This window comes from Perognathus longimembris, chromosome 13 (assembly GCF_023159225.1).
Source record: "Perognathus longimembris pacificus isolate PPM17 chromosome 13, ASM2315922v1, whole genome shotgun sequence".
Taxonomy (NCBI): domain Eukaryota; kingdom Metazoa; phylum Chordata; class Mammalia; order Rodentia; family Heteromyidae; genus Perognathus; species Perognathus longimembris.
Genome location: NC_063173.1, coordinates 34,777,376 through 34,849,464, shown reverse-complemented (window position 1 = coordinate 34,849,464; position 72,089 = coordinate 34,777,376). Strand labels below are relative to the sequence as shown.

General features: G+C 37.2%; 1 protein-coding gene across 1 annotated transcript; it reads left to right on the top strand.

Annotated features, from left to right (window-relative positions):
* Positions 1-13,039: 13,039 nt before the first annotated feature.
* Positions 13,040-70,114, top strand: LOC125362745 (doublecortin domain-containing protein 1-like). The gene is made up of 20 exons (XM_048361670.1): positions 13,040-13,131; positions 21,618-21,799; positions 21,995-22,000; positions 25,345-25,431; positions 27,534-27,633; positions 32,548-32,683; positions 33,774-33,933; positions 37,262-37,420; positions 38,951-39,151; positions 40,652-40,745; positions 44,833-45,000; positions 48,128-48,313; positions 49,270-49,473; positions 51,011-51,212; positions 51,951-52,103; positions 52,817-52,918; positions 58,012-58,148; positions 59,641-59,820; positions 65,902-66,052; positions 69,895-70,114. Exons 1-20 carry the CDS (start codon positions 13,096-13,098, stop codon positions 70,020-70,022), a joined length of 2,772 nt encoding a protein of 923 aa, XP_048217627.1. The 5' UTR covers positions 13,040-13,095; the 3' UTR covers positions 70,023-70,114.
* Positions 70,115-72,089: the final 1,975 nt, after the last annotated feature.

Sequence of the window (72,089 nt, the reverse complement as noted above, 5' to 3'; positions counted from 1 at the left end):
TGGCAGTCTGGTACATCAATGAGGTCATCTGTTGGGTTATCTTAAAATGATAAAAGTCATTAACAAGTCAAGTCCCAATCCTCATTATACTAATGCTTTGGCATCAATTACTCCTCTTCCATCCATTTTAAATTTATTCTTGGCCAGCCCATTTTGGCTAATCTGGGTTACTTTGCCCAATACTTTATTCTTGAGAAGTCTCAGCCCTTAATTTCCTTGCCCTTCCCAGACCCTGACTGGGCATAGACATTCTAAAAGCTTCCTGAAAGATGGTTCTGGGTCTCATGCCTTCACTGCCACTTACTGGAGCAAATTTTCCCAAGCTGGAGCCTTAGTTTAGACTTCAAACCGATTCCTCCATTCAGTGAAAGCATCTATTCTTGGTACTAATGTATAATGTAAGACAAATGGATCCTGTGTTTCACTGTTTAACCTCCTTTGACATAAAATAGGTTTCTTCTCCTGAGGAACTGTTATGTGTGATATCAGGTCAATAGTGGAATATTGTGACAAGGGTCTATGAGCATTCTGTACACTTGATTGATGAAAGCCTCTACAGCATGGATGGGCTCTGGTGAGTTAACATGAGGGATAAAAATCCATCTACTTTGTGCCCTCCCCCCTAAGTCCAGCAATAAATTACTCTCCTCCCAATTTCCCCCAAAACATAATTTTACAGTCTTGTTTCCCTATGTCTCTTCATCAGTAAGCCAAAATAATAATCATTGCCCCATCAATCAATATACCTCTGGTTATCCATTGTTTTCTGCAGCGCACACCACACGTCCTCACAGCTCAGCCTATTTGGGACCAATTATTATTATTATTATTTCTGTCATTCAGAGCCTCACTAGGTGGGATTGTAGTGGCAGGGTTACATTCTGACCAGTGCCAACATGACTCATTCATTGGCCCTTTGACAAGCCGGACTTTGTGAACCATGTTTGAATCTTTCTGACATTTATCAAGTGTCTATAGAGGAAATCGCCATGAGACCAGAGGTGTCTGTCAAAGCAGAGGAAATAGGGAAACAAACTCATGCTTTCTGGATTTGCTTGAGCCTGATTGTACAGAAGGTGCTGTATATCCTCTTACCTTCAGTTTTAGAAGACATGACTGTACTCAGCTCAGAATAGGGCTCAGTTTTCATGGCCACTTTACACTACTTTTTCTAGTTAAGTCTCAAAAACTGCTTTGTATTATACCAATAAAAATTGTGAGGGTGGTGTTTTTTTTTTTCTTTATTTTTTCCAGTCCTGGAGCTTGAACTCAGGGCCTGAGCACTGTCCTTGAGCTTCTTTTCTCAAGGCTAGCACTCTACTACTTGAGCCACAGTTGTGTTTTCAGCTTTTTTTGGTGGTTAATTGGAGATAAGAGTCTCATGGACTTTCCTGCCCAGGCTGGCTTTGAACCATGATCCTAAGATCTCTCCCTCCTGAGTAGGGACGATTACAGGCATGAGCCACTGGCATCCAGCCTGATGCTTCTATTTTATAACAAATATTTGTAGTGACTTTTTTATTACCTTGAAATAAAATACATAGAGAAGGTGACTTATCCCTAATATAAATGTTAAAGAAGTGCCTGTCCAGTAATGATGGTAATAAAATAAAAATAAATGGTATGCTCCAATATAAACTCAACTCTCTAGCAAAATTACCAAACTTGCACACACTTGCTTATACATAGAATCACCTGAATGTGAGCGACTTCCTGGAAGACGGCGGAGGAGCAGCTGAGCCCTTGCAGAGCTCCCTCCGATATTGTAGTTTTCTCACCTCATAGAAACTGTTTCTCCGAGAAAGACAGCCAAAGTAAGTTCTAACAGTACAGGGATTCTGAACAGGAAGGAAAAATCGACTTTGCTGGTCTGAAAACACAGTTTTGAGCTCCGGGCGGCGTCCCGCCGCCGCGCCAGCGCCAGCTCCGGCACAGTTCCGGGCACAGCCCCCCGCACTCCGCGCAGCTAAAGTGAGAAATACTCCAGACGGCAGCCGAGCACGGAGGACCTGACATCGCAGAGACAGCGTGAGTACCCCACAAAAAAATTATTCTCGCTTGTGCCCACAGTCCAGCTTCTGGAAGGCATCCCTGTCTACACCGCCAGAGCAAAGTGCCATCTTTGCCACTGGCATAGGGTCAGACCAGACTGGAACTGAAGCGGGCCTGGGGAAAGCGAGGTCAAAAAAGCCATCTTTGAAAAGGGCAGGAGGGGCGGAATCAGTGAGAACCAGCTCCGCCCAGAAGAACGCCCCCTGCCCTGGCGGGAGGCGAGTCCGGGGCTTAGCCAGAGGTGCCCCGCCCTGCCCGCCGGAATTTCTAAACTTAAAGCAAAAGCTGCCAGCAGCTACCAGGGGCATGGAAACAACAGACGGAGGAACAAACAGTTCCGGGGACAGCTAAACGGTCCCGTCACAGAGGAAGCTAATTCCCAGCCCAAAACAGAGCTGCATTCCATAGCTACCTATGCCAAGGAGGCCACCTCCCTCAGGCAAGCAACTCTCAGTGGAGCAAAACAGGCCAGAGGCGCCCCGCTCTGCTGAGTTCACAGCCTAGTCAAGTCCAGGCATCAAAGGCAGCGGCCCCACAGCAGACAGAGGAGCCACAGTTCCTGTGACTGCCTACGTCCCCATCGACAGAGGACGCCCAAGGCCTGCCTGCAAGCTGTGCGAACCTCAGAGACCCACGATTGCACCAACAGGGGAGAAGGTCAGAACAGAACCACCCCTTGCCAACTGAAATCAAGTCAAACCAGCCAATCAGGAAAATAGACTGCAGTCAATTGCAGGGAAACCAGAGACTGGTTTCTTTTTCTTTTCAAACATTTTTTTTTAACTTTTCTTTTAAATTTTCTTTTTAATTTTTTCACACCTGAAACATCATTGGCTGTTTTTTTTTTGTTTGCTTGTTTGTTTTCCATTTTTACTGGTTTGTTTTATCAAGTTTTTTTGTGTTTGTTTATTTGTTTGGGTTGTTCCTTTTCTGTTATTTTCCTTTTTATTTACTTATGCTTCCTTTTTAAATAATTTTTCTCTGTTTTGTGTATCTGTCTTCCAGTATTTTTACTTCATTTCTCTCGTTGCGTCCTCTTCCTTTAAAAATTACTTTCCTATAAATAACACCTACACCCTTTTCTGCTAACTCTCCAGTGTCTGTCATTTTATCAATGTTCTTTCTACTGATTCTACTCTTCTCCACATTTCCACGTCACTGAAACTAAACCAAAATCACCACCCCCCCCCAATACACTTTACTCTATTCTCTTTACTGCCTCCAACTTACCCTCCTGACTTACTGCCTGGACCTCCAGGTTCCATTGACTCCTGGTTATTGGATAGAGGGTATCCCAGCTTAATACGAGTGAATCAAAGGGGTTCATAGAGAAAGCCAGTCCTAAAAGAACTTAATATAAAAACAAGAATTGCGTATAAGGTTGTAACAGTAAATAAGTAACTACTGAATACAGGGCCCAGGATCGGATGTTATATTGAAATTGTATTCTTTAGGAACACCAAATCTAACTTTATAAACAGGTATACAAGTTATCTGTATATAATTGTGAAATTGTAAGATTTACACAACAGTGCTTGGTAAGGGCTGCTTTGGGTCTTAAACAGTGCTCACAGGTGCTGGTAGACCGGCATTCCCAATTCAAATGGGCAGAAGAAACACAAGAAAGATGGCAAATAATGAAGTCTTATCCCCCACTCAAAACAAGCAGGAAGCAGAGCAGTCAATCAAAAACATAGAAGAAAACCCCCAAAATGCTCTACAAAGTTTACTGATAAACATGATAAATGAAAAGTTTGAATCTCTTCAGTCAATTATGTTAGAGCGTGAGGAGGCAAAGCAAAAATTAATGGAGAATTTCATGGCATCCACAAATAGAAAGATAAGTGAGCTTCAAGAGTCAAATGAAAAGATAGCTACCCAACTTAAAGATTTGAGAGACAACACTCAAAACCAAAGTAATGAAGTTAATGAAGTAAAGAAGTCCATACAGGACCTAAGAAATGACATGGAAATCATCAGGAAAGACCAGTCAGAAGGAAAAGAGATTCAAAATCAAGTAGCTAGCCTACAGTCCCGACTAACTGAAGCAGAGGATCGAATCTCAGGAGCTGAAGATTCCTTAGATTCTATGGAGAAAGATCAAAAATCAATACAAATCCAGTCCAAGCAACAAAACAGATCGCTACAGGAGATTCAAGACACAATCAGGAAGCCCAATTTAAGGATAATAGGTATTGAGGAAAACTTGGAGAAAGAGGTTAATGGGATAGGCAACCTATTTAACAAAATATTAGCTGAGAACTTCCCAAACATCCAGAAGGAAAGGCCTATACAGATACAAGAAGCATTTAGAACCCCAAATCGACCAGACCAGAATAGGACTTCCCACCGACACATTGTGATCAAAACAGCTTCAGCAGAGTGCAAGGAAAAAATACTCAAAGCTGTTAGGGCAAAGAAAACAATCACATATAAAGGAAAAGCAATCAGAATTACCCCAGACTTCTCAGCAGAGACCATGAAAGCAAGGAGAGCCTGGAATGAAGTATACCAAACTCTAAATAAAAATAACTACCAACCAAGAATTCTGTACCCCGCCAAACTCTCCTTCATAGCCGAAGGTCAAATAAAAGTCTTCCACAATAAGGAAAAACTGAAACAATATATCTCCACCAAACCAGCTTTACACAAAATCCTTAAAGATGTACTATACAGGGAAAATAATCAAGATCCCAACACAGACAGAGAAATGAACCCTAATTAGTAAACACTAGATCAAGAAATGGGAAGACACAGCTTTAAACAAGATAGTGATAATGAAAGGAACCAACGATCACCTCTAAATCCTAACTGTCAACATTAATGGACTTAATTCTCCAATCAAACGACATAGGCTCATAACTTGGATCAAAAATCAAGATCCATCTTTCTGCTGCCTCCAAGAGACACATCTATCCAGCAAAAGTAAACATCTTCTAAAAGTGAAAGGCTGGAAACAAATCTATCAAGCAAATGGCCCCCATAAGCAGGCTGGAGTTGCAATCCTAGTATCAGAAAAAATTGACTTCAAATTAAAAAAGGTAAGAAGAGACAAAGAAGGTTACTACATACTAGTAAAAGGATCTCTCCAACAGGAAGAAATAACCATCCTAAATATCTACACACTAAATGCAGGAGCACCCAACTTCATCAAACAAACACTACTGGCTCTAAAAACATTCATAGACCCAAACACAATGATAGTGGGGGACTTTAACACTCCACTATCACCTCTGGACAGATCAACACACCAAAAACTGAACAAAGAAACCACAGAACTAAACAATTGCATAGACCAACTAGACTTAATCGACATCTACAGAATATTCCACCCAGCAAGGACAGAATACACATTCTTTTCGGCAGCACACGGAACATTCTCCAAAATAGATCACATCTTAGGGCACAAAGAAAATCTGTACAAATTCAGAAGTATCAAAATCATTCCCTGCATTCTTTCAGACCACAATGGAATAAAATTAGAGCTCAACTCATTCAGCCACCACAGAAAATCCCACAATTCATGGAGACTAAAGAACACACTGCTGAACCATCAGTGGATCATTGAAGAAATTAAAACAGAAATTCAAATGTTTATGGACTTCAACCAAGTTGAGGACACAAAGTGCCAGCTCCTTTGGGACACAGCAAAGGCAGTACTCAGAGGAAAATTTATATCTCTGAGTACATACATCAACAAACTGGAGAAACAGCAACTCAGTAATTTAAGGAAGCACCTTAATTTTCTGGAGAGAGAACAGCAAGCCAAACCCCAAGTCAATAGACGGAAGCAAATAATTAAAATCAAATCAGAATTAAATCAATTAGAGACGAAAAAAACCATCGAAAGAATCAACAAAACAAAGAGTTGGTTCTTTGAAAAACTCAACAAGATAGACAGACCCCTGGCAAACCTGACCAAAGAACGAAGGCAGCACACTCAAATAAACAAGATAAGAGATGAAACAGGTAGCATCACCGCAGAAATAACCGAAATTCAGAAAATAATAAGGGACTATTTTGCAAACCTTTATGCCAACAAATTCGAGAACTTGGAAGAAATGGATGATTTCCTAGAAAAAAATTGATACCCCCAAACTCAACTATGAAGACTTAAACCTTCTAAACAGACCCATATCCAGTATTGAAATAGAAACAGCAATAAATGATCTCCCATCCAAGAAAAGCCCAGGTCCAGACGGATTCACCGCAGAATTCTACAAGGCCTTCAAAACAGAACTCACTCCAATATTTCTCAAACTCTTCAATGAAATTGAAAGAGAACGTTCACTACCAGACTCATTTTATGAAGCCAGTATAACCCTCATCCCAAAACCAGGCAGAGACTCATCACGGAAAGAGGACTACAGACCAATCTCCCTGATGAACATAGATGCAAAAATTCTCAACAAAATTCTGGCCAATCGACTTCAACAGGTCATCAAAAAAATCATACACCACGATCAAACTGGATTCATCCCAGGGATGCAAAGCTGGTTTAATATACGCAAGTCAATTAATGTAATCCACCACATCAACCGGAGCAAGGTAAAGAACCACATGGTTTTATCGCTGGATGCGGAAAAAGCGTTTGATAAAATCCAGCACCCATTTATGCTAAAAGCCCTGGAAAAACTGGGATTCCAGGGAACATTCCTGAATATAATCAAGGCAGTTTATGACAAACCAACAGCAAGCATAACTCTAAATGGTGAAAAACTAAAGCCATTCCCTTTAAAATCAGGAACAAGGCAGGGATGTCCACTCTCTCCCCTGCTCTTCAACATAGTACTAGAATTCCTAGCCAGAGCAATTAGGCAAGAAGAGAATATAAAGGGGATCCAAATAGGAAAAGATGAAGTTAAACTTTCTCTCTTCGCAGATGACATGATCCTATACCTAAAGAATCCCATAGACTCTACCCCCAAGCTACTAGAGCTGATCCAAAACTTTGGCAAAGTTGCAGGATATAAAATAAACCTTCAAAAATCAACGGCCTTTCTCTATGCTAACAACCCGAAGACCGAGGCTGAAATCAGGAAAGCAACTCCTTTTGCAATAGCCCCCAAAAACATAAAATACCTAGGAATAACCTTAACCAAAGAAGTGAAAGACCTCTTTGAAGAGAACTTTAAAAGCTTGAAAAATGAAATTAAGTCAGAACTAAGAAAATGGAAAAACCTCCCATGCTCCTGGATTGGGAGGATTAATATAATCAAAATGGCAATATTGCCAAAGGCTATCTACAAATTCATTGCAATACCCATTAATATCCCAACACCATTCTTTAATGAAATAGAGGAAGCAATCCAGAAATTCATATGGAACAATAAAAGACCTAGAATAGCAAAAACACTCCTAAGCAGAAAGAACAGTGCTGGAGGAATTACAATACCCAACTTCAAGATGTATTATAAAGCTATAGTAATACAAACAGCTTGGTATTGGCACCGGAACAGGCCTGAAGACCAATGGAACAGAATTGAAGACCCAGAATTAAACCCACAGAACTATGCCTACTTAATCTTTGATAAAGGAGCTAAAACAATAGTATGGAAGAAAGATAGCCTCTTTAACAAGTGGTGCTGGCAAAACTGGCTCAACACATGCAACAAACTAAAACTAGATCCTTATATATCACCCTGCACCAAAATCAATTCCAAATGGACTAAAGACCTTGAAATCAAAACAGGCACCCTGAAAACACTAAAGAAAGGAGTAGGAGAAACACTTGGGCTTCTTGGCACAGGACAGAACTTCCTTAACAAAGACCCTGAAAGGCTACAAATCAAAGAAAGGTTGGACAAATAGGACTGCATCAAACTCCAGAGCTTCTGCACGGCAAAGGACATAGCGCTCAAGATAAACAGAAAGCCCACAGACTGGGAGAAGATCTTTACCGGACATTCAACAGACAAAGGCCTCATCTCTAAAATATATGCAGAACTAAAAAAATTACCTTCTTCCAAAACAAAACCGCAAAGAACCAATAGCCCCCTCATCAAGTGGGCTAAAGACTTACAAAGAGACTTCTCTGATGAGGAAATGAGAATGGCCAATAGACATATGAAAAAATGCTCTACATCACTGGCCATAAAGGAAATGCAAATCAAAACAACATTGAGATTCCATCTCACCCCAGTAAGAATGTCATAGATCAAGAAAACTAACAATAACAGTTGTTGGAGGGGATGTGGCCAAAAGGGAACCCTACTTCCTTGTTGGTGGGAATGTAAACTGGTTCAGCCACTCTGGCAAGCAGTATGGAGATTCCTCAGAAGGCTCAATATAGAACTCCCCTATGACCCAGCGGCCCCACTGTTGGGTATCTATCCAAAAGCCCACAAACAAAATCACAGTAATGCCACCAGCACAACAATGTTCATCGCAGCACAATTTGTCATAGCGAGAAGCTGGAACCAACCCAGATGCCCCTCCATAGATGAATGGATCAGGAAAATGTGGTACATTTACACAATGGAATTTTATGCCTCTATCAGAAAGAATTACATTGTTCCATTTGTAAGGAAATGGAAGGACTTGGAAAAAGTTATACTAAGTGAAGTGAGCCAGACCCAAAGAAACATGGACTCTATGGCCTCCCTTATTGGGAATAATTAGTACAGGTTTAGGCAAGCCATAGCAGAGCATCACAAGGCCCAATAGCTATACCCTTAGGAACACATAAGATGATGCTAAGTGAAATGAACTCCATGTTATGGAAACAAGTGATATATCACAGTTGTAACTACTTTCAACGTCCTATGTGTATGTGTAGTTTCTATTATTGATGATGTTCTTGTATCACCTTCCTATGGTTGTACCTACACTATCTCTGTAATCTTATCTGAGTATATTGGAAGCCGTGTTTACTGGTATTGGAAGTAGGAAATTCAAAGGGAATACCAAATTTGAGAGACACAGGGTAAAAAAAGAGAAATAACTACAAAAGCAATACTTGCAAAACTGTTTGGTGTAAGTGAACTGAACACCTGGGGGGGGGGAGAGGGAAAGGGGGGAGGGAGGGGGGCATGAGGGACAAGGCAACAAACAGTACAAGAAATGTATCCAATGCCCAACGTATGATACTGTAACCTCTCTGTACATCAGTTTGATAATAAAAATTTGAGAAAAAAAAAAAAAAAGAATCACCTGAATGTGTGAAGTAGGGCTCCTTGCCATGAATGGATGTGCCGTCAGTGAGGTGATTTTTGTGAGAGGAATAGATGGGATGAAAAAAAAAAAGAAAGCAAATATCTTTCCTTGATATATTAGAGGGAGATGATGGCTAGAAAAATGGAGTGGGTATTAAAACTGTGCAATCAATACTTTGTATTTTTAAAAGGAAAATGTTAAGTTGGTTTTAGAATCAAGCAAGTAGACTTCAATGTACAAAAGACTATGGGATGCAGGACTTGTTTCCTTAAATTTAAAGGGCACTTGATGTTCTGGGCCCTTGTCATTTAAATGGTAAGTGGCCTTTAATCACTTCAACAAACAAGAGTCCTCAAGCTTCTTAAAGCAGTCCCTAATATAGTCATACTCCCTTAATATGCTCTACTGATAGTGACTCCAGACCTAATTCTATGTGTGTAGAGTGTGTGTGTGTGTGTGTGTGTGTGTGTGTGTGTGTGTGTGTGTGTGTGTGTTTCAAACAGTCACTCAACTGTGGAGGTGCTGGCTTTGCATAAGTAGGAAATCACACATAAGTGTGATATTTTTTCACAAGGGTGTACAAGAGGGAAAAGAGGGTCAGGAGGCTGAGAATAAATGCTAGGAGGGAGTAGTCTTGATGCTGGACCATGCACCCAGGTGAATACAAAGGGAAGAGTGGACTGGAGCATCTGCTATGTTGAGAGCTGTTGGAGCAGGGCTTCTTGAATTCATGAACTAGAGCAAAGGGAGATTGTAGTGGGGAGTTTTCTTGAAATTGGACTTTGGAAATAGTACAATTACTTGTAATGGTAGTTGGGTCTAAATCCACGGGAAAGGATAGGCTGATAAGAAATAGGGTTTGGTTGTGGAGAGGCATTGAAAGGCCACTGTAGAATGTCTTCTTAAGCCAAGTTCTGGTGGCTAATGCCTGTAATCCTTGCCACTCAGGAGGCTGAGTTATGAGGATCATAGTTTAAAGACACATGCTTTCCTTTCCCCCTTCCTTCCCCATTCAGCTCCTAGATCAATTCTCACAGCAAGTTTACAAAGAGAGCCACAGACACACAATACAAAATTACTCCTCCCTCATCATTTACAAGGATGGTTAAATAATCAAATTGACATTGTTTCTTCTTTTGAGTCACAAATTATTATTTAATCTTTGCCACTCAGGAGTCTGAGTTATGAGGACCATAGTTTAAATCCAACCTGGGCAAGAAAGTCCTTGAGACTCTTATCTTCAATTAACCACCAGAAAACCGGAAGTGGCTTAAAGTGGTAGAGGGAGCTTAGAAACATTGTCCAGGCCCTGAATTCAAGTCCCACATGGGGTTAGAGAGTGGCGGGGAAAAATGTCTTCTTAGATACCCAGAGACTATGAACGATTATAGTGGGGATGAATGAAAAATGAAAGCCACGATGGTAGACTAAAGAGAATGGATTTTACATCTACAATGTAGGATGGATGGTGGGTGTTGTAGTTGATTCAACATAACAGGAGAACTTAAGGGGTTAGATGGATTTTTAACAATAATCTAAAAATAGCTCTGAGGGCTAAGAAAGGGAATGTTTACACCTACCTCCAGAATAACTTGACATTTGGATGATAAAGCAGTCGCAAGAGAAGATTCTAAAAGAATTCTTTTCTTTGAATGACCAGGTATTAAATGGAATAAAGTGAAATTGATACAACTTGAATATTTGTGTCCCTGTCACTTTCCCATCCAGTAGTAGGAGCTCACCACCCTCTGAAATTGTTCAGTGATATAGTCCAGTAGCTTAGACACATTATCTCAATGGGTGACCCTTCTCATTAAACTTTATTTCAGCTTATCAAGTATATACTGTTTCTTTTATGTAGCTAATATTCTGGGAGATAATAAAATAAGAGATACAAAAAACTGATAGTACATATTTTCGCAGAGAAGGGAAATGTCCCATGTGATCTGAATTGCACCATTTCCTGGGCTCTTGAGAACCTCCAACTTCATTCCTCCTAATTTCAAGGAAGCAAGTCCTTGGAATGGGTCCTTGCGATTCCATCATCTTCAACATCATCTTCCAACAAGCCATGTTGGAAGCCTGGGCCCTTGAGTGTAAGGCAAATCACTACAGATGGTTTTGACTGGAGATGGGAAATCTTAGAAAAATTTAAAGCTCCAGTAGCCATCATCTATACTAGAAAAATACTATGTGTTCCCACTCATTATCTTGATATGTAGTACATTAATGCATATTCATCACTTTATTTCTGAGCCCAGTATTATTTTACTGTAGTAATTATTCTCTTGCTCTAATGATTCATTTTATTCGTTAGTATTGATTTAGGAGTTATACATTTTTAATTACAAGTAAAATTGCTGTATTTCTTCTTAAATTACTAGTGACTGACTTTGTTATGAAACATCTCCCTACCATGTAATAAATTAGCTAGTTTTTTATATCTTTATGGCTTCATAAATGAAAAAGATCTATTCGTGACCTATAAATGAGCAAGGTTATTTTACTATTTCAAATCTGTGAGCAATTTTTGGGAAATTCGATTATTTCATGATAAATTTTTCATTATTAATGTATATTTGCATGCTATCTTTTTTTTCTTTTTGCCAGTAAGAGAGTTTGAACTCAGAGCCTTACACTTGCTTAGTTTGAGGTCTCAGTGGATGCTTTACTTGAGCCAGGCCTCCAACCTAAGTTTTTTACTGGTTATTTTGGAGGCGGTATCATGTGGCCTTTTGTTCTCAGGCTGGCTTCAAACCACAATTCTCTAGATCTCAGTCTCATGAGTAGCTAGGCATCAGCATCCAACTAAACTCTCAATTTTAATTATCTCTGTATTATATACTTAGCTCATTTTTTGTTTTGTTTTATACTTTTACAAATAAACTGAATTGAATGCTTTATAAGTTTACCTTCTCTATTTAGATTTCCATAAACAAGCACTTTACATTATAAATTTGCTTTGTCTTTAGTTCTTAGTGCATCCTGTAAGTTTTTACTTACAAAACTTAAGTTGCTTACTAAATATCTATTGACTATGCTATCCCATCTCATCTGGTAAAATACTATTTTGAGAAAATGAATAGTGATTTTGCAATTATTATGACATTGAAATAGTTAAATTTAGTGTATCATTTATATATTTTTTATTTTAGCATTTGCTACAGTATGTGTGAATTTTCATCCTAAGTCTATTGAAATTTACTTTGTGCAAATATTTTAAGTGTTTGAACTAGGAATTGTAAGAAAGGCATGTTGTATGCTAGCAGAGAATATTCATACTTTTTCTTATGAAAAAGGCTGAGAATATAGTTGGGTCATTGGTAGAATGATAGCCTACCATGTGTGAGGCCATAGGTTTAATAATCCAGAAAATAATAATCCAGAAAAATTGCCTGGTAGTTTGTAAACTATTGGTCATAGAATATCCTGTCCCATAATAATTGTGTGTATGTTTCTAGTTTTTTTTTTAAATATCTAAGTGTTTTGCTTGCATTTTTCCCGTTACTACTGATATTATATAATGACTGATACTCTAATTTTCCTTTTGCTTCAAATATATCCATTATAACTTTGCACTTTTGCCTTAATTTAGACATGAACTTCTGGACTTCTAAACACATTTTTAAAATATTGAAATAAATTCCATTTTTGCTCTTGTAAATAGCAAATAATCAAATTGGCATTTGTAATGAAATGGAATCTTCACCTAGTACATAGCACACACTCAATGAAAATTGAATATTTTGCAGTGGCCTTTTCCCTTGCTTCATCCATTTCTATCTTTTGTTTTATTTTAGGTGGGCCATAAAACACAAAGGGACCAGTAAGCCAGGCCAATGGAAACACTCCAAAGTTGACAATCCTCTGTGGAACAAGCTTACTTACATGTGGCCTACTCTCCCCAATGGCCAGCTCAATGAGGTAGTACAGGGTAGTGGGAAACATGGTTATTGGTATTTGCTTTAAGGTGTACTGTGTAGCCAACCTTCTGGAATTCCTATACACCTTTTGAATTACAGTTTAAAAGATAAAACTTGTTACTTCTATAGTGTGTTAGAAAGATGTACTTAAGTCTTCTATCATGGGAACAAATATACCTATATCTTCTCGTAGTTCATGAAATTTTACTTTCTATATTTTGAAATGTAGTTCTTAGGCACCACTGTGTTCAAAATATTATTTCTTCTTGACAGATTCAAGCTTTTCTCATTATGTTTTTATGTTTTCTCATTAGTTTTTATACTACTAACAATAGTCTCATTTATTCAATATTGATAAAATACTCCCCAGGCTTTGGGTTATTAGTATATATTCTCTCTGTGCTGGTTTTGTATGTTCTGACTTAGAAGGATCCCAGGTAACCAACATATAGTTACCTTGTTATCTTTGTCTGAAAACCTTTTCCCTAAACTACAGCATTAGTCTTTTCTATTTATTGTAACAGGATATATTTAAATTATTATTTGCTCTCTATTTGTCTTGCCTTTTCTGTTTATCTTTTTTGTGTTTTTGATATTTATTTGCTTTCCCCAATTTACCAGTTTTGAAAATATGTCCTCTATTTACATTCTTTTGTTTATTTCCTGAAAATTTTAGCTGACAAAGATGAATAATCAAGATGCAAAGTCAAGTTCTTGTCTCTCAAGTAGCTAAGAATATTAGAATAGTTAACTTCAGTCCTATGTTTTGTGATAAAGGCTGTTATTATAATATGATTTTTACCTTTTAACTTATTTCTACAAGGTATGAATGTTGTTGTATGCAGTTGATATATATTTACATGTATCCCAAACTTCCCTTGTTACAATTAGTTCTTATATCTCTGTCTCTCCACTTAGGGTTACTTTCTTTGTAGGAGACAAGCCCTTCTTTTAGTTGCTAGTGAATGTTAATGAATATTTTCACTTATAAATTATCTCATTCAAGTCAGTTATTTTTGCTTAGAAAACTAAATATATCCATGATTTCTGCCTTCGATCTTGTCATGGAAAACTCAAACATCATTTTAAATACCGTTCCTCTTCACTTTTCTTTGATATCCTATGATTTCACCACATTATGTTGATGAGAAGATTTCTTATTTCCCCTTATTTATCAGGTTCTCAGATTCTTTCCTGCACTTGGATCTGTAGATTGGAGAGGTTGTATAGGGAGCAGTCTGAGCCAATGGATGGATGAATGAATGTGTCTGACATACAGGGTTTGCAGGGCTAGGGATAGCCAGCATGGAGTGAGACGTGCAAGGGTGACACGGAAAGGTCAGTATCGCCAGTGTAAAGTAGGACAAAGACTGGAATTAACTTTTTAGTGTCTCAGACTGCACTAATGCCAAAATATGTTAACCTCTTAATGGTGATCACTGATCTGAGAACTCATTTCATTTTTAAATAGTATTCATCCCAGGAATCAGTGGAAACTTTTACTCACAAGTGGCATTTCACTTATCTGGTGACTTCCGTATTTTAAAAACACATTAAAGTTGCATAAAACAAAAGATTAATGTATACTCTTGGTTTCTTCTGTAACTAAGATCACTGGTGCATTTATAGGAATGCTGAGGTATGGTCTCCTACCCTGGAGAAAGAATTTTGTATTGAGCAGGTACAAGTTTAAACACTTGAAGGTAAGGAGCAATGGATTTTCATATTCAAGGATAGAATTACTGGAAAAGTGAGTTTGAAGAGGCTCAAAAATTTGAAATGTACTGTAGGGATCTTAAAATTTCTAAATACTAAATTAAAATATATGTCCTTAGTGCCCCCCCATGATGGACAAAAGAGATTAAAAGTATAGAATTTATTGATTTGCCAAGAGATGGTGTTGCTTTGTAGTCAAAGAGGACAAAAGACTTAAAAGTGTCTGGTGAATCTAGGATAGCATAAGTCCCTGTATGTAGACCAGAAACCTTTACCAATGGGATATGGGCTTTTGGAACTTCATGTAAACTCAGAAATACACTTTGAGAGGAAGAAGGGGGGGAGCATATAGGCTTAAAAGTAAACCACATGTATCTATGGATATGTGGGAATTCTCAAGAGTGAAAATTAAAGACATTAATTTATTTATTAATAACAAATAGATAAAGCTGGTGCTGGTAGCGCATGCCTGTAATCCAAGCTTCTCAGGAAGCTGAGATCTAAGGGTCATGCATGGTTCAAAGCTAGCTTGGGCAGGAAAGTCTGTGAGACCCTTATCCCCAAGTAACCAGCAAAAACCAAAAGCGGAGCTGTGGTTCAAGTTGTAGAACACCACGTTTGAGTGATAAAGCTAAGAAACAGGGTCTGGGGATATGGCCTAGTGGCAAGAGTGCTTGCCTCATGTACATGAGGCCCTGGGTTCAATTCCCCAGCACCACATATACAGAAAATGGCCAGAAGTGGCGCTGTGGCTCAGGTGGCAGAGTGCTAGCCTTGAGCAAAAAAGAAGCCAGGGACAGTGCTCAGGCCCTGAGTCCAAGGCCCAGGACTGGCAAAAAAAAAAAAAGCTAAGAAACAGCACCCATGTCCCAAGTTCAAGCCCTATTATTGGTACATACACATGTAAAATAACAAATAGATGAACTAGGACAAACATAGTTTTAAAAAAATGAGATCATTGTTTACGAGCAGATCTCCCAAACACACACATGCTGTCTTTCCTTACAACAAATGGGAGCGGGGGAGAGGGAGAGAACTATGGATGTATGGATGGAAGAGCATGAACACAGAAAAAATCAGTAATGAAATGAATCAGAACATTCAAATTCCATCTGAGAAGATGGAGGAGTAGAAGCTGTACTCTAGAGCATTTAATTGTCCGTAGTTTTGTTCTCCTTCATTATCTCAAGACTGAATTTCTCAGAGTAAAAGTGCCTTAAATTGTCAGAACAGGAATAAAAATACCTTAAAAGAAGAATTAACATTGGGGACATATGTATTTGAAAAGTTTTGAAGCCCAGCTAAGTTTCACATATTTGAATGAAGTTTTTGTGATGACTTATGGAGAAGACTTCTTGGGTTTGCTGAATGAATGGTGCTAACATGAGTGTGTCCACAAAGGCTGTCTGTCAGGAGAGAAGTTGGGGATGAAAAAAGATCCGAAAGCAGCTAGGGCAAGACGGCACAAGTTAGTTACACATGTTCCTTGGAAACACAAATGTGGGATAGTAAAAAAAAAAAATCTTAGATCCACCATGCCATGAAAATTGTCATATTTAGAAACTAAGCATGTGAATCTTGTTTCTCTTGGTTTTCTCTTCTATGGTTTACAAAGGAGATGAACTAGTTATTTTAAAGCAAGATTTCAAAATGGAAGTTATTTTGAGATATTTTTCTTCATTTCTCCCACCTAGCTCTTACTTGATCTTCTATGGCTAAAAGTAGTACAAAAATTTGATGTGCTCTGAATCAAGTTTGCAAACCAGTTACAGACTGATCCCAAACTTAGCTACTGGAAGTTCAATAACTCCACCCCACCCTGCTACTTCCTCTCAAGTAAACTGTAACCTTTACACAACTGCACAGTTTCAAATGAAAACATCTGGCAAGTTTATCATAAACTTTGTTTCTTTTTCTAAACCTTCTAAGAGGAAAGAGTGTCACATTGGTCCTTCCTAGATATTAAACACTAGATAGCATTCCCTTTGCAATTTAATTTCTACACAGGCTACAGATTTTCAATGAAGAACAGGGATAAAAATAAGTTTGGTTTTTTTTTTTTTTTTTTTTTTTTTTTTGGCCAGTCCTGTGGCTTGGACTCAGGGCCTGAGCACTGTCCCTGGCTTCTTTTTGCTCAAGTCTAGCACTCTGCCACTTGAGCCACAGCGCCACTTCTGGCCGTTTTCTGTATATGTGGTGCTGGGGAATTGAACCCAGGGCCTCATGTATACAAGGCAAGCACTCTTGCCACTAGGCCATATCCCCAGCCCCTAAAATAAGTTTTTTTAACCAAGTTTTTTGTTTTTAAATTAGGAGTAGCATAAGTTAATCTCATTGTCACTGTATTAACTTTTAGTATGTAAAATTTTATATTGAAAACAAAGGAAGAAGCATTAACCTGAAAAAGTACTCTCACCTTTTCTGAACATTTATTTATACTGTTATTCACTTAATTAAATGCAGTTGTTATTTACAAACCCATCTCACAAGTTAACACATCATAATGAGATGTCATTTCAGAATATTTGAATTTCACAACTTTCAGCTTTTGTTTATAGTTTATGTAAAATATGTGTTTTCAGTATAATTGCAAGATTGTTAAAATTGTTCTCTTCCAAGCTACCTATACTAGCTTTGGGAAAAAATACAATCTCTTCCATGTACAAAGTAATGGCTGTGTATCATTTTCTGCATTGCTCTACCATGCACCCCACCTCTCCAGTCAGCTTCTTCTTTGTTGTGTTGATTGTATGCTCCCTAGGACTGCCTTTATTGTGACCATGAGGTTTTTGATTGCCTAATATGACTTCCCTCTTCTGTGGATATCCTTACCTATATCCCCTTTAGGGAACTTCTCCCATTTTTAGTTTATGTTGGATGTCTTTGCCTGGATTCTTTGGGAATTAGAACTTGAGGCAAGTGGTATAAATGTGTCACTAGGAGGCAGGGATAAGGAACGAGTATAGAAAAAAGAAGAGCCAATATGATAACCAAGACCATGCAATCCTCCAAGAATCCATTGAAATGGCAGCCTCAGCAAGGTTTCTCTTGGGAGAGAAAAGGAAGAGTTTATGCATCAGCTTCCAATTGTTTTCTGTTAAAGGTTTACTCAAAGCTGTTCTATAATAACAGGACAGAGATTCAAAAACAGGCAGTCTAAGCACTTACCATTTCAGAAGATATTCTGAGAGTTGCTGAGAGATTAAGACACTAAAGGCCAAGTACACAATTTATACTAGGGGCTGGGACTTAGTGGTAGAGTGCTTGCCTAGCATGCATGAAGCCCTGGGTTGGATTCCTCAGCACCATATAAACACAAAAAAGCCAGAAGTGGTACTGTGGCTCAAGTGGTAGAGTGCTAGCCTTGAGCAAAAAGAAGCCAAGGACAGTGCTCAGGCCTTGAGTTCAAGCCCCAGGATGGGCAAAAAAAAAAAAAAATTATACTAATAAGTGTAATGGTTTAGAGGAATAAAATAATCAAATTATTAGACAACAGTAATGTATCAAAAAGGCACCTTGGTAGCCTGGGGCTGGTGGCTTATGCCTGTAATCCTAGCTATTCAGGAGACTGAGATCTGAGAATAGCCTTTGGAAGCCAGTCGGGGAAAAAAGTCACCGTGAGGCTCTTATCTCCAATTAAACACTCAAAAACCGGTAGTGGTGTTGTGGATCTAGTGGTAGAGCACTAACTAGCCTTGAGCACAAAGAAGCTCAGGCACAGCACCCAGGCTCTGAGCTTAAGCCCACAACAACAACAACAAAGAGTGAAAGTCCAAATAGTCTACTCAGCTAATTAGCAGTTCAATATCTCCCCACAAAGAACACCGTGGCTTAGTAGTCAAATTTGACTAACCATATAACAAGGAAACATTTCAGAACATGAAAAAGCAGAAATGTTTTCCAACTCTAACAAGATTAGGATTTCATTGATAGTAAGCCTTAAGGGAAGATAGAACAGCTGAATTTATGAATGTATAAAAGTTTAAAAATTTTAAAATTTAGTATTCTCTAGAAAAGATAATACATCATGACTGACTTAAATAAATGTTTATCAACATTTATACAAAAATGTAATATTAAAAAAATTTAAATCGAGGGAGGCATGAGGGACAAGGTAACAAACAGTACAAGAAATGTATCCAATGCCCAACGTATGATACTGTAACCTCTCTGTACATCAGTTTGACAATAAAAATTTGAGAAAAAAAAAAATTTAAATCAACTTGCATAACTAGTAGACAGATGATGAAAGTATAAGCAATGAAAGCTGCTAGGTGGCTCTGTGGTAGAGTGCCTACCTAGTAAGCATGAGTCTCTGAGTTCAAACCTCAGTATTGAAAAAGAAGTACAAATAATCATGTAAATGTATTTTAATAAATGGAGAGGAAAATCTATATATGATTCATCAGTCTAGAAAAAATTTACATTGCTTCAGTTTAAAGCCCCACAAAACAAGCAAACAGGAACAAACTTAAATTTAAAATTTCCTTAACTTGGCATACAACCTTTGTGCTCCGAACAAACTTACAAAACCAATTGAATACATTTCTTGACAAGAAATGTATCCAGTGCCTAATGTATGAAGCTGTAACCTCTTTGTAATTCAGTTTGATAATAAAAAAAACCAAAACACCCAATTGAACTGATTCTTAAGTGTTGGCACAAGGTCAACAAGAACCGATACCAAGAGAACAAAAGGATGGGGCTGGGAATATGTCCTAGTGGTAAAGTGCTCACCTTGTATACATGAAGCTCTTGGTTCGATTTCTAAGCACCACATATATAGAAAAAAGCCAGAAGTGGTGCTGTGGCTCAAGAGGTAAAGTGCTAGTCTTGAGCAAAAAGAAGCCAGAGACAGTGCTCAGGCCCTGAGTCCACACCCCAGGACTGGCAACAAAAACAAAACAAATAAACCAAGAGATGGCAGGGATCCCCTGCATGCCCTTAAAAAAAAAGAGAGAGAGAACAAAAGGAACTTGCTTTACTTGATATCAAGATTGCAAATATGAAACTGCTGTAATGTGGGCATTAGGGTACAGTACAGAACACAAATTGATACTTTGGAGAAATAGAACATGCAGAAACAGACCTACACTTGCCCAGAATTAGGATATTTTTAAGATAGTCATTGCAGATTACTGGGGTTGCTACGGTACGGTTATTCATGCAGGTGGAAAGGAAGAAAGGAAGACAGGAGGGGGTGAGGGAGGGTAGAAGGAAGGAAGGGAGAAGGACGAAAGAAGGAAAAACAGAAGGAATGAGGGAAAGAAGGAAGAGGGGAAGGAAAGACAAAAGGAAAGAGCAAAGGATGAAAAGAAGGAAATAGGAAAGAAAAGGAGGGAAAGAGGAAGGGAGGGTAGAAGTAAGAGAGGAAGGAAGGGATGGAGAAATGAAGGGAGAAGAAAGGATGGAAGGGAGAAGGAAGGGAGAAAGGAAAAAAGAAAGAGGGAAGAAAGGAGGGAGGAAAGGAAAGAAGGGAAGAAGGGAGGAAGGAAGGAGGAGAGGAGGGAAGGAGAGAGGGGGAAGGACAGAGGGGGAAGGAAGGAACTGGGACCTTTCCTAAACATCATATCTGATCTCTCTCCACTTCTTCTTGTACAAGTGTCTGTCTCTGTAAGCAGCAATACTATCTACCAAATCGCCCTAGCTATGCATGGGGAGCCATTATGCCTTCGTATTGTTTAAATCTCATGTTCTATTAATTGGCAAAACAGATAAAAATGCTTCTAGTCAGCCTCCAAAGCACTAATTCTTTTTTGGGGGGGGGCGGGGGGGGCAGTAATGAGGCTTGGACTCAGGGCCTGAGCACTGCCCCTGGCTTCTTTTTGCTCAAGGCCAGCACTCTGCCACTTAAGCCACAGTGCCACTTTTGGCCTTTTCTATATATGTGGTACTGAGGAATCAAACCCAGGGCTTCATGTATACAAGGCAAGCACTCTTGCCACTAGGCCATATTCCCAGTCCCTGAAGCACTAATTCTTAACAGGGCTTCAGGGCTTGTATGGCATCACTGAGTGCTCTTAACATGGCTCCATCACATTTCACAGCTTATGACCATATACTCACACTATTGTGATTGTCATTCTGTCTTTAGGTAGGTTCTAAAGTTCTCAAAACTTCTCAAAATATAGCTGTATATAAATTCCTTTAGGATGACTGTCTTCTCTGGCACATTGTTTAATTTTTGGTGACTAGCACTGTGCCTGGCATATAATAAAAAATAAATATTTGGAAATGCATGAGTGAATGAGTACATATAATTTAATGAGTACATATAATTTAATCTCAATTTTACAACAGAAACATCTGTAATGTGTTTAGGTTATTTCACTATTTTACTCTATTTAGAGGATGTTACTAAATTCCTTACATATAGCCTTACTTGCAAAATAAATTGGGTTTAAGGTGATAATACTTCAGGCTTTTGTGAAAGGGTTTTCACTCATTTTCCTTCCTTCACATTGACTAAAGATACTTCACACATGAGTAAAAAAGCATTCTAGGTTAATTCATCTGTTTTCACATAATGATGTTTTTTTCCAAAGGGAATAAATCATTTACAATTTGAATTATTTAAAAAGTTGTTACCTTTAAAAATAATTCATTTTCCCCTTTTTACAAATAAACCATTAACTTACATTGTCTGGACTACTTTAGTTAGTCAATACATATTCTGCTGAACGAATATTAATAGTATAAGAAGCGGGCTTGATATTTTTAAGTCCAGAAACTATATATGGCTCTCACATTTTTCATAATTTCTTTCTGAAGGAGTTTGATTGGCCAATAGAAGGAATGCTTGTGCCCAACAGCCCTCCCATGAAGAAATCCAGCTGTAAGACCCTGGAGCAGAAGGTCCCCGTGAAACTCAGAGTTCTGAGGAATGGACACAAGGATAAAAGCAAATACCTTACTGTAATTGGTTCAGACATCTCATCTGGATGGAAGACACAGTAAGGGCAATTTGTTCATTCCCTGTGGGAAATTATGTATTTATTTAAAAGGTTTTATTTATTTATTTATTTATTTAAAAGTTACCCTAGTGATATTTGAAGATTAAATTTGATGTAAAAATTAAATTCTGTTTCTATGTCAGGAACTTAATTTGATCTCTCTAGAGTAAGGCTACAAATAAAAAGTAAGTTTAGAAATGAGTGACTGATTTTAAAAGTTTTATGATTTATGTATATTTTGAAATACCACTTCTGGTTGAGTTTTATTAATATAAATCCAAATAACTGAATTCACACATTGCTTCTTAAATATAACTTCACAGTTCCAAATTGAAGCTGCTATTATGCATCTTTGGAATACTTAATGAACAATTATAATTTCCAGAAAGTTTGTAGAAAACCTTGGATCTACATTTTGAGCTTACCATAGAATTAGCCAAAAAAAATCTTTCCAAGTACCCAGTATTCCTCTAGCATTTTGGAAAAATCACCTGCTCTAATTTCATCACATTTCATGACAAAGACTAGTAGATCATGGAAAAGCTTTGATGGAAAGAATGAGTTAAACACATTGTTTCTTATATAATTACCAGTGAGATTACCTCTTGACCTTTCTTCTGAAATATTTAGGATAGTTGAGGCTGCTGATAATAGTTTAATATTACTTTCTTCACATTGATTAAATATACTTCATACATCACTGAACAATGGGTAACATTCAGATTGGCTGTCCACTGAACTGCCTGGGAAGATGATAAAGTAAAAAATTAATCTTCAAAGTAAAGTCAAGCCTGAAATTGAAATCTGTGACGCATACATTTCATAATTAGCTCTTTCTACTGGATATAAAATGTGAGGGCAGTGCTTCTAAAGCATGCATGACTTTTTTCTAAACACCCAAAGTCAACACATCATTTGGGTCTCTTTCTACATTTTGCTTTCTTATTCAATGTCAGTAAGTTCAAAGTTATTTCAGAAAATATTTTATCACATTTGTTTTTGAAAATGCCTGGTGCAGTCAAGGAATTCAATCGTTGTTTGAGAGGTTGGCAAATTTAAGCATCCTCAGTATGCTGTGCTCATGGAACAATTTGTCCTGACGGATCAAGTATTTTGAGATCAGAGAGCTACTTTGTTTTCCACATGAGTAATTATTCCCAAATAATTAAAATACACTGGCCTATACTTGACAGTATAACTGTATTAGTTATCATAGAAAATATTGTGCAGGACCATCTGTAGCATTCTTCCCCTCCTTACCCAGCAAAATGCAAATACTAGAAACAGAAGCTTTAAACAGGAAGACTTGATTGTCAACCGCAGGGTGGCTGTGTTTCCTCCCTGCGGAAGGGACTGATCATATTGTCATCAAAGTGAATGGGATCCCAGAACTGGGCAAGGCAGAATCTCTCTTAGGCTGCTTTGAATAGATCTAGTAACTTTCAGAAGTAGATTTTATTAAGTTCTATTGAATTCTACTGTTTTGAATAATTACTTATTTATTGTCAAAGTGATATATAGAGGGGTTACAGTTTCATATGTAAGGCACTGGGGTACATTTCTTGTACAATGTGTTAACTCCTCCCTTATCCCCCCCTTTCTTGAATTCTATTTTTAGCCCTTCAGTTATTTACTAATTCACTGTAAGCAGTGGAGGGTTTGTTACCATCATTTATTCCTCCTCCTACAAGCCAGAGGATACTTAAATAGCACTGTTTACTATTAGTTGATTATTACCTTTAGTGAAGGACAAAATATTGCCAATTAATCCTAATTGTAGCTGTCAAATCCATATAAATTGAAGCATAACTTTCATGACATAACAAATTTCATCTTTGTAAAGTATAAGCTGCATATGGAAAATCTCAGAAGTGATATTTTAGAGTATTGTTAGAAATGACTCTAGTAAACCTCATATTTTTAATAATTTCTCTATATTTTCATTAGTAGTAATTTATGATCATTGGAACCAGTCAAGATCCTTCATGTAGCTTTTAAAGCCCCTTATGACTTAATTCTGTATAATTCTCTGGCTCTGTTTCTTAACAATTCTGCCTTATCTCACTTTCAACCACCCCTTACTTCCCATCTTGATCAGAAAAGTCCTTTGAGAATAACTTTAGATCTTGGTGTTACCCTGAACTTCACATTCCTTTTCTCCAAGTTAGTTGTAGCTTTTGTGTGCTTCATTGCTCCAGTTGTCTGGGCCCTACTCTTTGCAACCAACCATTATGCTAGTTTACGTCGCCATTCAGGAGATGGAGAACCAACCAGGAACATGTTATTTGCCTGCATATGTACTGTCTGCGAATTAAAGACCCCTGATTTCTAATTTGAAAATGTGAATAAATGAGTATTTCAGTTAAGTATCCTTCTCATGGTTATTATTATTTTTCTGTTTTAAAAATGTTTCAATTTGGGCTGGGAATGTGGCTTAGTGGTAGAATGCTTGCCTTGCATGCATGAAGCCCTGGGTTCAATTCCTCAGTACTACATACACAGAAAAAGCCAGAAGTGGTGCTGTAGCTCAAGTGGTAGAGTGCTAGACTTGAGTGAAAGAAGCTCAGGGACAGGGCCCAGGCCCTGAGTTCAAGGCCTAGGACTGGCAAAAAAAAAGTTTCAGTTTGAATTAATAATAAAACTATTGTGTGAGTAAAACATTACAGATAAAATAATGTCATCTCTGAATTTCTTTTCAGAATTGATAAATTTACAACTCAGAGTACTCAACAGTATTGAAACAGGATTCAGATACCATAAATATATGATTTTATATAAATTACTCAGTATGTTCCCATAATATCATAATTAAAATGTAACAAAAAGTTTAACATTTAATTGTTAGCTCTTGAAATTCTATTTTCTTTTTAAAAATTTTAATTTTATTGTCAAAGTGATGTACAGCGGGGTTACAGTTAGATAAGGTAGTGAGCACATGTCTTGTCAAACCTATTACCCCCTCCTTCATTTTATTCCCACTTTCCCTCCCCCTTTCCCTCCAAGTTGGACATTTCAGTTAATTTCCAACATACTGTGAGTATTGCTGTTACACTAGTTCACACTTTGTCCTTTGTCTCACCATTTGTTTTTCTTCTCCTTCCCTTCTCTCATTCAGATAAACATATATACAACACCCAGGGCACCAAATTCAAATACAGTGACAAGAGGGGATAAACTACAGGGGAAAAAAATGAAAGAAAAAAAAACGAATAATCCTGCATAGTACATTAAAAACAGCAACAACAATGAAAAACCTCTTGTTTCCATATCTTAGAGTTCATTTCTCTTGGCATCATCTTATATGATCATATGTACATAGCCCTTGAGCTATTGTGATCCTCTTCTAGGGATATCCTAAACATATACTTATTACAAATGAAGGAAACCATGGAGTCAATGTGAAATCCTATTGTCTTAAGAAAGGCAGATTACTTTAGGAAAATCATCATAAATTAAAATCTTATAATTTTTCACATATTGAAACATGTTGAAAGATAATTGACAAAGTATGCTAATGTAATCAAATCCTGGTTCATTTATTTCAGAAACACCAAAAGGAAACAAAAAGTCTGGGTTAATAAAGACTCAGAAGTAGAAATAAACCAGATTGAATTTCACCATCTTTTGGAGAGGTAAATATTTCACATCCTAAATACAAAGGTATTTTTTATTTGTATGCCTGAATGATTATATATAATGGATAACACACAATGTATTTGTACTGACACATGAAAAAAGCTGTTAATATTCTAAAGGTTTAATCCATGATATATGTAAATTTTATGACTTTTTGCAACTAATGCTAATTAAACATTTTTCCACTAAAATCCAATGTTTAGCAAGTTCCCTCTAGTTTTCTCGACTATTAACCCTGTAAATATAAGTGAATATCATTTTAAAAGTACATTTTGTAATTTCACAGTATCTTTCTTGGGTTTGTATTTGGTTGATTGTGGGTGTTAAAGATGCAGCTCTGTCTTGTCTAGATGCCCTGTTCTCACATGAATGTCTGGGTGGTGTTGAAATACAGCCCTGGGGATCCAGCTCCTGCTGATACTCCATTTTCCTGGGCTCTCTACAGATTTAAGCAGTCCATGTGGTCACCCCATCCCAATGATGAGAATCAGAGAATCTCATCTCTAGGTTTTTGCCTCTGATAGCAGACTTCCTAACTGCCTGATCCATGCCTTGGCCATCCTTTCCAGGGTAATGTCAGAAGTGGCTTCCACTTCTAATTACAGTTACTTTGGGAAGTTGAGATCAGAAGGATCACAATTCTAGGCCAGTCTAGGCAAAAATGTGAGGCCCTATCACAAAAACAATGAAACAAGAAAAGGGCTAAGGGTATGATTCAAGTGGTAGAGAACTTGACTAGCAAGCACAACATCCTGAGTTCACATATCATTCGTGACAAAAGGAAAAGGAAAGATCTTCATGCCTCTGACTCTTGTTGATGAGCATAAAATCACCTCTAATTCACTCAATATAGACAGCGTCTTGTAACCTCAAACACATTTAGCAAGGATCTTCTACTTCTTCTTCCATAGGCTGGGCAATCACAACAGGCCTCTCTTAAAGTGCACTCTCTACAGTAACTCTGTTATTTCACATTCTGCTTTATTACCTCTGTCCCAGACTGGCTGTAGAAGGTTCAGCCTCTGCTACCTCCAGCCTCTTTGTCAGCTTTCTAAAACGCAGATCTAATAACACACCACCCATCCATTCTAATGCCTTCAATAGCCTCCCATTCTTCCAGAGCTAGAAGCCAGGTTCATTAGTCTGAAATCTCCAGTGCTTTCAAATTGCTCCTTTTTATCTGCTTCATCTGAGCGGTCTGCTATCCATACATTCACCTCTAGCACTTCTCCATGAACCCCATGCATTCTTTAAAACCCATCCCAAAGGTTGGGTTCCTTAAAAAAGTTTTCTTAGGAGAAACACATTGTTTTCTTTGTTCTTAAAGCACACTAGCCAGGTGCCAATGAAAACATCCAGTCACTTGGTGGCCTGTCTCTACCATTGATTAGATGGGTGACCCTGCCGGGAAGAGAGAAACTGTCTTCCCCCTCAATATCCACAGGGTTTGCCCAGTTCAGGTTTGGGAGGGAGAAAATCAATGTTCAGAGTTTAACCAGGCTAAAGATAATTATATAGCTGAGCGGCCAGAGGGAATCCCTTCTAGTGGTGGAAGATGAAATGTTACTTGGTGACTGATGTGATTTTAGTGGGGAAAAAGCACGTGGGTGTGAATCAAGAGGTAGAGAATCTGCTTAGCAAGTGCGAAACCCTGGACTCGAAACCCAATACTGCCAAGTAAATAAAACAAAATACAAACACAAAGCTTCAACAGAAAAAGCTAAGGAAGATGCCTTAGTAGAAGTACAGGAACGGACAGAATAGAAATAGAAAGATATGGGCACATGGAAAATGAAAAGTCAATCACAATGTCTGCCTGTCTACTGGGCAAGCTTGGTATGGTGCCAGGCATTTTTTAACACTTAAATTCTCACTCCTAACAACTTGGGAGGTAAGTAATGTTGGCTTAGAGAGGCTACATGATTTCTCTGAGTGTCAGGACAAAGAGTCCCTAAATATCACACTGGTACTCAAAACGATCTGATGGCTCCAGAAAAAAAAAGTTGTCATTAATGATCCAAGGTTTAATTTCTTTTACTATTCTCTCCGCTACTACAAAGCTCCTTAACCTGACATCAGTTTTTGTGTCTCACTACAGGTGCACGGAAGCCTTAAACTTGCCTTCTGCAGCTCGTAGATTGTTTAATGAAAAGGGGAAGGAAATCTTTGCCCTTAAAGAGTTGCAAAGAGATGAACTGGTAATCATGTAAATTTCATGTTAATGTATAACTACAACCCAAGGAAAAAAAAGTACTTAAATATAAGACTTTGGCTGGGTGCTTATTCTTATTTTCTCTCAGAATTAGCCAAACTCAGCAACCATCCAAACACAACATTAAGATCTAGTGTTGCTGAGATCTAAGACTCAGGCCTGCCCACTACAGAGGGAAGTATACTTGTATACTTTATGCTTTAGAGGGGGTTTGCTCATGTGATTTTCCTTAGGACACTTTAAGATGGATGCTTTCATTACTCCATTCAAAAAAAAAGCAACAACTGGACAAGGCCAAATTAGTCACCACTTGTAATCTCTGCCTCTGCCTCTGAAGAAGACTTATTATCTAATCATTTTTAAAAATTTAGTAAAGCAGGATCCTTTCCTCTTTTTAAGGTCTACAAAATATAGTTGCTTTAAGGATTTTTTTTTTTTTTACTAAATAACAATTCTACTTTTTTTTCCAGGAAAATTTTTGCCTAACTTCTTATATACTGTCATTTTTGTCTGTTTTTTTTTGTTTTTTGTTTGTTTGTTTGTTTGTTTTTGCGACAAGGCCTCACCAAGCTGGTCTTGAAGTTTCAATCCTCCTGCCTCAGCTTTCAACTACTACTTGGGTGGTTAAAGAAAGTTGGGAAATCGAAGGGCTTTAGCATCTCATTCTTTTCTCAATATATAGAAGTTGTGGCATCAGTTTGCAGAGAAACCACTTTCCTTGACTGATGCATGTCATTTGCTGAACAGAGAACAAAACTCCCCTCATAATACCAGAATTTAGGCTTTGAGTATAAAGATCACTTGAGCGTCCTGAGTCCAGGTAACAGTGACCAATATCAGAGGCAGCATGCAGGTGGAGAGGCTGTGTTTGAAGGCTGACAACCTTATTTATTATGGATCCTATATCGTCACTGCCAAGTTGTTTGCTCTGAATATTTTTGGTATTTGCTACCATGATCATTCACTTGTGCTTTTCAGACTCAATTTAAGGTAAATTTTATTAAAACATACAGTAACAAAAGAAACATTATTTAAAGGTAAGTTCAGATGTAAGGCACTGGGGTGATGAAGTATGGTTGTAGATTAAAATGGGCCAAGGTAATGTTTTTCCTTTATTGCCAACGTGAAGTACAGAGGGGTTACAGTTTCATATGTAAGGCAGTGAATACAATTCTTATCCAACTTGTTACCTCTTCCCTCATTTCCCCCCTCCCACTCCCCCTTTCCCTCTCTCTCCATGAGTTGTACAGTTGTGTGTATCAAATGGTTTTGTAAGTATTGCTTTTGAAATGGTTTGTCTTTTTATCCTTTTTATCTCTATTTTGGTATTCCCTTTCCCTTCCCTAGTTCTAATACACGTATATACAGTATCCAGGATTCTAAGATCAGATACAATGACAGCAGGGGTAAAACGGGAAGGGAATATGAGGGGAAAAAAGCAAAGAAAAAAAGGGTAGGAGAAAAAAAAAGTAAATAAAAAGGATACTGTTTCACATGGCATGTTGAAAATAATTACAACAATGATATACCACTTGTTTCCAGTCATTTCACTTAGTATCTTGTGTTCATATAGGCATAGCTATTGGGCTATTGTGATCTTCTGTTATGACTAACCTAAACATGTACTGAGGGAAACCATAGAGTCCATGTTTCTTTTGGCCTGGCTCACTTCACTCAATATGATTTTTTTTCCAAGTCCTTCCATTTCCTTATGAATGGGGCAGTATCATTCTTTCTGATAGAGGCATAGAATTCCATTGTGTATATGTACCACATTTTCCTGATCCAGTCATCTACTGAAGGGCATCTGGGTTGGTTCCATATTCTAGCAATGACAAATTGTGCTGCGATGAACATAGGTTTTCTGGTGGCTTTAATGTGGTCTAGCTTGTAATCTTTTGGGTAGATGCCCCAAAGTGGGGCTCCTGGATTGTAAAGGAGCTCTATGTTTAGCCCTCTGAGGAATCTCCATATTGCTTTCCAGGGTGGTTGAATAAGTTTACACTCCCACCAACAGTGTAGTAGGGTTCCCTTTTGGCCACATCCCCTCCAGCATTTGTTATTATTAGTTTTCCTGATAATGGACATTCTTACTGGAATGAGGTGGAATCTCAGTACTGTTTTCATTTGCATTTCTTTTATGGCCAGTGATGTAGAGCACATTTTCATGTGTCTCTTGGCTATTCTCATTTCCTCTTCAGAGAAGTCTCTTTTTAGGTCTCTAGCCCATTTGTTGAGGAGACAGTTGGTTCTTTGAGGGTTTGTTTTGGAGGAATTTAATTTTTTGAGTTCAACATATATTTTAGATATGAGGCCTCTGTCCATTGTGTGGCAGGTAAAGATCTCCCAATCTGTGGGCTTTCTGTTTATCTTGCAAGCTATGTCCTTTGCAGTGTAGAAGCTCTGCAGTTTGATGCAGTCCCATTTAACCAACATTTCTTTGATTTGTTGTATTTCTGGGCCTTTATTAAGGAAGTTTGGCCCTGTGCCAAGGAGCCCAAGTGTTTCTTCTATTCCTTCTTGTAGTGTTTTTAGGGTATCTGATTTTACTTTGAGGTCTGTGATCCATTTGGAATAGATTTTGGTGCAGGGTGATATATAATGATCTAGTTTTAGTTTTTTACAGGTGCTGAACCAGTTTTGCCAACACTATTTGTTGAAGAGGCTGTCTTTCTTCAATCCTATTTTTTTTAGCTCCTTTATCAAAGATTAAGTAGGCATAGTTCTGTGGGTTCATTTCTGGGTCTTCAGTTCTGTTCCATTGGTCCTCAGGCCTGTTCTTGTGCCAGTACTAAGCTGTTTTTATTACTATAGCTTTGCAATACAGCTTGAAGTTTGATATTGAAATTCTTCCAGCACTGTCCTTTCTACTTAGGATTGTTTTTGCCATTCGGGATCTTTTTTTGTTCCATATGAATTTCTGGATTGCTTCCTCTATTTCTTTAAAGAATGTGTTGGGATATTGATAGGTAATACATTGAATTTGTAGATAGTCTTTGGCAATATTGCCATTTTGACAATGTTAATCTTCCCAATCCAGGAGTATGGGAGGCTTTTCCATTTCCTAAATTCTGCCTTAATTTCCTTTTTCAGGTTTTTAAAGTTCTCATCATAGAGATCTTTTGCTTCTTTGGTTAAGGTTATTCCTAAGTATTTTATGTTTTGAGAGGCTGTTGAAAAAGGAGTTGCTTTCCTGATTTCAGCCTCACTCTTTGGGTTGTTGGCATATATAAAAGCCATTGATTTTTGAGGATTTATTTTATATCCTGCTACTTTGCCAAAGCTTTGGATCCGCTCAAGTAACTTGGGAGTAGAGTCCATGGGGTTCTTTAGATACAGGATCGTGTCATCTGCAAAGAGAGAGAGCTTAACTTCATCTTGTCCTATATGGATCCCCTTTATGGCTACCTTATTGCTCTGGCTAGGAAATATTGATTAGAAATTTGAAAGGAAAAAATCTCATCTGTAGTCACATCCTCTAGAAACATGCCAGAGGGGTCATACAATTTTCTTTTGGTAAAGAGATGGTAAATGACTTACGTTTGTGAACCATACCATCTCTATTGAAACACTAGTTCTATTACTGCAACATGAAATCAGTTATGGGCCACATGTAAATGAATGGACATGACTATGTGCCAATAAAACTTTATTTATAAAAAAGCAGCAGTCAAAACTTGGGCTATAGTCACTGTTTGTTAACCTGCATTTCAATTCTTCCTTTTTTCTTTACTTCCTTTCCCCTCCTTCTTGAAAAATTTTTAAGGCTTTATTTTTAATGATTTTTTTTTCACCTGCAAATGGTTGTACAAGGGGGTTACAATTAATGTGTACAGAGCATCTTTTTTTTTTGCCAGTCCTAGGCCGTGAACTCAGGGCCTGAGCACTGTCCCTGGCTTCTTTTTGCTCAAGGCTAGCACTCTGCCACTTGAGCCACAGCGCCCCTTCTGGCCATTTTCTGTATACGTGATGCTGAGGAATCAAACCCAGGGCCTCATGTATACGAGGCAAGCACTATTGCCACTAGGCCATATTCCCAGCCCCTGTACAGAGCATCTTGATCAGATCAGCCATCCCATCACTCCCTTCCCTGTCCTCACTCTTCCCCATCTTTACCAGTTTCATCAAGTTTTCCACTTCCTTTTTCACCTGTGCATTAAATACTATGACTATATTTATTCACCATTCTCTTTTCTATTTTTCCACCCACTCTCACTAACCACCACATTACAAACTTGCTTTACTATTTCCTTTTCTTGAACAGCAGGTTTCTTGTTTGCTAATGGACTGTCAAATCATGCAACTGTCTACATTTCAGACTTCGTGCTGGTTGCTCAGAAGGTGACAGGCTAACTTCTAGCAAACATAGAATTACCCTGGCCCCATTTTCATTCACAACCATACTTCTAATCATCCCAGTGCCTTACGTGTATACACTTCAGCTTCTTGATGAATTATACATTCACTGGGATTGCAGAGAGTACAAACTTCTTTTAACTCAGAACAAAATCCTTGAAATTCATGATATTTGATGCCTTCATCAATACTTTTTTTTTTTTTTTTGCCAGTCCTGGGGCTTGAACTCAGGCCCTGAGCACTATCCCTGGCTTCTTTTTGTTCATGGCTAGCACTCTGCCACTTGAGCCACAGCACCACTTCTCGCCTTTTCTATATATGTGGTGCTGAGGAAGTGAACCCAGGGCTTCATGTTTATGAGGCAAGCACTCAACCACTAGGCCATGTTCCCAACTCCTTCATCAAAACTTGGTTCCTTTTTCTTACTGGTAAGTATTCCATGATACCATAGGGACTTGATTGTGATGATTCCCAGCTTTGGCTGTTACAAATAACATTGCTGTGACTTGTTGTATCCAGGATCAAAGACTCCTCTGTTTGATAGGTATATGTCTCGTGTGGAGAACGGTGGATCAACCCTGACCTTGCCATTGCTCAGCAAAGGAAGCAAATCTTCCTCAGGAACTTAGCATCTGACATTTCTAAAATTCAAGCCTTCTGCTCTTCACGCAAGGAAGAAGGTGAGCACTGAAATTATGTTTCCATAATATAGGCAGCCAAACGTAAACACTGGTCTAAGGAGAAAGGGAAGGTTTGGGTTATCGATTTTCTTGGGCTTCCTTGGGCTCTAGTGGCTGAAATCACTCCCCGTTCATCTCTGTATTCTTTACAGAGGTACCTCTCTCTTCTGGTAGCTCTTCTGGAAAGTTCCCCAGCAAGTCTCTCAATGAATCTGGTCATCATTGGATCACCCAGATACCAGATTCAGGGTTGTGTGGCTGGGTCTCAGATTGGAATGCACAGCTCAGGAGGTGACTCTGTTGCTGTGTTCTGAACAAGGTGACCATTTTCTTGGGCAACTGCGACACTGACAATGATACCAGTACTGAGAAGGAGGATTACCTGTGTTTGTTTTTCTGGTTTTGTCTTGTTGCTCAAATGCCCTTTGGACCAGAAATAGAGGCTTTTCTCTAAGTCACTAGTGAAGGCAACCCTTGATTTTCTAAGACAGAGCCAATGGCTTTAGGAAGACTCACACATCATCACTGTATCATATTGCTTTGTTGTGGTATGATGTTTGTCCTAAAACTGTCTTTAGACTTTTGCTTTCTTCATGTAGCTTCTCTAATTTCTATGTACTTCTGTTCCTTACCTTATATAGAGTAAAGAAAATTAAAAAGTAATATATTTTAAAACATTACCCCATTAATATATCTTAAAGCATTACTATAGGGTGGTGAACATTCTATAGTAAAGTTTTACTTGTCCCTTTCAAAATACAGAGACTTTCTCTTATGAATTTGAATCTCATAGAATGATCTAGAGACATATATGTAAATAATGTAACCATTTGAATAGTTAGAATATGGAATAATTAACTTATCTTTGGAAAGACCTATTTTTAGTACTTTCTACTAAGAATATCTTGAGAGAAAAGACTCTACAAGCATTGAATTAAATGAATTCCATCTTCTTGCTTTAAAGAGTAAGCCGACAAATAGATCAAATGGCTGGAAATTGTGCTTGTATTTTAGCATATGTTTTTAAATTCCCAAAGCTCTACCATCACAACTAATAATATGTCCTTGCAATTTGTCTATTTCTGCTCAGCTCTTGTTTTAGAAGTCCAAAGTGACATTGTGTCTGGAAGCAAGCTTGCTGTGCATAAACTTAGAGCAACTTTTGGAGAAGAGAAGCAACTTGAACAACCAGAGGGAAAACAAATGCAAAGTGATGATTTAACAACAGAACATGCTTCCGGGGAAATTCTGTAAGTAATCAGGCTGGTCAGAAAAGCTTCCAGGATGCTTTTTGAACTCTGCTCATTATGAACCTGATAACCGTGCAAAGTCTATGCAGGAAACTTGTGCCCTGTTTCTGAAAATGATGTCAGGAGCAGAATAGAATCTAATTAGTTTCTGACATGTGGATAGGCTTGTAGCTTCAACCATCACAATGAGCTACTTTCAGTAACATTTTTATTATTTTTAAAGAAACTAGAATCTCCCTTTGTAGCCATTTCAGGAATTCTTTTTGATAGTAAACATTGACATCAAGAACAATTCAGCTTCTACCCTAACAATAGTCCAAGACAGATGCACATTAATGCATACTTATCATTCTGACTCATTGAAATTGTTTTCTGATTCATCTCTGTGTGTATAATATCCTCCTCCCAAGCCACCTCTAAGTTCCATCAGTGAACAGTTATCTTTCTGATCCATAGCCTTTTTTTTTTTTTGTAGGAGACAATGCTATGGATAGAGCCCAGAGCCCCACAGGTTAGGCAAGTGCTCTATCACTGAACCACTTTCTGTTTATAGAGTCTTCTATGTCCATCATTTGCAGACAGAAAACAAGTCTGGGATTCTACCCCGCATCATTGTCTGTCATTGACTCTCATTTGTACCTCATGTCCACTTCCCCTTCGTACTTGGCTTTCCAAATCATGAGCTCCACTATCTAGCTTAGCAACAAGCTTTAGCCTGAAAGTGGGACATTCCATTTATGTCCTCTTGTAAGGCTCTGAACTTCATACTAATTTCTTTCAACTCAAAGTAATTTTTCTTGCTCCATATACTCCATCAAATCAATAACTCTTCACTGAAATCAATTTCAGCAAAGATTATACTGAGCCATGCTCCTCTAATCCCTTTTCCTCTCATCCTACCCACTTATCTGCACAAGAACTATGTTACATGTACTCCTTTATGAGTAGACTAATGGCTGTAAGTAAATGGAATAATGAGTGAATGTCTTTCCATATTATACAAACAAAAATACCTGGTTAGTTACCATTGAAATAACTGTAAAAATTAGTGTGGTTACAAACTTAAAAAAATACCTTTCTTATGTTTGTAATTCTAGCTGTTCAGGAGGCTGAGATCTGAGGATTGCAGTTTGAAGTCAGAAAAGTCCATGACTGTCTTATTTCCAATTAACCACCCAAAAAACCAGAACTAGAAGTGCGGCCCAAATGGTAGAGCACTAGTTTTGAGCAGAAAAATCTCAGGGATAGTATCCATCCAAGCCGTGGAACTGGTACACACACACACACACACACAAACACACACACACACACACACACACAGTATCTTCAATTAGAAGATTATTAACTTTTTTTTAGTAAACATATTTCCTAGCTTTGTTGAGTAGTTACTTGATCCTATGCCTTAATACCACCAATGGTACCTGAAGGCATTTTTCAAGGAATAATTCTTCCTATGTCATAACTCCTACAATAGTTAGGTAATTAGCCACAGCTTTTCCTAATATCACTTTTTGTTCTGTGAAGTATATCATCTGGCCCTTGAATTATTAGTCTGCATGCAGAGAAAAAATAAATAAAAAGCAAGAAAAAGAAGAAACATTTTTTGAGAGCAAAAATCTTTGTTATTCAGAATCAATGATCTTACCAAAGTCAAGAGTCTTGGTGGTAGTGATTGCCTCAGAAGCATGAGGCCCATCTCTCCTAAGCATTCTTGGCCTGCTCTCTCACTCCAGACTCTTGTAGAATGCTTCCAGTAATAAGGAGATCACTGCTCCAAAGGCATCCAACTCTAATATTTATATAGTTAATGACACAGAACATTTATCCGTTTCATTGTACTGTGTTTTAGCTATCTGCTTGACATCAGGTCTCATTCCAGTGAGTTTTTATTGTAATAGTTTGCTTTATTGAACATATGGCACTTGCTTGCTTATTTATTGATTTATTTGTCTATTTTCTGTCTTTTCCCACTAGCACATAAACTCTGTGAAACCTAAAGCAGTTATTTTATTCATCACTCTATGCACAACATATAGAACTCTGTGCTTGACATATAATAATTGCTCAATAAATAATGTTAAAGGAATGAATAGCTTTCAGATGGATGATGATTTCCATGAGCAAATTAGTTAATGAATAAATCAAAGTGGATTGTTAAATGTTCTGAAATTGACTCGATGAGAGTTCAGTTGACAGAGAGCTTAGGAGCTGATAAGTAAGAAAAGGGAAACCCTGGATATAAGCAAAAAGGCTTGTCTGCACCTTGCCAACTTTGTCAAAACCAAGAATGACACTTTTCCTCTTTTCCTCAAAAGTTGGTGGGAATGCTGTGTTTCTCATTTGGGACACAAGGTGGCAGTCTTGCTTTTCAACTGTTAGGAAGATTTTAATAGGAAAAGCTGCTCTTTCTGCAATAGCTGAACGAAGCAGTGCTTACCTCCGGTTTCATGGCTGTATGCAACACTGCTGTTAACATTAGGGAAGTATGCAATCAACCCTGCTAACATAGGACTTATCCCTGAAGATTTTTATAATTTGATAATGCCTGCAGTTGCATAATATGATCACCAACACCTTAAGGATCACAGTGTGTCCCAGAGAACTTTATTCACATGTATGCATATTTAGAGTGCTGAAATACTCTTACTGAACTGCTTATGCATTTATCCCATTTTTCATATTATGTCAAGGTCTCACTCAAAGCCAATGTGCTCTAAACAATGGCCTATATAGATTACTATGCACGCATCAGTATGGTGCTTACTCCTCTGGGTCTTTTGTGTAATGAGAACCCAGAAGTCTAGCTCAATTATTCCACTTGTGACTATTTGTTGTAATGCTGTAGTATATTATTGTCTCTTAAAAGCTGGAGGGTATGTGAAGATGCTATTTGACTCTCTAGATTCTTATGCTGAGGGGGAAAGGTTAATTTGATTTAATATCAAGTAAACTTTATGGAAACAAGTCATCTTGGCTACATTTTCCAGATTGAATTATGACCTACTTATGAGGTAGAAGGAGTCTTTTCAGATGTTTATTATGGTTTCTCGGACTACCAAGTGATCTTTATAACTTTTGAAATATAATACATAGCCTTGTTTATCTAATTCATTATAACAAATATGAATGCCATTGATTATAGGCCTGAGGGATTTTGTGTGTAGCCTTCTATTAAAAGATTTAAATTATGTATTAGTCAGATACAGATTTCTAAAGTTAGGCATTTCTTTGAAAATACAATTTATAGATCCACCAGCCTTCTATGAGCTCTGATCAGACTGTATCCCAGAAAATGTTCTTAGACTTGTATTCACTTCTGGCTCCATAGAGATGCACATGCAAGAGCTCATCTTCGAATGGCAGCTTGTCACCGGCTGCTCATGTATGCCTGGCAGGACCCTTCCTGTGATGCTAAGGAGGAAGACAGTCTTCAGAAGAAAATGGAAGAAGAGCTCTCCAAAAAAGTAAAACCACAAAAGGGAGACAGGTAAAAAGTTACAAAGGATTCTTTCTGGTCTCAGATTCCTTAGGTGTTTCCATTACTGTTAGCTACTATTTACACACATGTATACATTTTTGTCTTAGGTTTTCAGTAAAAGTATTTGCAAGTATTGATGAAAAGGTTCATTTCCCTTTAGCTCATTTTGTGCAGTGCAATATAATTTTTTGCTTTCTTGTTCATCATCTTTTTAAATTTTTAAAGTTATTTTTAAGTAGCTATACAAAAGAGGTGTCATTTAAGAAAGCAGTTTAGGAATACAGTGCTTCTTGATCAGTGTTACCCCTTTCAATATTCTCACTCATCCCTCCCTACCCACTCGTTCCTTCCCTCTTCTTAATTTTGTAGGATATACATAGAATTTTTTAAAATGCATTTTCCTCTCTTCTCCTCTTCATTTGTCTACCTCTCTCCCCTTGACCCTTGCCCATCCTTTTACTTAGTGGTATTCTCATCCGCATATACCTCTGGAGAACATAATATATAAAACTGACATATTTGTTGTTGTTGTTTTGTTTTGTTTTTACCAGTCCTGGGGCTTGGACTCAGAGCCTGAGCACTATCCCTGGCTTATTTTTGCTCAAGGCTAGCACTCTACCACTTGATCCATAGCGCCACTTCTGGCTTTTTCTGTGTATGTGATGCTGAGGAATCCAACCTAGGGCTCCATGCATGCTAGACAAGCACTCTACCACTAAGCCCTGCCCTAAAGCTGACATATTTGTTGAAAGTCTATGTGTGTGAATTTATAAAGAAGCATGTACTATGCCTTAATGTTCTTAAGAAAATAGTGAAATACACGTTTTCTTTTTCTAATTTTATTCTTTTGTGGCCAAATTCTAAAACAGTGAGAGGAATCTTGACAGTACTACATAGTATTAAACATTATTCCAAAATCTTAGTCATTTGCTTAACATTGTAGTGTTTCTTGGCTTATGTTAAACCATCTTGGCACTTTTTGCAGCTAGCATTAGTTGATGCACATAGTAGGGGATTCATAGTTCTATAGATTACGTTAATTGGCAAGGCATTGTAACATTTAACATACTTAACAGGTTTTCTTAATGCATTAAGATCATTAAGAAATAACTTATTATTTTGACATTACTTTCTGTTATGATACTTCATTATTGCTAGAAGAGAGTGGTATCCTATTTCCTAGGTATGTTGTAGATATAAACAGATAGAACAAACAATTATAGTTTGAGCTCAACACTTTCATTTGTGTTTTTACTCTATATGCCCTTCCTACTTGTTTTTGCATTTCATTTTTTCTCCTTTAAATGCTTCTTCATTCTAACTTTTTTATTTTTGGGATGAATTTTGTAAATAATTTCTTAAACACCCTTATTTCTGTTACAAAGTAAACTCATAATTCTGAGCTTTATATAAACTATCAGACATTAACAGCCTTGCTACTGTTCCAGTGCTGTGGCCCAGAGGGTAGAATTTACTACCCCAGGGCCCCGAGTGTGCAGGCCATGTTTTCTTCCACTAACAGACTTTTCTTTGTCTCAGACATTCTTCAAGGAGTAGTACATTGCAGAAAGCCAACCATCAGCAGTTTGAATATAGAGATGGACAAATCATAAGCCATGCTGTGCCTCAGTTAGTCTTGGGAGTACAGGGTCCTGACCTCCATTCAGGCAAGGAGGTGGTTTTGATGGTGAAGAAATCTGACGATAATCATCAACATTGGATACACAAAGAAGACAGCAGGTGAACCCACTGCATTTGAAGATTAATATGTCAAAAGGCGAATAAGAGCCTAAAATATCTTTATCAACAAGGGAGATAGTTGAGTGTTTGGGGTTTTTCTGTTTGATTTAGAGAGAAAGAGAGAGAGAGAGAGAGAGAGAGAGAGAGAGAGAGAGAGAGGAGATTAAAAGATTCTACATACAATTAATCTGCTATTAGATCTAGTTCAAAGTTTTACCTGGCCATTAGGTACAAGATGATATGCTCATCTAATGTATTGTTCTGATTTGAAATAATACATTTAAAACACTTCCAATTAAACATTTTTCCCATAAACTCAGTCCCTGTAAGTCCCTCTACCCACCCCCGGTCTTCTCTACTTCCTTAGCTTTTATAAAACACAACCAGCTAACATGGCTCTTAATCAAACAGTAAAAACAAATTCTTACTTTAGGAAATACATGAACTTAAGAGAATGTCTCTCACCTTGGATACAGTTTTGAACCAACTACCATCAAAAGTTGTTTTTGAGACAGTCAAGAGAAATCTAAAACAGTCTAGCTCTCTGATAATATTATGAAAGTATGACTTTTGTTGGAAATGATAATGACTTAAGTATTATGTTTTTTTAAAGAAGCAAGAAACAGAATTCCTGATTAGTTGGGTAATACTGAGATATTCAGATAAAAGTAAAAGGCATTTTAAATTTGCTTGTGCATTTGTACACAATTTTTCTTCCTGAGGAAGAGCTATGATTTTCATTGGATTTCCTATATATCCATCATGTCCGAGTCTTGTGAATCTCTGTGTTGAGAGAGACAGTATACTCTTGGGCAGGCAGAAACTGTGGGGGCAATGTGGGCAGGGGAGGACTTGCTTTTTCCTAGGGAGCCACAGGGATGGTCAGGAACACTTACTGGTCTCCTCCTCCTCACCGGGACTCTTTGCCCTAAGGAGCTAGCAGAACATCAAGCTTTTTCCTTGTGTCCTGTGAATGGCTTGTTGGAGGGGACCAGAATTCAATTATTCTTCTGCAGGAGGTTATGTAAGGTAGTGTTTTAGGAGCTGGTGGTTGTTGGGCAAGCAGGAAGCAACCTTCTGACACATATGGGCATGCTACCATGAAAAGGGAATGGAGGAACCAGTATAGCAACAAACCAGAAGTGCATGATGTCCATGTCACATGTCAGTGAGCAGTGACTAACCAGGCAGTGGGGAACTGTGAGAGGCCCAGAGATTGCACATCCGGGCACCTGGTTGGAGCAGGGCTTTCCCTGGCTGCGTTCATTCCTGAGGATTGCAAGCAGAAACTAGAAAGGTCAGGAGAGCCCCGTCTTGCCGTGCTCTTCCAGCACTCGTTGAGAAAGCTTGATATTCTGCTTATTGTGAGGGCCGTGTAAGAGTCATATTCACATCACAGAGCATGTCCATAGTGGAGAGGCTGCAAACTGGGAAGTGGCGCAGAAGGAGATTAAATCCGGTCCTGCTAGTTTGTAATGGAATGCCTCCTGTTTTCACAAGGACCTTTCACCTGGTGAGTAACCCAGACCTGGTGCTGGCAGTTTCTATGACCAAGGCTCAGAATGAAGCCAACGGCTATCCAGTTGTTGTTCAGGTAAGATGTGTATTGCAAGTGAGTGATCATAGCTCTTTAATTAAATCAGAGGAAAGCTCCATGCCTCCTTGTTGTGGAGCCAAAAAATAGCTGTCATAGAACACTATCTTGAATGTCATTGTTAAAATATTTATAACAGGCTGCCTAGAATTCAAATGGAGCATGTTGCTGCATCTCTCAATTTAGCTTAATCCAACAGATGGTGATTATAGGCTTGCTGCAAGTCAAGCTCTGTGCTAGTTACTGAAACCAAGCCCAACATACATACGAGAAATTGTCCAGGCAGAATTCATGACTTTACAATCTTACAGTCAAGTGAATGGCTTTTATATGTACTCAAATTTGATCATGGAAAACATCAGCAATTCCCACCCCCCCCAGCCCCCACCTCCATACCTGGAAACTGAAGGGAGAGAACCTGATGAGGAACATCCCTATTTTTGGAGGACATACATCCACATTATTAGTTCTACAAAGCAACCACTTTGTAGCATACTTTTAATACAGTTTTTCAAATTCTTATAGTCGCAAATTTTTTTTTGAGAGACTTCAGAGAACTCTGGCTGCATTTAGTTTGGGACAAAACCCTAAGAAGTCCTTTTTTCATATTCATCTGTCATCCTCATAACAAAATCACTCATAAATATATTTTCTTTTCTGGATAAGACATCAGAAAGTTGAGGAGAATTTCTGCCCTGAATTTTACTTTCTATACCCTGAAGAGCATCTTCTATCTTGTTGTTGAACAGAATAATTGTTTCCAAAAAACATTTGTGTAATTCATGTTTTTAATAGCACTGAAGCAACTTGTTTTGCAGGCCCTGAATCCAAAAGTGGGACATAGCAATCTGGACAAATACCAGAGCTTAATTAAATCTTCTGTTTTTGTGATAAATAAGGGCTAAAAAATGATGCTAGGAGACACATATACATAACATTGCATACTGTTCTACCAGGTACCTCTTCAGAACAGACCACAGTGTGATAAAATCTCACCCCCACACAAAAGTGTTGCCTTAATCAGTTTTATAAAATTGCAATCAAGAATTCAGTGTATGGCTGGGGATATAGCCTAGTGGCAAGAGTGCCTGCCTCGGATACACGAGGCCCTAGGTTCGATTCCCCAGCACCACATATACAGAAAACGGCCAGAAGCGGCGCTGTGGCTCAAGTGGCAGAGTGCTAGCCTTGAGCGGGAAGAAGCCAGGGACAGTGCTCAGGCCCTGAGTCCAAGGCCCACGACTGGCAAAAAAAAAAAAAAAAAAAAAAAAAAAAAAGAATTCAGTGTATATCCTACAAAATTAAGGGAAGTGAGGGGAGGGGCAGATTGGGAGAGATGGGTAAGAATGCTGAAAGGAGAGACATTGATCAGGTTGCACTGAATTCATATACTGCTTTGTAAAATGGCAATTTCTTTGTACAAATACCGAAAGACAATAAAAATATTTAACATAACATAAAATTGCAAAAATAAACAAGCAATTCCTTAATCAGTTTTTAATAAAATGTCTTTTCCTGAGGTTCTCATTTTGCAAGGACTAAATTTAATCTCAAGATAGTTTGGATTACCTTTCACGATTTTTTGGTAATTGTTTCATTTTTTTTACTTCTCAAAGCAGTTGTGAGAACATAAAGTTAATATAAAATGATAAAAATGCTGCATGTTAATTTAATGCTACCACACCTTTACTTGTTCCTTGGAAATGAAAACTCTGGTTACAGATCTCTGAGCGAGGCTCTTTTGTCTGATCTGTTAGGTCAGTTCTTTGGACTCATTTATTTTCTTCTTTGCTTCTAATTGTTTACCTGGCAAAGTAGGTGTTATAAATTAGAAAGTACCCTGAGATGTCATGATTTATTTAGTTAGAATTTATCTGTTAATTAAAGGTCTGCTAAAATTCTTTAGCCATACTTGAGCCAACTTTTCTAATTAGAATAAATATTCTGTTTCTCTTAACTGAATGTTCTTAGAAAAAACAAACCTCTTTGAATATCATAAGAATAATTTAAATTAAAATACTAAGCTTGGAAATGTTAGGATAAAACCTTCACTGTATGACTATTTATTTTATAATGGTTTTATTTACAATATGAAAATAATTATTTTAAAATTAAAACATCAACAATGTACTATTTTTTAATTTAGTAAGCATTCAGGAAAATGTGCTGTCCAAAAATGTAAAAGAGTAGATAATATGCAATTGGTGGCGACATAAAGTACAATATTCTCTTTAACCATTTGTTAATGGCACAAACCTGTAATCCTACCTAACCAAAGGCTCAGATGAGAGGACTGAAGTTTAAATCTAGCCCGTGTAGACAAATCTTCAACACCTATCTCCAATTAACCAGGAAAAAGCTAGAACTGGCGTGTGAGGCTTTGCCACTGTACTGGCAAGATTCTGCTGTAACATCATCATTGGAAATAGTCATATTTTGTCAATAACTCTACTTTTAGATATTTGTCCTAAGAAATTATCATAGGCTTATACAGATAGTTTCACTATTATATTTTACTTATTACAGGGAAATTTATTTTTTCTCAAATTTTTATTATCAAAGTGACGTACAGAGAGGTTACAGTATCATACGTTGGGCATTGGATACATTTCTTGTACTGTTTGTTGCCTTGTCCCTCATGCCCCCCTCCCTCCCCCCTTTCCCTCTCCCCCCCCCCAGGTGTTCAGTTCACTTACACCAAACAGTTTTGCAAGTATTGCTTTTGTAGTTATTTCTCTTTTTTTACCCTGTGTCTCTCAAATTTGGTATTCCCTTTGAATTTCCTACTTCCAATACCAGTAAACACGGCTTCCAATATACTCAGATAAGATTACAGAGATAGTGTAGGTACAACCATAGGAAGGTGATACAAAACATCATCAATAATAGAAACTACACATACACATAGGACGTTGAAAGTAGTTACAACTGTGATATAACAATTGTTTCCATAACATGGAGTTCATTTAACTTAGCATCATCTTATATGTTCATAAGGGTATAGCTATTGGGCCTTGTGATGCTCTGCTATGGCTTGGCTAAACCTGTACTAATTATTCCCAATAAGAGAGGCCATAGAGTCCATGTTTCTTTGGGTCTGGCTCACTTCACTTAGTATAACTATTTCCAAGTCCTTCCATTTCCTTACAAATGGAACAATATCATTCTTTCTGATAGAGGCATAAAATTCCATTGTGTAAATGTACCACATTTTCCTGATCCATTCATCTATGGAGGGGCATCTGGGTTGGTTCCAGCTTCTCGCTATGACAAATTGTGCTGCGATGAACATTGTTGTGCTGGTGGCATTACTGTGATTTTGTTTGTGGGCTTTTGGATAGATACCCAACAGTGGGGCCGCTGGGTCATAGGGGAGTTCTATATTGAGCCTTCTGAGGAATCTCCATACTGCTTGCCAGAGTGGCTGAACCAGTTTACATTCCCACCAACAATGAAGTAGGGTTCCCTTTTGGCCACATCCCCTCCAACAATTGTTATTATTAGTTTTCTTGATATATGACATTCTTGCTGGGGTGAGATGGAATCTCAATGTTGTTTTGATTTGCATTTCCTTTATGGCCAGTGATGTAGAGCATTTTTTCATATGTCTATTGGCCATTCTCATTTCCTCATCAGAGAAGTCTCTTTGTAAGTCTTTAGCCCACTTGATGAGGGGGCTATTGGTTCTTTGCAGTTTTGTTTTGGAAGAAGGTAATTTTTTTAGTTCTATTACAGGGAAATTTTAAGAAATAACTTGCATGTTGAATTATTAGCTATTATAAAAACAAATATCTCTAAGATGAAATGATAGAAAATCTTTAGAACAAGATTCATAACAACATTGCTAAGTGAAAAAAAAGTTACCAACTTGTGTCTACTTTGTGATTTTGCTTTTATAAATCAACTGTGAGTGTAAATTACATAATCGTCCAAATATCAACACTAGTGATTACATAGTATAATTATGATAGTATAATTATGAATGATTATTCATATTTTCTGAACTTTTGAAAACTCTGGACTACTATTACTATCTCATAAAATTACCTATCTATTTGATTATATACTTATCTCTTTCTGTTTCCAGAAATATAAACCATATAACAACGGAGCTGCCAATCAAAAGTGGTATTACAAGGAAAACATGAAGGCCTTTATGGCTTTTCAGAGCACTGCCCTGGATAAGGAAATAACATCAGCAAATTTTGCTGGCATATGCACATCATCTGTCATCAAAGAAAATATTGATCAACCAGTAAGTATTTCTTATTCCAAGATAAAAAAATAGGGTAACTTAAAAAAAGCAAGAAACATTTTTCCACCAAAGGAAAACTTACGTTCATACAAATTGAACACTTTTCTTTTTTTGTTTCTTTTGAGACAAGGTGTGGCTATGTAGCCCAAGGTGGCCTTTAACTCGGCATCTCACTGCCTCTGCCCATGGGTACAAGCATGTGCCACTATGCCCAGCTTCCACATTGATTATTTTAGAAATCACTTAAATTCTGTGATTCTAGTTAGAAAAAGATGTAAGGAAAGTTATGAAGAATAAAATAACTTGATTGATACTTAATGCTTGTTGTGGAATTATACTTCCATACATATTCCAAAATAGGGAGACTAATACAATTTGTTTTCATTTATATATACAAATTCAACTATTATCAAGGTTGTCACCTGTCATTTCTTAGACATGGCATTGTTTTGCCTGAATTAAGCTACTCTCTAAAAATTTTGAATGCAAACCATCATACCTTTATTATAGGTAGCAAACTCAATAATAACTTTCCAGGTATAGAATATTCTATTCTTAACCAAGTTTCCCATCTTGTCCTAAAAATTCTTCTTATGACTTGTTGGTTTGAGTGAAGATTCAAGCAAGGTACCCAGGTAACATCCAATTGTATACTCTGGGTCCCTTTTGAGTACAATTCTCTGTATTTGTTTGTTTTCTTCCTCATTCACATATTTTGATTTGTTTATCCCCATAATTTTTGCAAATGGAATTGAGCACTAGAGTTCTAACTAAATTTTAGAGTAGCAATTTGGCCATACCTTCCCTAGGTTTTTCTTTGTGTTTCATATTCAGCACTCTAAAAACAATGCTTAGGTGTTCCATTTTTAGTAATATTTGTTGGTTCCAGTTACTTCAACCTAATCCCATATTAAAGAATTCTTCAGTGACTTTTTTCCAAAGTCATAATTTTGTTTGAAAATAGTCAATGTCATTTAACTGTATTGTTTTCCTCTTCATTTGTTAGTTGAATATTTAGTGTAAGGAAGAACATTACCTCATCAACTAGATGTTTGACTACCTAATATGGTTTATAGGGGAAAGTAGAATAACTATTCAAGTGTTTAATTCTTTCTATCTGGTTCCCATACCTTTTGAAGTATAACATACCAACTGAAAGTTTAATGACATATATGTGTGCATGTGTGTGTATACACACATATGTGTGTATTTATATATATTTCAATGACATATATTTATATATTTATTCTATATAAACTTTATATACATATGCAGTTTAATGATATATATATATATTTTTCTTCATGGGCTAGCAATATAGGCTGGGCTGATCTTAGCTGGGTAATTTTGATAGTTTTGTCAAGGATTACCACTAATGTAACCCTGAGTTAGTTAACTATTTGGTGGCTCTATGAGGAATGCTCAAATATATGCCCTCTCTGACATATTTTCTGGTTGGCACATTGTTAGCTGGGGGCATTGGTTCTCCAACTTCTTAATTTCTCAAGGAGGCTACTTCAAGTTTGTTCACACTGTGGTCTTGAAGTTAATACTTGTAACCAAAACAGAACAAACTGCAGAGTGGCTAGTTCTTCTTACATTTGTTTGCCTGGCACTTGCTACTACTACCTATGTCAAAGTGAATCACATTGTCTTGTCTACATTCAAGGGAAGGAGATAAGAAGAAAGAAGGAATTTTTACCTTTTAGTGTAGGAGCAGCAAAGTCACTTCAAAATGGTACACAAATGCTAAAGGCTGGTCCAAATGGCAGAATGCTTATACAAGTGTAAGACCCTTAGTTCAAACCCCCATAGCACAATTTTATTTTATTTTTTTTACTTAGTACTGGTGGCTTACACCTGTGATCCTAGCTACCTAGTGAGCTAAGAGTGGGATTGAAGTGCTGAAGAGCTCAAGGAAAGCCATGCAGAAGAGTTTGAGAGAACCTACCTCTAAATAATCAGGGCTGAGGTATAGCTCAAATGGTAGAAAGTTAACCCAACAAGTACAGGGACCTCAGTCAAATCCCATCTCTGTTCCCTCCCTGCATAACATACAAATGAGGTTGGAATGTTATTGTGGGCATCTTTGGAAATAATCTTCTACATTCTGTTATGACCCAGTTTACTTCCTAGTTTATTTCCAATGATGTCCAAGGAGTTGTAGTTTTGCTTTTGTTTTTTTTTAATTTTTAGTTATAGCATCATTTTGAACTCACAGAATTTTACATACTCACACAATCAAAATGTTTCATTTTTCTTGTCAATTTCACACTGTCCCTCTTTAAGCCCATAACACTTACTTGCTTGCTGCTGTTTCTTTTCTGATGTGACTCCTTTATTCTGGGAGTCCCCTGCTTATATTGTAGATTTCCTGCCCTAAATCTGGCCTTGCTATTCCTGTAAATAATCCCGATAGGTTTTTATCTCTGGTGTTGAATTGTCATTTCACTATTTGGAAATACCTTCTTAAGAATACTAGGAAAGAGATCATTTTGGGTATGTCCTTGAAGGCTCCACCAGGAATGTCTTCTGCTCTCCCTCCTCCTCCCTGCCCTTCTCCTTCGTCTCCCTTTGCTCTCCTCTTTCCATTCTCTCTTGTCATTTTCAGTGTCTCTTTCAGCCTCCTTTCTGGCTGCTAGGAGGTGTGGTAATTCTCTGCTCCATTTTCCCACCCTGGTCAAGTTGTGTCCTGTGCATGGTTCTAAGGAACAGAGAATAGAATCCTTTGAAATAATGAATTAAAATAAATCCTTTGTCCCTTAAAAAAAAAAAGAATACTATTACTAGGGGGCTGGGAATATGGCCTAGTGGTAAAGTGCTTGCCTCGTATACATGAAGCCCTGGGTTTGACACCTCAGCATCACATATATAGAAAAAGCTGGAAGTGACACTGTGGCTCAAGTGGTAGAGTGCTAGCCTTGAGCAAAAAGAAGCCAGGGACAGTGCTCACGCCCTGAGTTCATAGCCCCAGGACTGGCAAAAAAAAAAAAATACTATTACTAGAAAGCAAAATAATGTACTTATATTGTGGTTTCAAATTTGACGATGGAATCACATGGCTTATAATGTCGTAAGTGAATATTGAAATTCAAATGTAACTATGTGTCTTTGTCTCCTGTATTAGGGATATTACTATCTATCACCTGGTGAAAAGGGGAAAACATTGTTCTGCCTGGCTTGTGGAAGATGCATGAGAGCAGAGAAGGGTCTGAAACAGTTGTTTCCAGGAGTTCCATTTCTCTGTGCTTCAGGCTCCAAGACTCAGAAGTCCCTATCACGAGGACCTTTCAAGGTCATCAGTATGGCAAAGGTATGCAATAGTTTTTCCTTGCTTATGCATAGGTGACCACCATTTGGAAACTTTTGGAAATGTTGATGCATTCATTACCCAGGCCTTCAGGTTCATCTACCTCAGATTCACCTTTACTGTCCTGCCTGCATTGATTTCTTTTTCCCCATTGCAATCTAAAATAAATAGTCTATGAATAGTTTGATCCACCCTTTGAAGGTAATTGGGCACTTCTGCAGCTTCAATCTGCTGACACCTTCCACTGTTCTTGGTGTAGCTTTCAATGAGGAAGCAATTCTTTACTTCTTGAGGCAGTTTTTCTGCTTATATCCCCAGGGTAATCTCTGTTTTATGAGTTTGGAGAAGTTCTGGGAGAATATGACACATTGTCGTTAATTTGCTGTTACTTTGGGTGCCCGAATGGACAGCTCCCACAGAAGAGGGTCCTATGTACAGACCAAAGGAAAGCAGAAAAGCCATTCTCTACAGCCCTATTCCACTCTCATTCATTAATATCTTCCACCATCAAGTGAGAGCCTCCTAAAGTTAAAATTTCTGAGACTATCTGTAATGTTATTGTCATCTTACTTAAACTCCAGAGTCAGTTTGGTCTTGGTACTTTCCTCTATCATTTGTTACATACAAAAATCAAAAGAAACAACAACAAATTCCTCACCTCCTAGGCAAAACAAAGCCAGACAAAATAAGACACACTGAGAGGGTAAAACCCACAAGCCAGATTCCCACAAGTCACCTTGTAGCTCAATGACAGGGTCCGAAAGAAAGCAAGAGTTCTGACACCAAATCCTTCCTACGATGGCATGAGGAATCTCTAGTATACGAGGTTACCTTTGAAAAATTTATTACCATATACATATATGTTCATTAAGTGAAGAGACTGGGGATTGAAATATGCCAAAGTAGCAAAACTGAAAGGAAACTTTTTGTGTTCATATAATTTTTTTTCAACAAATCAGGTTGATTTATCATCTGATGAGGCTGAAAAAACTCTAACTTATTATGAAGAACGTCTGTTGTCCTTACGGATGAAGACTTGCACACAGGCCGTGGCTCACAGGGGCATGGCAGCTCTGCACCAGCAGGCAATGAAGATAATTGCATACAGAAATGGGGAAGGATACCGCAATGGAAAGTTAATTGTGGCTAAAACTTTCCGCATGGTAAGTGACTGTCACTTAATTCTACTTTGCATCCTCAGAGGTAATGATAGTGGTGATTCTCTCAACAAGAAAATCCAGTAAGATGGAATGATAAATGTACTCAATCAGAGCCACCAATTCAAATTGATGAGATCAAGACCTCAGATTTTTAAAGGCATTCTTTTTAAAAGTTTGTTTCTTTGAATATAGGCTTTGGGTAAGAAACAAAAGTATGTAATTCTAGCTACTCAAAAGGCTGAAATCTCGAGATTTTGGTTCAAAGCCAGCCTGGGCAGAAAAATCCATGCAAAAATCACATCTCCACATAATCAGTAAAAAGCCAGAGGTGGAAGTGTGGTTACAAGTGGTAATGCGCCAGCCTTTAGTGAAAAAGCCAGGCAAGAGCACAAAGGCTTGTAGTTAAAACCTAGTGCTCATGCGCGCACACACACATGCACACACTATGGCTTTTAGATTGGCTCAAGAGCACAGATATAAGGGGAGAAACAATACTACCAAATTTTCTTCATTCTTGTGAACAGCATAAGGGTTTTTCCTCTCATGCTGCCCAGGCTCTAAATTGTATGGTACATGAATTCATGGTCTTAAGAAATATCACCTCCCTTATCAGGTGGGTCATTTAAGTACATACTTATTGATAAGGTATCTCATTTCATGTTGAATGAGAAAATCAGGGAATGTGTTAGGAATGACTTTGTGTCTGCCTTACAGGCTGAATAGTTCTTGGTAGAGAGAAAGCACAGGCCTAAACCCAGCTTTGTCCTTCCATTGCTTGATGATAGTCCTGTCTAGAAATTCTGGTCAGTGCTTTTAGTAACACATTTTACAAATGATGCTAACTATAGCATGGAATTATACACCAGGCTGTGCAAACAAGCACACTAACACACACTTACACACTATTTCTTGTGGTCAAAAAAATGAATTTTTAAATTAAAATATGTCTCTGCATTGGACTATGCAAAGTATAAGGGTTAGCAACTCCAAGAATGGCTTTTATAAAGATCTTAGAAAAAAATTAACCTTCCACCCCATTTTCTAGCTGTTAAATAGTGATAATAGTACACATAAGTTCTTATTTAAAATTGTATTCATTTATTTAAAGCTGTTCATCCATCTGAGATACTTCGATTTTATACCTTGTTAAGCAAAATGAAAGTAGATTTTTAAAATGCAGTATCTTTAAGTAGTTGTGCAAAGGCATTTCAACTCAACAATGAAAGTAGAGTTTTAGGTTAAAAACTATTTTTAATGAAATACTCGTGTATTAGCATGCACTGCTGCTGAGTGAAATTTTTAGAGCTAATAATTTTTACAGCTGGATTAGGCCTGATGTTGTGGGATTAGGTAAGGCAATCATATATATAAAAAAAAAACCCAAAACATTGCTATACAAAGATCAAGATCACTAGTTACTTGTATTTCTATTACCTAAACTTAAAAGTATGTCCCCAAATTTCTGAAATGGCAAGCTCTTTATTATTCTTCCCAGGTCTGTCATTGTCCACGTAAGTCGTTTACAGCTTGTGTTATGTAGCTTCTTACAGAATGCATGGAGCAACTTGGACTTGCCAGACCAGCCTCAAAAGTATTCACCAGAGATGGAACGACAATCCGTACCCTGTGTGATTTGCTTTTATGGGCTCTAGATGAAGCTTGCATCCAAAGAGGAATTGAAGAGCAGAAGAATGAGAGAGCTCCTGTTGGAAGAGAAGAGAACACTCTTGAAAACATAGAAGGTTGGCTGTATTCTACAGTTATTAGCTGGTTCTACTTACGGTTAGCCATGAATATGTTCATGTGGTATTTTTTCATTCAGTTTTTATTGCTGGAATTGTTCTGTCCCAATCAGCTACTTTGGTAAGTGATTCTGAGTATCAGTATGATTCTCACAATGAGTTTACTTTGCAAAAGAATATTAAAAATAATGTACAGTTTGATTTGAGCATTGAAAAAATGAATTGCATAAAATTAATAAAATGGATTCGATAGTCTAGCTACTTCATGGAATATCTTTTGTTTCCAAATTCCAACAATCAACTGAAAACATGTACATAATAATTGTTAGATCAAATCTCCTCCTATTATTACAAGATGAGGACTCTATCCACCTCATTCTCCTCTGTACTGCTGTCTACAGTTTTTAACATCTGCCAGAAGCTTGAGTTGATGCCCCTTATTGAAAACTATATAATACATCATATAATAAGGTCCATCTTGGTGGGCCTTGTTCTAATGTAAGGACAGGGACTTGTATCTTTAAGCACTTTTGTAATGAAAGTAAATCCTACTAGTGGTGGATTCAACAGAGCTTTCTTTGTGTGAGATTTCTATCATTGATGTAAGAGGCTTACCAGATTTATGGTCTCTAATATCGATATCGTCTATTTAAATAAAGTCATTAATGAGACAGTTTTCATAAACATACTCAGAAAGCATGTGTTTATTCATTGAAAATGTGTCATTTATTTTTTCAGAAAACTCAGTGATGGAAGTGAAAAATAAACTATTTGAAGGGCCTGGGAAATGTGATAGTTTGGATGGTGTAGATGAGGTTTTACTCACTCTTGTTCTCAGAAATCCTATTGCTATCTGGGTATCTTGTGGTGAGCCATTTCTACCTCCAAATGGTGAGTTTCTTATTTTGCATTCCTTCAAGCAATTTTATAAAGAGGGGGGAGGGAGAGAAACAAATTTTATGTCTGCACAAGAAAATGAATTAAATAGGCAGAATGTCAACATAACATCACATTTATGCAAAAACACAGGCAGTCCATCAATTAATATATGCGCAAGGAAAGCGATGGTCCCATATTTGCACAATTGACTGCTTTTTCTTACTGGAATTGAGTATTCTGCATGGAGAAATGTCTAATTTAGTTGATAAAGAGATCCTTGCTATAAGACTGAGAATAATGATATACATTAGAAAATAACAAATGAGTTTAATTCACACTGAGGACGACCTGTCTGCACATTTTCATTTTTAAGAATTGTACCCTTTAGGCACTAGGTGGATGTTTAAAAAATGAATGGGTTCCAAGCCAGGCTTTCATCACCTCCAAATAGTTTGTGGAAGTGGAAAATGAAATATGGCTATTGCATATGGTAAATCTATATAATAAAACAGCACCGTTCTTTTTCTCCCTCCATTCCATAAAAAATGCCTTAAGCCCTGTCATCTTTCAAATGAGGTTTCTTTTTAATGACCCTTACCTTTTAATTACTTGTTTCTAATTGAATCTATTTCTTGAAGCAGAAAGTTCTTTATAAATTATCAGTGTTCACTATAAATTATTGTTGATAAAGGAATGCAAGATAAAATATAGTGCATTTTTATTAGCTTTACAGAAAGTAAGAAAAGAAGAGAAACAAAACTGGCTGAAAAAGGACAAACTTTTAGCCAATTTAGATACCATGAAACACAAAATGAGACAGTTAAAAGGTCAGTATGAACTAGACATTTCCACGTTTAACTCTAAATATAATCTTGCGGATGGATGGTCATTTCTATAATTATATACTGAATATCTTATTTAATCACCAAGTACTATATTAATATTGTCCTACATAAATACCTGTGAGCAAATTCTAAAATCTATTGGATTTTTAAAAGCATAGCCTTTTAGTGCTGACTTTATATTTTCAAATTTTATATTAGATGAAATACTGAATGACTTATATAAACTTAAAATTATGACAATATTTCTTAGTGCTTGTGAAGTAAGTCCCTTCTTAACATTTTATGGGTTTTAGGTTTGTTTTTTTTTTTAACTCTACTGTCAATCCTGTGGTATTGCTGGTAAGAAATTGTGTTTATACTTTTTCTTGGGTTTGCTTTTTTTTTTAATAACGGGGATAAGGAAATATTGAAATCTTCAAAATTTGGTTTCAGTATCTCAAAGACGCCTGTCTTTCATGCACCCCAATACATGTTAGTCATAGCAAGAAAAAATCAGGTGTTATGTGTCTTCTTCGTTCTCTTTGTCAGAAGGTTTTAGATTGGTGACATTATATTACCCAAACACTTGAAATACAAGTGGATTTAGAGAATCCCTTTATAAGAAAAATGCTACCCTATAGACTTAAGTCAAAGAATCAACACATTTTGTAATTCAGCTTTTAATTATGTGTAATATCTTGTGTCAAAAGAATATGGGTCTTCATGGGAAGAAGGGAAGGTGGGAGAAAAATGAGAGAGAAAGTAACAATTTGACAAGAAACATATTCAACCTTACATATGTAACTAATCCCTCTATACATCACCTTGACAATAAAAATTAAAAATAAAAAAATAATATGCATCTTCATTAAATAACATAAACAGTTCTAAATGGAGAAGACAACTCTTGTTTGAAGTGGTCACTATGGATTTCTTACTGAAAGGATGATGTTAGGATTCAAGTAAATAACATCTATTACTTCTCCAAAAAATCCTCAGTTCCTACAAGCAGACATTAAATGTTCCATGGATATCCCAAACTAAATCTTTCACACCTTCCTCTTCAACATCTTTTGTTTCCTCTAGCAGTGGATTCTAGCACCATCTACCCATGTGTTCTTTCACAGAAACCCTGGAGTCATTCTTGATATTGCCCTCTCTGTCTCCTTGCTCAACAAATACTTAGAAAGTCTTATTAACTTGATTTGTTAAATTGATCTCAAATGAATTCTAATCTCTTTGTCTCCACTGTCAGTATCCAGTTTAAGCTTACATCATTGGTTCCCTAGATTATTGGATTACTGGAATGGCGCTTTTTTTTTTTTGCCAGTCCTGGGGCTTGAACTCAGGGTCTGAACACTCTCTCTGGCTTCTTTTTGCTCAAGGCTTGAACTCTTGAGCCACAGTACCACTTCTGCCTTTTTCTGTATATGTGGTGCTGAGGACTCCAACCCAGTGCTTCATGTATATGAAGCAAGCACTCTACCACTAGGCCATATTCCCAAGCCCTGGAATGGCTTTTTGACTGCTTTTCCTGCTTCCAGTCTTGACAATACTTTTCCTTATAGTGGTGGTATTCTGATGTTGTAGTGATCAAGCAGAAATACAAAGGTAATATGGTATTTCAGGCATAAAAATCTTTCAAGTATTCCTATTTCATTAGGACAAGGCTGAAATTGCATGGTGTAGCCCTTAATGTTCCTGACAAGGCAGCCCATTTTCCCACATGGGGTCTGAATACTAATGAGTACAACTTGGGAATGCAGAATAAGTCAAAGTATCACCTTTGTTACTTATAAAGATACTGCCCTGTAGTGTGAGAGCTAGGTGGAGCTCCTAACTGAAACTCTCAGCTGGGTGGATTCACTCTTCTAGACACAGAATATGCTGAAGAAGGGTGGGTCTCTTAACAAAGGAGGGCCAGGAGGAGAACTCTGCAGATGAGACATGAATGAAAGAACTGCAACACACCCTTGCTACCCAGCTTCTAGGAAAACAAACAAAACAAAAAACATGTGAAAAATGGGCCAACTACTTAGCTTATTTTTCCTATTTTACACTTTGCAATATTGCCAAGGTTCCATCCTCATGAAATAATATTTTAGGAATAGGGAAGAGCCATGCTCCATTAACAGTTAGCTATTATAATGACTCTCAGTGATCTCAGGTGAAATAACATAGGATATATGGGGAAAAGTAATAACAAAATAAAATAATTTATATACCACTTTTTCTTGGTTTTAATTTATGATATTCTTGCCTACATAAATAACAGATCATTATAAAAAACACCTTTCCCCACATTAAACCTTTTGGGATGATATGGTGTATCTTCATAAAAATTATGGTGCAATTGTATTCATTTGCTGAAGACCATTAGAAACAAGTTGACAAAAAATAAATTGTGCATAATATATTTTCTTGGTTCCTATAATTAGTCTCTGGCTCTTCACAATACAATAAGAAGCACTTGCTGAATTTTCTTTAGTTAACAAAATTTTAATGCTGAGAATGCCTAATATATATTTGTTAGAATGTTATCCATTAAAATTTGCAATATCATAAATTAATATCATTTGAATCCCATGAATAAAGTTGATAAAACTATATTTACTATGAGTTTGTGTTGAAGAAACACTGTGGTTCCTCAAAGCACAATACTACTAGGTAATGTAATGTGTTTTGCAACAGCACATTGCCTAGTAGTATTAACACTATAACTCATTGGCTAATTGATTCAATTACCTTTTTTCCACATTTATAAATTGCATGTGAATGATGATGAAGTGCATACAGCCCTGGTTTCCCTAAAAAGTCACTGCTATTTATTTTTATTGCTGGGTCAGTTTGTGTAAACTTGAGCTATAAGACACAAATTGTTTGTCCTTTACAAATGCTGGATTATTTCCAAAGAGTTTTGCTCTTAGCCAATTCTGAAAATCTACACAGGAAGAGTACCTTGTCAACAAAACTGAGATTCATCTTCCTTTTTACAATTGAATTTACTTTTTTTAAAATTACCTGTGAATAGTTATACAAAAGGGGTTTCAATTCAACATGTCAATTTATGGACATGGTGCATATTGGTTGTGCCACTCTATCATTCTCCTACGCATCCTGACCCCACTCATCTCAACTCCCTTGAATAATTAATTGACAGCTTAACAAAATAAATACCAGGAAGCTGAAACGTGTTGTCTGAGGGGGTTGGGAATGAAATGGTGACAGGAATGGTGCATGAATACAATCACTTTCCTGTGGATAGCTCTTGCTCATATCTGGTATTCTACCACAGGAGCCATGCTTCTAGTCCTATTTATTTATTTATTTATTTATTTATTTATTTATTTATTTTTGGCCAGTCCTGGGGCTTGGATTCAGGGCCTGAGCACTGGCCCTGGCTTCTTTTTGCTCAAGGCTAGCACTCTGCCACTTGAGCCACAGCGCCATTTCTGGCCATTTTCTATATATGTGGTGCTGGGCAATTGAACCCAGGGCCTCATGTATACGAGGCAAGCACTCTTGCCACTAGGCCATATCCCCAGCCCTCTAGTCCTCTTTTAATAGTCCCAAATCCAACCTAAATCTTACTTCCTCAAAGAAGTCTTTGCTGACATCTTGGATGAGGTCAGTGTCTCCAGGTATGCTCTCTTACTAAGCTGTTTTCATAACTACAGCTTTATAATAGAGTTTGAAGTTTGGAATTGATTCCTCCAGCAATGTTTTTTCCTGCTTAGGATTGTTTTTGCTATATGACCATATAAAATGATGCTAATCGAAATGAACTCCAAGATATGGAAACAAAAGGGTTTTGTTGTGGACGTTGTTGTTAATGTACAGCATGATGTTATTTCTTTTTTAAATTTTTTCTTTGTTTTATCCCCTGTAGTCACTATTTTTGATTCTGATACCCGGTGTTTTGTATATACATTTATCTGATCTTGGGAAAGGAAGGGGAATAACAAAATGATGATACAAAGGACAAAGGGTAAACCAATGCAACAGTGATAGTCATAAGATACTAGATTGGAAATGAACTTTACAACTTGAGGCATGTGGGGAGGCCAGGGGAGGGTAAGTGGGAGAAAAATGAGGGAGGAAGTAACAATGTTTGACAAGAAATATACCCCTTACCTCACCTATGTAACTGTAATCCCTCTGTACATCACTTTTACAATAAAATTAAATGAAAAAGAAAAGCTGAAAAAAAGACCTTATTACACAGCTCAATTGCAACCTATATAATCATTTTCTTGACATTTGCCTTCCCTTCCAAACTTGAGAAAGGGACTCACTCAAAGACGTTTGTGTCTGCATCATCCGCTACAATGCCTGGCCAACAGCTGTAGGAGATTCAAGGCTGATGATATCTTCACCACAGAGCAAGAAAATAATTTCACGAGTGTGACTTTTAAAACCTCTTTGATAATGATTTTAAGTGGTCTTCTTGAAAGAATGCATAAATTTGAATCACCACGCTTATTAAATTATGTCTGTGATATTCCAGAATACAGTATTCCAATAAATATTTTCTCTTACTACAGCTTTGTAATAGCATAAAGGGCACAGTAGAGGTGTCAGAAACTAATCGTGCTCATGGGGTATTATTAGCTGGGAAAAAAAGGGTTCTTGTCTCTTGGGTTAATATTATTTTAGAAATACTTAATCCCCAGGCTGCTAAGCTAATTGTGGGGGAAAGGCTTATTATTAGCAAAGAGAACAAAACATATGTTTCAAGAGTGGAAGAGATGATGGGGACTAAATAAGGTCATGAATTCTATTTGACTAAATTAACTGCTGAACTGTAATGTGCAAGCAAGGCTGAGGCCAGTGTGGAAGTTAGAGTGTTATCCTGCTTTTCTATTTGCAGGGTGAGTGTGTGTGTGTCCTGGCCATTTAAAGCCTCAGGCTCCCATATGTAGAGGTATTGTTAACTATTATTACCTGAGGCATCTTTGCTTTTATGACACTTTAAATATTTTTAGCTTATGCTCCTGGATGGAATAATTTACAGACCAAAAGTTGAACCAATTTATTTGAAATGTGAAGACCTATCATCAGAAACTACCATTTCCAGAGACTTTTTCCCTCCCTAGGGCGGCGAGTAGCAACATGTCAACCTGCCACCATGGTTCCCACCAAAAACCCTGCCCAGCCGGTGGTGGTTGAAGGAAGCTGGACAGAACAGACTCCAGAGGAAATTAAACTCATGGAACTTATAAGGTTGACAGAGGTATGCTCTCTAGGATTCTAGACATTAAAGTCTCTGCCACCTTTTATAAGAAGTTAGAAGTGCAATATGGAATTTTAAAATTACACTATTAATACAGTCTTAGCATCTGGTCAGTTATGACCACAGGAGCATATGCTAAGCCTTGAAATTGGCATTTGGAGAGTAACTATGAAAAAGACAAGCCAGCTCATATGAAAATCTGTTTTGTTTGAATGGAGACCAGAAATTATGACCTTAGCAAAGATGAGAAAAAGTCCCAGTGGATCTGTAGAAAAGTAATTATACTAAGTGTAGTCAAGTTGAGCCTGATGGCTTCATTGCTCATTGCTCCGGAGGGTATGCCTCAATATGTAAAAGGAGCAAGGAGCAAAATACTAATTGCAATGGAGACATTCAAAAGTGAGATATTATAAAAGTGGTTTCTGTCCAATCGGTTAATCAGTCAGGATTGCCAGGCATAAAAACGTTGAAAAGAGAAAGGTCAGCTATTGAGAGAAGACTGGGGATAGAGACTGGGGAAACCTTTTACTTTGTAAAGTTTTTCATCAAATGCTATGTCCCTATTTAATAGGTTTCCTAAAATTCCTAAAATATGTTCAACCTAAATGTTAGGCATGTGCCTAAGTCAAGGTTACTAGAAAAAAATAAATTGACATTGCTAGAAATAAGACTTCTTGCCAAGTTAAAAAGGATAAATCACTGACCAGGGAATGAACGCAAAGCATTGAACTGCTTGAACTAGGATGAAAAGCTGCCTAGCAGGGACCTGGCAAAGTAGAAGAGTGGCTGCTGAATTTTAAAAGATAGCAAGTAAGGACTTAAACAACACTCATGTTCAATCCCTTAAGAATCATTTTGTTTTTAGTTAAAGGAAATGATGTTGTGATTCTAAATCAAAAACTCATTTGTGGGGCTGGGGAGATAGCCTAGTGGCAAGAGTGCCTGCCTCGGATACACGAGGCCTGAGGTTCGATTCCCCAGCACCACATATACAGAAAAACGGCCAGAAGCGGCGCTGTGGCTCAAGTGGCGGAGTGCTAGCCTTGAGCGGGAAGAAGCCAGGGACAGTGCTCAGGCCCTGAGTTCACGGCCTAGGACTGGCAAAAAAAAAAAAAAAAAAAGATAGAAAAACTCATTTGTTAGATGCAGAGAAGTCTCTCAGTAGGAGAAGCAGCATGCAGAAACCCAGACACTCGTCTGCCTTCATTTCCCCAAATTATACATGAAAGTTCAATGCTTGCCAAAATGATACCCTTATTATTATGACTCCACTGATTGTTGTCTTTAATATTTCATTGAAGCAAGAGGAATTTATCGACGTGTCTGTGATAGGAGAAGGCTAATGCATTTCATTGTTGCTTCCTAAAATCTCCTACCTTATATTAATACAGTATATTGTATTAAATTCACAAGGCATTTCTGGTGTGTATCACATTCCTTGCATATATGAAATAGTTCTCTAAATGTAGCAGCCTTTGGATTTTTTTGACAGGCACAGCTTTCTGAGGTCCAGGAACTGCAATCGAAACCAAAGTCTCCAACTGTGACCAAAGGTAAAGCAGTCCAGCAGAGCAGTCTGTACAAACAACCCGACACAAAGCGAGTTTGGGCTTATCTGAATGGAAGATCTCCTGAAGATGGCACATATGCCTGGGGCAAAAGTATTTCAGAGGTAAATCTCATGTGAAAAGGGGTTCCACAGGCCTGCGTTCTGGTCCACCTTTAACAATAGTACATCATTAGATCTAGAATTTAATTCTCTGAGCTTTACTTTCTCACCTGTGAAATGGCACAGTAACTTCTGTTTGGGTTGGTTGGGTTAAGAATTGAGTTTCAATGAAAGCAAAATGAAATGTGAAATCCAAAGCTATCTGCCATGTGGATGAATCTGAATATGTCTCGCAGAAAAAAAGTTGCCAAAGAATATCATCTAAACTTAAAGATAATTTAAGATCATTTCCTCAGTCTATTTTAAACCCAGTTTACACAAGAGTGATTATTTTTTTCCCACCTGTCACCAATTCTTCCCTAGATATTTTCTTCATTAGGAAATAGCAAGCTTATCTATTCTAATCTCCCAGTGCTTTAAATGAATATATGTCCCAAATTTCAAACTTAAAACATTGATATAAGATGAGTAGTAGTTAACTTATTGTTATTTCAGGGGTAAAAAGTCTTAAACATTTGGGGAGGTGGTCTATGGTTTGAACGCAGTGTCTTGTGCTTGCCAAGCAGGCACTTCAGCACTTGAGTCACAGACTTTCTTTTTTCTTTTTTCACTTTATGTTATTCTTCAGATGGATTTTGTGTTTTTACCTTAGGCCAACCTCAGACCATCACTGTCCTACCTCCCTGGTGTAGCTGGGATTACAGGCAAATACCATGACACCAATCCTTTATATTTTATGTTTAAATGAAAATTTTAGTCACGTAACAAATGGATTTTGGAAGTTTTCTTTAAAAAATCTCTATTGCGGTGATTTTTTCAAAGAGTACTTAGTCCTTTTAGCTCATAGCTGGCACTTTACCATTTGAACTAGATCTCCAGTTTCAGCTTTTTGCTAATTAATTGGAAACAAACAAATCTCTCAGATTTGTCTGGGCTTGCTTTGAACCTTGATCCTTAGATATCAGCTTCCTGGGTAGTTTGGTGCTTGAAGATCATGCTTGGTTTGAGAAAACAGAGAATTGTACATTGAATATGCAATTATACATTTTCGCTTAATCTTTTTAATGACTCTTTTATTGAAATTTAATTACCTCCCTGCAATTGCCTTTATTTTCAAATGCAGTTACAATCTGAATCTTGAGGGGACTGAATTCAGTCCATAACACTATTCAAGGCTAAAATGCTTGAACTTCTGCCTGTTTCTGAATTAAAGAAATGGCATATGGAAAACAGTCTATTAATGAGATAAAAGTAGTCTTGACTACAAAGCAATACTTGCAAAACTGTTTGGTGTAAACCAACTGAACACATGGGGGGAGAGGGAAAGTGGGAGAATGAGGGAGGAGGTAACAAACTATAAGAAATGTATCCAATGCCTAACATATGAAACTGTAACCTCTCTGTACATTAGTTTGACAATAATTTTTTTTAAAAAGTAGTCTTGATATAGAAAAGATATTAAGATATTTTACTTTCTTAAAAACTAGTTTCCCCCCACCCCATTCTCTTCCTTTGCCATGCCTTGTATTTCTATTTAGGGGTCTGCAGGAGATTCTTGGTGGTAGTTAGAAATGGGTACTTCCAGGCTCTCCAGGTGTAAAGAGTATCTCTGGAAAACAAACTGTGCATTGAATCAGCAGGGAACATGCAGGGGTAGAGTGTAGATTTCCCTGGGGGGATCTGATTAATGACACTGAAGATGGTGAGAGTTTCAATGGTGGGTAATTTTACTGGAACAATCAGAAACAGGCGCATTTCAAAGTGCTTCTCTCCCTCTTCTATAATGAAACCCCCATATGGTATTTGAATCCCATCCAATGCAGGTTTTCTCTCAACTGCTCTCACTACCATAGCAATTCTAGATGATTTAGTCTCATTCTTCCCATTCACTCTTCGAATATGGCTAGAGCAACTGTCATCTCCAACTGGGGTTAACTCATCAGTCATCAAAGTACCCAGGCAGCCCTCTGTCTAGGGTTAGTGGCTCTCTCTTCAGGACCAATGTGTGTTTCTGATTTATGCTTGCTCAGACCCTCCTTCTCTATTCTGAAGTATTTGTCTTCTCTCTGCCCTGTGATATCTTTTTGATTCTACAGGATCTCAAAATCACTGTGTTCTTTCTCTGTAGAGAAACAGTTGTGAATGCATGAACAAAAGCTGAAAGAAAAACAGGTCATTTTGATTTGGATCAGCAAATAGCTCATACCCACAGAAAGCATAAAGTGGTTCCCTGGTGCCCCTGTAACCCCACTCCAAAAAGTTTTGTTCTTTGAAAACTAAACTTGTAAAATAGATTGTGGATGAGGAATTATACATAGAACATTGTTCTTTTTATTTTTTTTTTATTTTTTTTATTTTTATTTTTTTTTTTTTTGCCAATCCTGGGCTTGGACTCAGGGCCTGAGCACTGTCCCTGGCTTCTTCCCGCTCAAGGCTAGCACTCTGCCACTTGAGCCACAGCGCCGCTTCTGGCCGTTTTCTGTATATGTGGTGCTGGGGAATCGAACCTCAGGCCTCGTGTATCCGAGGCAGGCACTCTTGCCACTAGGCTATATCCCCAGCCCAGAACATTGTTCTTTTATTGTGAACTTGATCATAAACATTACAAGTATTTCATTTTCTCTTTTTTTTAAAAAACAACAACAGCACCAAGCATTAAGAATATCTTTAAAGGCATGCTGGGAATATGGCCTAATGGCAAGAGTGCTTGATTTGTATACATGAAGCCCTGGGTTTGATTCCCCAGTACCACATATATGGAAAACAGCCAGAAGTGGCACAATGGCTTAAGTGGTAGAGTGCTAGCCTTGAGTGAAAAAGAAGCTAGGGACAGTGCTCAGGCCCTGAGTCCAAGGCCCAGGACTGGCAACACACACACACACACACACACATACACACACACACACACACACACACACACACACAAATATTTTTAAGGTCATAAGCTGACCTATCTTAGAACCTATTCTATTCTGTTCTGTTCTGTTCTGTTCTATAGAATTCTGTTCAATTGGGATCAACTTTCTTTTTTTTTTTTTTTTTTTGCAAAAGCTCAGGCTATTTATACTTCCATGATGGGATCAACTTTCATTCACTGAATTTTCTAAATGCCTGCTTTGGGCAACCATGAGAACTATTGATGCTTTAAACTTTATTTGATATTTGACCATTTAATTTAGTACTCATATTTTGTTACTGATTTCTCATTTGATTTATCTAAGTTTTCTAAGAATAGAATCATATTAAGTGTTCACAGGATGATGATTTTGCTTGTTCCTTTAGGTGAACTACTTCTCTTGTTCTTATTTTTATTATTTATCATGATAGTGTATATTTATTTATTATTCATTATTTATGTATTATCATAATTATAATAAGTATAATCATATAATATACTTTAAATAAACCCATGAAAGATGAGAAGGAAATGTTTTCTCATTTTTCTTCACTGTATTTACATCCCCTGTTGATAGTGTTTACATTTTTTATTATATTTTATTTCTATGAAGACTGAATGTAATTTATTCCCTTGTTTTCTGATCATTTTTTGTGACAGTTATCTCATGTTCTGGCAATTGTTGTGATTAATACTAGCTCTTTTACGTCAAGACTTCCCAAAATTTAGGGAATTTGACTCATTTTTTAAAAGAATTTGAAATAACTGATGTATGTTCTGAGCTTTGCATATAGGAGCTTTTTATTGTAATTCATTACTTCGCTGATTGCACAATTTTAGTATATTTTTTCCTAAAAAAATTCATAGATTTCACTAATTTCTTTGGTACTTAACATTACAGAAAACAAATCCACATAAAACCAAGTTGTTGTCCATGCTTGAAATTCATACTTAAGCTCTGTTTAAATATTGGTCATTCCATTAAATTTTGTTTTGTTCTAGACTGATCTATATACTTCCTCAAATGGATCTTTATTTTGTAAATAGAGTATTTTTCTATTTTTAAAATAGCTGCTTGTTTAATTTTTGGTGGCTTTGTCTCTAGTAACCAAAGTATTTTTGTACGTTTGATATCTGATGTCTTGATATTTCATATGTTTAACTCTCATAAATTTACCTCTGGCACTTTTTCTGCATCCTATGAGAATTTTCTCTACCTAGTTCTCTTCAATACTGGTTTGATTTTCTGCAATACAGAATCTTTTGTTTTCTCATCTTGCCTCTTTTCATGCAAATCTCTCTTTGTTACAATTTAATGCTATCTTTTCGCTTACTAGCTGTGTGGCCTTGCTTGTTGTGACCTATAACCCCTCTATTCTCTATTTTTCTCATCATTCAGAGGAGGATAGCAATTACTTCAATAGAATAAAATTAGATTGTCCTTGAGAACTTTTTAGCAAAGAACCAGGTTTATATAAATGTGACAGTCAATCATTATCATCGTTGTCACTATCATCTTTGTCTTCTTTTCTACAATATTCTTTCCCTTTTAGACACTGTCATCTCATTTTTCTAGGGACTGAGTTTATTGAAGCTGTGTTTTACTAAATTTGACTGAAGCACAACTGAACTGTACTAGTGCTGTAAAGGTTTTCCAAAATCCTCATCAAAAGTACAGTGTACTACTTTTATGTTGTTGAATGTTTATGTAAACCTTACATGACTGCTATTGTAAACTTTTCTTCTTTTTTTTTTTTTTGCCAGCCCTGGGGATTGGGAAATTTTTCTTCTTATACTGTTTTACAAAGAGAAACTTTTTGGTATTCTCTTTGGTCACCCTAAATATCTTCTGGGGAGTTGTTAGAATCCTCCCCTGGAGGTTTGGCTCATATGCACATATTCAGTCCAGTTGCTGCTCACTAGCTCTTACTTAGCAGGAAGAGTAGAGCTGCTTTGAAGGCCACATCCTTCCTTTCTATCCCATTCCATGGAAGGGTATATATTCATGGAAGGATTTAATCATTATTCAGCTTATATGATTTACCTCCTTATCAAAGTAATGGGTGAAAAACTATACTGTGTGAATTGCACTATCCTACCATTCTTTCTGTCTGGATTCATATTTTGAATTTGTTTTCCAGATGCAAAGTAACACCAAATGCCAAGTCTATCTGTCAGTGCCACATTGTATTGATGTGCATTATAGCCTTCAAGAAGATGCATAACGAAGTATTGCTAGTGGTTTTGGGGCTGAGTGGACCAGCTCTTGTGTTTTGGGGGAAAACCAGCTATGGCTCTCTAATAAGTAAGAGTCATACAGGCAAAATGCGCAGAAACCACACATTGTCTTCTCCCTTGCATTGATTATATTGTCTTAAAGTCTCACTCACATATTTTTCTTACACACATTATTTTAATGGATTTGTTTTTAGGGGTTGGGCAACACAATGGTAATCTTTCTAGTACAATTGATACTTCGTTCATATATTTTTATGAGTACTGCAAGAAAAACAGAGAGAAGTTGAAATAGGTCCTTGGAGGTGATTTTAAATTTAATCAAAATTAAAATCCATACAGTAAAAAAGAGGCTTAGAGAAAACTTTTATGTATTTATTTTCTTTCATTGTTATTACTGCACTTGTTTGAGGACTACACAGAGGCAGATATGGGTCTCCTCATCTTTTGTCATTCTATTGTCTTTTGAAAGAAAGAAGGGGAAGAAAGAAAGAAAGGAAGAAAGAAAGAAAGAAGAGAAAGGAAGGAAGGGAAAGAAGGAAGGAAGGAAAAAAGAAAAGGGAAAGAAAGGAAGAAAGAAAGAGAACAGGAGAGAGAAAGGAAGTAAACAAGCAAGAGAAAGGAAGGAAAGGAGGGAGGGAGGAAGGAAGGAAGAATGAATGAAGGAAGGAAGGAAAAAATAGAAGGAAAGGAAGGAAGGAAAAAAGGAAGGATTAAGTTATTTTGTGCTGTCTGGATTCTCAATCTCAGACATAAAGTGTCTTTTTTTTGCGGAAAAACACAGACATAGAAAAATCTCACTGAACATCCTCCTCATTTAGTCACTATAGGGAACATGGTAGTCCTTCTTTCTATCCTTTCTATGTCTATTCCTAGTTATTGTGAGTAAATATTCAAATTTAAGACAGTTGTTCTCCTAAGAGAGTTGATTTTTTTAATACTGTGTATTTCAGCTACTTGACAATTGCTCCTCTCAGCTCAAAACTCCCCATCCAGCCAGAACCCTGTACACCCCAAGTGGGAAGCTGCTTCAGTCATGGGAGGATGTAGAGCGAGACATGATCCTCTGTGTGTCTACAGGACATGGCTTTTTATCCCCAAAAGGTATGAATATAACTTTCTTTTCCATCAAGGTGTTCAAGAACCAACAATGAAAGAAAGAATTGAACTTTGTACCCTGTTATGACAACTTTCAATAATTGTGTTCTTCTTTGCTCCTACCATGTCATAAAATTTCAATTTACACGTCTATGTCCTAGAATATTATGGTAACATTGTAATAAACCCTCAAATCTCAATTAGTCTTGAGCCTTCCTCAGGCTGTATTATAGACATATTTAAAAAGGTCTTACTTAAAAATATTTTCTTACCAACCCTGAGGAAAGTGAGGCTCTAGTGATTTCCTACTTTTCAAAATATTTTAAATAGTATCATATTAATACAAGTGCTATAGTTATGCGTAAATAAATGCTAATGCTCATTATCTTGTTCTGTTCCTTATCCACCTTCTTTGATAAATGACAGAAAAGGAAAGAACAGTTTTGTCATGTTTTTGCTGAGAAAAGTAATGCCCCTTCCTATAAGTAGGTATCTCTTAATAAAAACACAATTTTCAGGAAGTTCTATGGAACTTTATTTTTAGTTAAAATAGGAAATTAAAAGATTAGGGAGTGAATTAGCTGATATTTAAATTAAAGAAGTCCTAGATGTCTTGTCTTTTAAAAAGGCACCATGAAGTCATTATTGTCTTCTATGTAAGGGGATGATCCAGATACTTTGAATACAGCCATATTTTTATTTTTAGCCTGGAAGAGACAAATATAGGAATGAAGAATTTTTTTTAATGGGGAGATTGGTTGGGATGCCTGGCATTTTTCTGAGAGTGGCTCCAAATATTTCTTTTGCACCATCCTCATCACAGAGAAGATCCAATCTGTATTATTTGTTTTGCTGTTCTCATCACCCATTATTCCCCATTATTCCAGCTCTTGATTCTTCTTTTTTTACTTTCAAGATGCTTTTAAAATATTTTTGTCTTTTATTGTCAAAGTTAAGTAGAGAGGGGTTACCATTTCATATGTAAGGCAGTGAGTACATTTCAACTCTTTACCTCCTCCCTCAATTCCACCCCTTCCTCCCCTTCCCCCTACCCCTTCCCCCTCCCATGAGTTGTACTGTTGGTTTACACCAAATGGTTTTGTAAATATAGCCCTCTTGGTTGCTCAGAAGAATTCCTGTCAATAGTAAGGATTCATTGACAGTTTTATCTGTCTTCAAAGTACATATTCTAGGCTTCCTTTCCTGGAAGAGTTTTCTGTCTGTCTGAGAAAATGAGTACACTTGAAATGAAGTCAGTGAAAAAGTAGGCAAATGAATGGTTCAATAAGAAACCCTTTCCTAGTTCTTTCATTATGCTTAGTGGTTCACATTCTTAGGGCAAGCTTCTGTTACCTGTACTCTACTCTCCTTGCCACAATGTGTTCTTTGGGCCTGTCTGATAAATAAAGCTAATTATGTTTCAGGCAGATTTTCTGAAAGGGTGCCCAAATGACAGAGTGGGCTCTAGGCTGCTTTCCCAGAAACAAGCCTGCCACCAGTAAAACTCTCTCCTACTCCTCCATGTTCACTCTGTGGGCCTTGGGAACAAGTCTCTGTAGACAAATGTTCATCTCACCATCTTCCATTCCGTGAACACATTCATGACTGTACTGTGACAGAAAATTCTTTTCCTATGAAATTAGGCTCCTCATTATTTTTTCTTTTAATTTTTATTGTCAAGGTGATATACAGAGGGGTTACAGTTAAATACATAAGGTAGTGAGTACATTTCTTATCAAACTTGTTACCTCTTCCCTCATTTTCCTCTCACCCTCCCTTGTCACCAATTCCTTCACCCCTGAGCATATAGTTTACTACGTATTGTCCTGTAAGTATTGCTGTTGCATGGGTTCACCTTTTATCCTTTGTCTCACTATTCTGATGTTCCTGTTACCTTCCCTGATTGAGACAAGCATCCCAGGGTACCAAAATCAGATACAATGACAACATGGGCACAGGGAAGATAAACAAAAGAAAAAATTTCACTAGTGCACTAGAAATAACAAAAACACTGATGAAGTGCTGGTTTTCAAAAGCTGGAGTTCATTTTGCTTAGCTTCATCTTATGTGGTCACATATATAGCTATTGAGCTATTGTGATCATTTTCTAAAACTATCTTAGACATAAATCAATTATTACCAATGAGGGAAGCTATAGAGTCTATGTTTCTTTGGGTCTCCCTCACTTCACTTGTTATGATTTTTTCCAAGTCTTTCCATTTCCTTACAAATGGAACAATGTAATTCTTTCTGATAGAAACATAGAAATATACACCACAACTTCTTCATCCATTCATCTTCTGAGGGGAATTTGGGCTGGTTCCATATTTTAGCTATGGTAAATAATGCTGCAATGCCCATGGTCATGCTGGTAGCTTTAGTATGCTCTTTTTTGTAATCCTTTGGGTAAATACCCAAAAGTGGGTTTTATGGGTCATAGGGTAGCTCTATGTGTAGCCTTTTGAGGAACTTCCATACTGCTTTCCAAAGTGGTTGAGAAAATTTGCACTCCCACCAACAGAGTAGTAGGGTTCCCTTTTGACCACATCCCTGCCAGTATCTGTTGTTATTAGTTTTCTTGGTAATGGCTATTCTTACTGGGGTGAGGTAGAATCTCAGCACTGTTTTGATTTGCATTTTTCTTATGCCCAGGGATGTTGAGCACTTCTTCATGTGCCTCCTGACCATTCTTATTTTCTCTTCAGAGAAGTCCCCCTTTAAGTCTTTAGCCCACTTATTAATGGGGAAGTTGTTTCTTTGAGGATTTGTTTTAGGGGAACTTAAATTTTTTTTTAGTTCTAAGTATGTTTTAGATATGAGGCCCTTGTCTGTTGTGTGTGTGGCCAATGAAGATCTTCCAATCTGTGGGCTTTCTATTTGTCTTGCAAGATGTCCTTTGTCGTGCAGAAGCTCTGCGGTTTGATACAATCCCATTTGTACAACCTTTCTTTGATTTTTGTGTTTCTGGGTCTTTATTAAGGAAGTTTCAACCTGTGCCAAGGAATCCTAGTGTTTCTCCTATTCCTTCCTGCAGTATTTCCAGGGTATCTGCTTTTCTTCATCATGAACGGGTTAGTGGTTTTCCCTACTTGTCTTCATTTTCTCAATGAAGCTTATGCATGATGTTCAGAAACATCATTGATTCCAAAGTCTAATATAATTGTTCTCCAGAAACTTACTATATTTCTCCTAAAATGCCATTAGAAACAATCATTTGATAGAAATCTAAATATTCAAGAGGCTTTAAGAAAGGATACAAGAGAAATGCTATTACATGTATCTACTTATTGAGAGACATCTAAATGATTCTCATTCCATACATGATTTTTCTGTACTGGCTGAAGTATGTAGTTAGAAAATAAGACTGCCTGGGAGTTTGAAGACTAAACTCACCATCATTATTTTATTTATGATGTCAAAAAACATTTAGCAGGTGGAGGTTAGTCATCAAATAATGACATTGTGTTTCTGAAAATGAATTTGGAAAAACAAACCAGATGATATTAGAATGGTTTCTTTCACACAAACACTAAATGAAACTGAGTGTATTTTGTGCCATAAAAATTGAATGTTATTTGCATTCCCATTTTCTTTTTTAGGGGGAGGGTTTGATTATTAGAGTTCTCATAGATTAGCTTCCAATTCAGGCTTCATCAAAAGAATGGAAGGAAGCCCTTCCATGCCATAAATATCTAAAGAACCTTCACATATATGTGATGAGATGAGCAAGCCAACTATGTAATGAGAGACTGAAGTGGGAGGGATCTTCAAGCTTTGCACCATCCTGGACCTTTAATTATTTTTTGGTAATTTCATTGATTTGTTTCTCAAAACTTTTTTTTTAACAGAGTCAAAACAACTGATGGAGATCAGAGCAAATTATGCCAGAACCCGAAGGCAGCAGGGTCCTCAAGCCACAGACATTGTGGTGTCACCACCTACACGGCTACTATCGCTGTTTTATTTACAAAATTAATTTCGATCAGAACCATCCTATTTGCGTATTTTGCTGGTATAGCTATGTCTACATATTCATGTACTTGTTATGATGATTGTTTATCCCTTTTAACTTCATATGCTCTCCCCCCTCCCCAGCCCCCTCTCTTTCTCTTTCTCTCTCTCTCTCTCTCTCTTTCTCTCTCTCTGGAATTGTTGGGACTCAAGCCCAGTACAAGGGTAGGTACTACCACTGAGCATAGTCCTAGGCCCTCCCACAGTTTCATTTAAAGGTTACTTTCCATATTTTGTACTGAAGTTCCATTGAATGCCTCAAATATGTTCCTGGAAAGGTGACTAAGCCATACAAAATAATGCCAGTAAAATAACTTAATTTAGGGGTAATTTCTTCCATGAAAAGTGTGGAAACTACTAGTTGTTAATAAAATATAATTGAGCAGGGTCAAGCAACATATCTAATGTACACCCATATACATACATGTGTATATATTATCCACATATATGCACCCATATATATGTGTATGTATTATCCACATATATGCATACATATGTATATATACAGATATATATACTGTACAGACATGTGTGTATGTACAGATATACAAAAATATTTGATAGTCTATTTTAGACTACCTGACCACCTAACCCTAAATTGAGCCCCAGATGGCATTTTCTGTCTCCCTCTATTTCCCAAACTTCTTGCTAAAATGCTTCATATATCAAATAAAAAGTAAGTCATCATGTTGAGCTAAATAAGCCAGACTCGGAAAGACAAATATTACTTGTTTTCTCTGCTGTGTAGAATATGGACCTAAAAGTTTGAAAATATAACAAAAATAAGATTATGAATATAAAATAGGTACTATTGTGTATATATAGCAAGGAGAAAGACAAAGGAGAAGGTGATGTGGTGAATATGATTTAACTACATTATATATATGCATTAAAATGGAATGAAACACATTAAAATTATTTTTAGAGGATGGGTGAAGGGGATTAAGAAAGAATAATTGGAGGGCCATGATCAAAATTCATTTTATACATATATGCAAATATCATAATGAACAATGTTGTACACTTTTAAAAATAATAAAACTAAAAAAGAAATCTGAAAGGCCTGATGACTTCTGATTGCTTCATGAATTGGTGTTTTCTTTCTAATTTCTCTTCATTTTTTTCCTATGCAAACCCCTTTATGAGGCACAGTTCTTGAAAGTGAAGCTGGATGGTTTCCTTTCATTATGGTGCGTGTGTGTGTGTGTGTGTGTGTGTGTGTGTGTGTGTGTTATTTGAATTCAGGACCTGACCTTTGCTAGGCAGGTACTCTATCACTTAAGCCATATACCCCAATCCTTTTCTGCTTTCTTTATTTTTCAGATATATTCTCATGTTTTTGTTGGGGGCCATTCTCAGATCACAAAACCTATGCCTTCCACATAGCTTGGATTACAGGCATGCAGCACAACACCTAGCTGGGTAATTTGTCATGGATGAGCAGCAATCAGAATTCACAGGCTACATCCTCCATACAAAAACTTAGAGAAAAAAAATCCATGCAGCATTTGAAAGAAAAATTATGTAAGGGTCAATATTTTAAAAAGAGATTTTAAAGGAGATCTTTAGTAATCTTAGATATCAGTCCGATAGGACAAGAAGAATTTACTTGAGAAGAAAAGAACCATCATCATTATTATTTTTAAAAAGCAGTGACACATCAGCATTTGGTCCTGTTTCTGATAGAGAGTTTCCACAGGAAAGCTCTTCTTCTCTGTCTTTCTCTGAATGCCACTCACAGTTCTGCCTGAATATAAATTGCAGCCTAGCTAGGTGTGTACAGAATGGCTCAGCTGGGCTTGCCCTTCATTCCTCCACTTTAATGTGATATGGAGGAAGGCAATATATCATTTCTACTGAAGAGGGCTCTTGGTAATCGTTGCACAAGGTCTAGTATTTACTTACAGTCTGTGAATCAGTAGGCCTGCATGAATAAATTCCTATTGCCTTTGCACAGCTAAAAGCAAAGCACGTGGAGGTAAAATTTCACATGTTACATCGACAACAATTTTCCCTTTCACAGACATTTTTT

Coding starts and splice junctions, on each gene's coding strand:
- LOC125362745 (XM_048361670.1), top strand. CDS start 13,096: ATGTGGCCTACTCTCCCCAATGGCCAGCTCAATGAG. Junction 40,746..44,832: donor GCTATCCAGTTGTTGTTCAG/GTAAGATGTGTA, acceptor TTCTGTTTCCAG/AAATATAAACCATATAACAA. Junction 49,474..51,010: donor TGGCTAAAACTTTCCGCATG/GTAAGTGACTGT, acceptor TGTGTTATGTAG/CTTCTTACAGAATGCATGGA.